The sequence below is a fragment of the Pelophylax lessonae genome (genome assembly GCF_965119305.1).
Source record: "Pelophylax lessonae genome assembly, chromosome: 3".
NCBI classification, from domain to species: Eukaryota; Metazoa; Chordata; class Amphibia; order Anura; family Ranidae; genus Pelophylax; species Pelophylax lessonae.
The window spans coordinates 46,116,483-46,188,571 of NC_138770.1; positions in this window are offsets into that span (position 1 = coordinate 46,116,483).

Sequence of the window (72,089 nt, forward strand, 5' to 3'; positions counted from 1 at the left end):
GCAGCACAAAAAAAAAAATACTTGAGTAGAAGTATCGAAATCATCGAAAAAATGTAGTGAAGTAAAAGTAGAAGTAGGAGAAAAAAATTCTACTCTAGGAAAGTACAGATACCGCATTTCGGTACATAAGTACAGTACTTAAGTAGTTCTACTTCGTTACTATACATCTCTGCATACCGTCGGCAAGCGGTTAAAGCAACTCAGTTTTGTGAGATACTGTATATATTTGTGATAACGAATCGTACTTCTGAAAGTTGTTTGTTTATTGAATCCTTTAACACACAATGACAATGTCTCTTCTGTTGCTTCTCAAAACTCGCCTCCTCTGCTCAAATGCAATACAACACCCTTCTCAGGAATACACTTTGCCAGTATTAGTAATCCAACCTCCAGCACAAAATGAATCAGCTGATTGGGCTGTAAGATTTACTCCAAGTCAACCTGCTGTTTCATTAGACCTTTAACAAATTCATTTGTTATTTTCATTATAATTTATCTCGTATTAGCTGAAATTCGTCAATTTTTTCTTTGGACATTTGATGTATCTGAAGGCCTGAAAGATGCAAAATTTGTCTGAATTTTAATTCATTATAAAATTAATTGCACATGTCTACCGGTTGTAAAGCCGCAAGGCTTCACTATTGGTTTCCCTTACAAGCAATGGCGGTGGCAGCACCCGAGAGCTGATGGAAAAATCGGCTGGAATGAAGACACCGCTGGATTCCTGGACAGGTAAGTGTCCTGATATTAAAAGTCAGCAGCTACAGTATTTGTAGCTGCTGACTCTTAATTTTTCTGAAGGAGTCTGAACCTCCTCTCTAAGTACATGCTGCTAGGCCTCAACAGATTCTTAATTGATTACTGCCAGTTCGAAGGTTCGCAAACTTAAGACCAGCTCTGAGCTGGTAAACAGAGAAGAGTAGGATATGTCTGTGCTGGGAAACTGTCATCTATGTCGACCCACACAGGGCTCTATCCTCAGGCCCGAGTCAGCTGTTGGCCTGAAGATCCCCTGGCCCAAACTTAAATGGAAACAAAGGGGACTGGGATACCAGTCATTGGATAGGTGGAACCCGAGACTACAGTTTTCATCAGGTCAATCTAACTTTTGATTGACAGCAGATGACAGAGAGCAGATTTGAAAGCAGCTATTGTACTGAATAGTGGCTATGGATCCACGCTCCTGTCAATCAACAGCAAGGTGGACCTGATGAGGAACTAATCTCTCAGTTCCCCATCAGACTACAACCACCCAGTCCAATATGGATCGACCTCAGTATTAGGGATGATCAAACTTTTCAAAAGTTCGGTTCAGCCAAAGTTCGGCCCGGATTTCAGAACCCCATTGAAATCAATGGGACCCGAACTTTGGTAATCAAAAAACACAATTTTGAAGCCCTAAAACCCAATAAATGCCCCTAAAAAGTGCCTAGGGTCCTGGGTCTTACCCCAGGGACTATTAATCACACAAAAAAAAGTTCTTAAAAATTGTCATTTTTGATAGAGAGCCAATTATTGAAAAAAAAAATGTCTTTGGATTTAGTATCTGGGGGGTCTAAAAAGTGTACCTGTGAAGTTTCAGCTCTGTAGCATGTCCAGAACCATAAAAAAAAAAAAAGATTGTTTGTATTAGGTCACTTATAGAACAGGATAGTGGCTTCTCTCTTTTCACACCTTGCCGGTTTAGTAGCAGGCATTTTCTTGGGCATTTTTTGGGGTCTTTTGAGGCAGGCAAAACATCTGAACTTGTGTATATGGGTATATATATATATACACACATACTTATATGTATATATACACCTAGACATATATAGGTGTGATAGTAGCAGAAATATATGCTTGCACTAATGAAATCATTTACACTAATATGTCTCCGCTCCTATAACACCTATATATGTGTAAGTGTAAAATACATATATATAAATGGAAAAGAAGTAGCGCATAAAATCACTATTGAATGACTTAAAGTGTAAAAAGCATGCTTGTCACAGATATTGCTTGATAAACACTCAAAAACATGTAGAGAAAAGCAATGTCCTTAAAAACCCACCAGAAAACGATGCTCAAGTGTTCTCACACCAGAGCAAACTGAGCAGGGATACCATACAGATGTAGGGAATACACGCATGGAAGACCAGAGTCACTTCACCACTGCCGCATAAAAGTATCCTTCACACACTCTCCTCAATGTAATGGTATTATGGAAAAAGAGAAGGGCTCCAAATAGTGAAGTACCGTCAAAACACTTGCTTTATTAAATTTTATTAAAAAAATTTTGCACTCACATGTAAAAGCATATGGATAGGCATTGAATAGCATGTCTCCGGTCAGAAAGGAAGCCTATCTCGTCCAGTGCACTGGGCTAACTCCACGCCAGCCCAGTCCCTTCCGGGTAGCTCCTCTGCCGTGTCCCGTGATGTCGGATGTGTCGTCAGGTCACGCGTGAGGCGTGGAGTTAGCCCAGTGCACTGGACGAGATAGGCTTCCTTTCTGACCGGAGACATGCTATTCAATGCCTACCCATATGCTTTTACATGTGAGTGCAAAATTTTTATGTTTTAATAAAGCAAGTGTTTTGACGGTACTTCACTATTTGGAGCCCTTCTCTTTTTCCATAATACCATTACATTGAGGAGAGTGTGTGAAGGATACTTTTATGCGGCAGTGGTGAAGTGACTCTGGTCTTCCATGCGTGTATTCCCTACATCTGTATGGTATCCCTGCTCAGTTTGCTCTGGTGTGAGAACACTTGAGCATCGTTTTCTGGTGAGTTGCCATTTCTGCTATCTATCGGTGTGACACCTGGTGGTGGATGGTGATCCATTTATATACTTCACGCACTCCTGGATTTATGGACTTTTAAGGACATTGCTTTTCTCTACATGTTTTTGAGTGTTTATCAAGCAATATCTGTGACAAGCATGCTTTTTACACTTTAAGTCATTCAATAGTGATTTTATGCGCTACTTCTTTTCCATTTCTGTATTTCCAAATATTATCCAGTATTTGTTTAAGTAGCAGCAGTGTTTCCATACTATAGCAGTCAAGTGACTGACTCCTCCTAAAGCGCAAAGATATTTGGACTTGACAGTTGGTGTCTAAGTTTTTATATATATTTGAATGTGTGTATATATACCACTATACACAAGTTCAGATGTTTTGCCTGCCTCCAAAAACCCCTAAAAAATGCCTGCAACAACACACCTGGGCATTTTTTTTTGACGCTAGCATTTTTTTGGGCCTTTTTTGGGGTTCTTTGGAGGCAGGCAAAACATCTGAACTTCTGTATAGGGGTATATATATATACACACACATTTATATGTATTTTACACATACACATATATAGGTGTGATAGGAGCGTAACTATATTGGTGTTAATTATTTCATTAGCGCAAGTAGTGTTTTCTGCTCCTTTCACACCTATATATGTGCAGGTGTATATATACATACATGGGTGTGTATATATACCCCCTATACACATGTTCAGATGTCATGCCTGACTCCAAACATGTGCTCAAAAAATCCCTATAGACGCCTGCAGCCAAAAAGCAAGCTGACAGGGGAGAAGCCATATTACTGCACCGAATGTGACTTAAGAGAAACTAGCTTTTCTCTATAGCGGTCACCCTGATATGGAAGGGTTTGGTCACCCTGCCTTAGCAGTCAGTGTCAGTTCACCCTACACTACATTACGGTCACCCTGAAATGGAAGGGTTTGGTCACCCTGCCATAGCAGTCAGTTCACCCTACACTACATTACGGTCACCCTGGCACTTAACACTTTCCCTACAGAAACTAAATTTTTGCATCTAACTAAAGTGTAAAAGAGCACCCTAACTACACTAGATATCCCTTTCCTCACACTAATAAATGCTAAATGACACTTTTAAAGTAAAATTAACAGAACTGCTTTCACTCTCTTCCATGTCCCTGTATTACAATGCTAGGAATTTGGCGGGGGCTATCTTATATACTGGGGGGCGTATTCACTAATGTTTGGCCTAGGGACCCCCTAGTCACTCCAATCACATTCCTAGCATTCTCCTGCCCCCTCAATTGGCTTTTGCTAATGGTTCTGGTCCAATCATGGGCTTTTAAAGCCCATTTCCTGTCCCATTGCATTTTGGTCGGTTCTGGTTGCCGAATTCCGAACTTTTTCAACAAAAAGTTCTAAATTCGGCCGAACCTCGAACAGTCAATGTTCGGGTCGAACCGATGGTCGACCCGAACCTTTCGATCATCCCTACTCAGTATCAGGCTCCAACAGTTTGATGTAACTGTCTCAGACATAAGTACTAAAAATGTAGGTGTGGCAGCCCAATGTAATTCTAAAGAGTGTCTGAGACACCCTTCATGAATTCCCTCAAAGTGCTAACAGTGGAAAATCTAATGAAACAGATTCAGCACTAAGAAACATGTGAATGTTTTGTGTGCAAAAAGACAGGTCACCAAATGGCAAACTGCAGAAATTTAGAAACCAAAAGAGAGAAGTTAGACAGCACAAGGCCAAAAATGTAAATAGAAGATGTTTCAAATACTGAGTACGACTTTCACCCAATGAACAATGATAATGAACACTTTGGTCAGGAGTATGTAATGTACAGAGCTCAAGGGTCCAGAGTATGCAATGTATAGAGTAGAGGGGTCAGGTGTATGTAATGTATAGAGTGCAGGATCAGGAGTATGTAATGTACAGTGTGGAGGGGTCCAGAGTATGCAATGTACAGAGTGGAGGGGTCAGGAGTATGTAATGTACAGAATGCAGGGGCTAAAAGTATGTAATGTACAAAGTGTGGGGGGTAAGGAGAATGTAATGTAAAGAGTGCAGGGAACATGAGTATGTAATGTACACAGTGGGGGGGGGGGGGGGAGCAGGAGTAGGTAATGTATGCAGTGCAAGGGATAGGAGTGTGTAATGTAAAGAGTATAGGGGTCAGGGGTATGTAGTGAACTGTATTATTCACTTTGTTCTGTACAATACAGTGAGGGAAGTTATCAAAACTGGAGCAGAGGGAATCTGGAGCAGTTGTGGATGGCAGACAATCAGCTCCTATCTCTCCTTTTCAAAGCTTAAAGAGGTAGTAAATCTCAGAAAAAAACAAAAACCTGAAAGGCAAAGGCATAATGAGCTAGTATGCATCGCATACTAGCTCATTATGAAATACTTACCTTAGAACAAAGCCCCTGCAGTGCCGCCTGCTCACTGAGGACACGGCCAACATGTTCAGCCGCCCTACTTCCGGGTTCGCATCCTCCGGCCATCTAATTGCCCGGAGCCGCGGGAGCCACCGTTCATGGCACAGGGCTCCGAAGGAACAGCACCGGTGGCCGTTCCTTCAGAGAGCATGCACCAGTGATGTCACTGGCTGCATGCAAAGTAAATATCTCATAAACGGTGCATGTTTTGGAGATATTTACATTACCTATAGGTAAGCCTTATTATAGGCTTACCTATAGGTAAGCCTTATTATAGGCTTACCTATAGGTACAAGTTAGAGAGGTTTACAACCCCTTTTATCTGAACAAGAAGATATTGGATGCATGTGCAATGCTTTATTGGATGCATGTGCAATGCTTTAGATACAACCTTTGGTGAGCCTCAAATCCTAAATACATCAATAGTTGTACAAATGTTATTTTGATTATGTCTAAACTTATTGTATACTATTTATATTTAGAACCTGTGTTGAGGTCACCAGTTTGCAATGTCCCAGAGGAAGCCTGCTGGCGAAACATGTCGGACATAAGTGGCCCTAACCACACAACTATGGTTCCTTGCATACTATGTATCTCTATGCACTGAATGATTATCACTTTCTGTGATTGTTTTTATAAAACATTGTAATAAAACTTTGTTATTTTATTCTGTCTTATTATTATTTATCTATCATATACCTCAGCAAGCTCCACCTTTAAAATCCCACTTTTTGGTTCACACCCCCAATCTACGGTCTCTTTGGGGCCCAACAAGAATCCGCAGGGAGTGTCATACCGTATTCCTCTCCCCCTATGTTTAAACAGGGATGTGGTGAAAGCTTGCTGGGTTCATTGGCAATTTAGGCTTGGCGTGCCTCCTTTATATACAGGTCATAATGTCACTTATATTTCTGGTCAGCAGGAGGAAAAGATGGCTGGGTTAGTGATCAACAGGAGTAGAAAATATCTGCAATTTATGGGCTGGTGGAGGAAAAATGTCTGACATTAAAGGCCAGGGAGAAGAAAAATTGCTCAGTGTTGGTATTCAACGGGAGGGAAAAACAAAGGTGATCAGTAGAAGAATAAAAAGCCCAGGAGGAAAAATACCCAGACTCAGTGGTCAGTGACTTTGCCCTCATGAATTGGTTGTCAGGGTATGTGTCCTTTTTACATTGGCAGTCAGTGTCTGTGTCCTCCTTTCATTGGTAGTCATTGTGCCTCCTTTATGGCCAGTATGCCCCCTGTGTACCCCTTTGCTGCTCAGTGTTGGTCAATGTGCTCCCTCTTTCTGATCAGTGTACCGCCTCACTGATGGTCAGTAGGAGCATTGTTACCCAAAGGATCACCAGCAGAAAAGTAAGGACGGACTTCTAAATGTAAACTCAAGCTGTTCTTACACTTGTGATCACTGTCATTGTCCATCACAGCTAATACAAGGCACAGAGCCGCTCTGTCTGGCTCTGTGCTTTTTGCCTGTGATCCATAGCAGGCACAAAAAAAAAATGAATAAACCCGCAGCTTAGGTAGTTCACCATATATTAATGTGAACTGAAGTTTAAATTAAAATAAATATGAGCAGACAGGCACTTTACTGCAGAAAAGACATGCAATGTCTCTTCTGCGATGAAACAAACTTTTTAGTGCTGTGTGAAATGCACTTTCACAGTTTAATTTACATTGCCAACACAGTGCCGGTGTGCCAGGATGACTAAACTCCTACGCAAGCTTGGGAGTTACATCATCACCATTCCGGCCAATCACGATGCTCAAAGACCAGCACCCAGAGAAAGCCAGAGAGGTGATGCTGGTGAGGGACCTCACAATGGGACTTTTGTTCCACTTTAGGCAGCAGAATCCTGTGATTACCGCATCCGATCTATTGATCTTTTGGAGCTCACACAGAATAAATCTCTTTTCGGCAAACATACTATCTCCTAAGGGATAAGGAATAGAAACATGTCAGCTGCTGCCCCAGCTCTTGGCTATAACAAGCCTCGTTTTCACTCCTGTCCCTTTCTTCAGTGTTCCAGCTCCTGTAGCTGCACTCTTAACTGTTCCTTGGGGTGATTGCAGTGTCAGGACTTGGGGCAACTTGCCCTGGGTGTCCTGCGCTAGAGACACCCCTGCATGTGACCCTATGAATGAATTCATGGCAAAAATATGTTTCTGTTTCTTTCAGCTGAAAAAAGAGGACAGTGTCCTCCTGGATGGCCGCTCCATGGCGGCCATGGGCCCGCATGTTCGCCTCACATCAAAAACGACTGCGAGAGAGATGAACAATGTGAAGGTCTGCAGAAGTGCTGCCGTCAAGGTTGCATCATGAAATGCAAGGACCCTGTGGGTAAGTCAACCCTACTTGAAAAATTTTGATGGGGCCCCCCAGCAACCTCTCTGTGTAGCCCCTGGAATTTTCAAATGGGACGGTCAATGGAATCTAATCCTCCCCTACTACATCAAAACTAGAAGAAAAGTTATTGGCTTGATATACATAACATAAAGTATGCCAAAGGGTTCACGCACATGGACATTTTTTAGGCACAGAGACTCTGCTGATTTCTTGCACCCTGGGAGCTGCCGTTGCCACATACAGCCTGCCATAAATGTGAAAGGCTATGTTCAGCACCTGCGGCAAGAAAGAACTGGCTTTCCCAGTCTGTGGCACACCATTAAAATCCATGAAAAGTGTAAATTTATTGTTTTGGACAGACCAAGCCCCATCGGGAATCTCCTCCTTCTCTTTATCCATTAAGTTTAAGCCCAGGCTTGAGTGAAACACATCAGTGGAAGAGATTCAAGAAGGGGAATTGTGTTTGTCTGTTGAAAACAATAAAGTTATAGTTGCCACCAGCTCTCTTCTTTTTTTTATGTGCCGATAGTTTGGGGTATAGGAGGAGCCTTTGTTTGGCTTGGCACCCACCAAGAGGTTGACCCAATAGAAAAGTCTTGGGAGTGGCAAATATAACTTTATTAGTATGCCCAGATCACAAATTAATAACAGGAGAGCTGCCGTTGTAGTCCATGCACTGCCAGGGACCAGTGCTGGGCATAGGAGTTCCCAGGGAAGAGCAACAGTGCAGGGAATAAAGAAATTTACTCTCTAGCTCACCAGCTTTTTGCCAAATTAACTGACCTTTTTGAAGTAAAAGATCTAAAGGCTTTAGTCTAAATTCTAATCAACTACACTTTCTTATTCAATAAGGGGCATTTATGTTTGTTCTGCCTGAAAGTTGGCGAAATCCAATGTCACTAGGATATTTTCTCTTCAGGTCGGATGTTCTTTATTCATGAAAATAGTGTGAATCAGGAAAATATTTCTCTCCTATGATCATTAGTTACATCTACCCTCTATCCAGAACTGTCCTGCCACCCACTGTCGGCTCTGTGTGGATTACAGAGCGATGGCTGGGGGAATAAAAAGACTCCAAAATGGTGGGACCACCGCAGTCCGAATTAGACAGTGACTCAGTCCGCGTTTGGACCGCGGTCTGCAATTTAGTGATCCCCTCTGTACATCCCTTCAGCTGATATCCACAGTCTCCTGCTGTCTCCATTTTGCGGCTGACCTGCCGCCATCCACAGCGCCTTCCCAGCCAAATAGATGTCCTCTCCCAGCGGCTCCTACAGCCTGATCATAGAGACCCAGCTGCGACCCTGCTGAGCTCTGTGTTAAAAAGAATGTGAAGATTGGTGATGGCGCTACCTATAAAATAAAAGCAACCATATATAGTGCCCCTAGTGACGTGAAAGGGGGTATAATGGTAGAGTGACCCACAAATAGTGCGATATCATAAATGAAAAAATTAAAATAAATTGTAAATAAAAAGTGGGAACAAAGATTTATTCAAATCAACCAATAAATACAAGAAATAAAGTGAACTGATAACGTGACAGAATACCCACAACCACAAGTATGTGAATAGTTTTCAAATAAACTATAAATGTGCCACATACATGTGTGTAAACATTGGTGAAAAAAAGGGGATGGGTGAAATTCCACGAGTGGCCACTGGGTGGCGTTTGAAAGTTCGTACAACCTGTATGCTGGTATATGGGGAGATTCCTCTTCGTAATAGGCGAGCAGTCAAAAGGTCAGCGGCGGATGCCCTGAATGCTCACATGAAAAGAAGAATGCCCCATGGTGAATGATTGAATCATGCAGTCATACAATAGCGGCGTAGTCATACAATAGCGCCACTCCAGTTGACGTCATTGTGACGAAACGCGTAGGGCGGAGTCTCCGACGTCAAACGTCACTTCCGGTTGTCGGCTGTGGAACGCGGAAGCTTCCCGGCGCGCACGATTCTTCTGATGCTGATCTACTGAACGAGTGAGTTTACTACGCCGCTATTGTATGACTGCATGATTCAATCATTCACCATGGGGCATTCTTCTTTTCATGTGAGCATTCAGGGCATCCGCCGCTGACCTTTTGACTACTCGCCTATTACGAAGAGGAATCTCCCCTTCTTGTTTTTGCCATTTTAGTGATGCCTGGTATATTAATTTGAAAATCGATCAATCCCAATGTACTGCATCTCTATTTCTTGAGGCCCTAAAGGAGACTACAAACATTCCCCCAAATGACCAATTTTTGACCCAAGTAGATATTCTGAGGTATTTAGTAAGAGGCATGGCGAAGGTTTTTTAGTTGTAATGTTTTTTATTTGTAATTTTTTGTCACATTTTTATAAAAAAAAATGAAGAAACTAACAAAAACTAAGTTTTTTTTTCACATTTTGTTTACATACTGTCACCAGTGCAGTACAGCATCCTCATATGACTGGTGTGTCAGTGATCAGAGCTACTAACTGGTTTCAGAATGTAAAAAAGTAATAAATAAATAAATAATTTTTTATTCAATTTTTTAAACCTTTTTTTTTTTTTAAGATTTTTTTTTCTACATACTCTCATCAGGGTAGTTCAGTGTCACCATAGTGTGGGGTGATCAGGGATTCATTTTTTTTTTCTACACTATAATTGCTTATAACAGTGATGATCATGATTAAAGCTGAGCTATGGACTATAAAAGCTTTAATTCTACTATATTCTCAATAGCAGCATATAGAGGATACAAAAAATGACTTTGTGTGTAAAAACACATTTGCAGATCCAGATATTATCATATAAAAATAGCAGGGACACCATCACTGTGCTGTACATAGCCTGTGCAGAGCAGAGCTGTGGGAGGGACCCAAAAGACTCCACCCACTACCGGCCACCTGTGCCGTTCCTTCAGAGCCCTGTGCCGTGAGCGGCGGCTCCCGCGCACAACCCGGGAGCAAGACGGGTGAAGATGGAAGCTGTCTCCAGCGATGACATTGCATCGCTGAAGGGCTTCCTTTTCAGGAAGTTTCACATAATGTGCTAGTAGGTGATGCCTACTAGCACATTATGAATTTACCTTGCAGGTAAGGAAAACAAAAAAAAACATGCAGCGGTTCACAACCGCTTTAAGCAGCCTTCATAACCACCTCCTTTTGCTGGTCTAGTCAATAGGTTTATACTTCCCTACATGTTGTAGAAACCTGAACAAGAAGAACTTTTCCAATGCCCAACTGTGGTATAAGTATGTATCATGAGCTAAGCTATTAGTCTCTGCACCAGAGGAGCTTACACTCTAAAGTCCCCCCCCCCCCACCCACACACACACACACAGTCACACACAGTCACACATTAATATTATTATTATTATACACTGCTCAAAGAAATTAAAGGAACATTTTTTTATTCAGATTATACCATCAAGTTAGTTTAACTCCTGGAGTTTTGATCTGGTCAGTTAACCACTTAAGCCCCAGAAGATTTTACCCCCTTCCTGACCAGGGCCTATTTTGCGATTCGGCACTGCGTGAATTTAACGGACAATTGCACAGTCGTGCGACGCTGTACCCAAATGAAATTGACGTTCTTTTTTTTCCCACAAACAGAGCTTTCTTTTGGTGGTGTTTGATCACCTGTGCGATTTTTGATCACGCGCTATAATCAAAAAAAGAGCGACAATTTTGCAAAAATAACAATATTTTTCACATTTTTTTTATATGAAATTCCCCCCCAAAAAATGTAAAAATCTAATTTCTTTTTAATTTTTGGCCAATTTGTTTTATGCTACATATGTTTGGTAAAAAAAATCACAATAAGCGTATTTTGATTGGTTTGCGCAAAAGTTATTGCGTTTACTAACTAAGGGAAAGATTTCTGTCATTTTTGTTGTTTTTTTTTTTAACGAGTAATGGCGGCAATCTACGATTCTTTTTGCGGGACTGTGACATTGCGGTGGACAGATCGGACCCTTGACTGACATTTTTGACACTTTTGGGGGGACCAGTGACATTACTACAGTAATCAGTGCTATATATATGCACTGTTACTGTAAAAATGACACTGGCAGGGGAGGGGTTAACTTTATTAGAGATGCAGTGACTATGTGTGTCCCTAGGGGCGTGCTTCTTACTGTGCAGGGATGTGGCTGTGTGTGTAACAGCACAGATCAACGGTCCTACATAGCAGGACCGTTAGATCAGTGCTTTTACACAGGGAAGAATGACAGGCGGCTTTGTTTACATTAGCCGCCTGCCTTTCTCCCTTCACAGCGGACGATCGCAAGTGACCGGCAGACATCGGGTCCGCCGGTCACATGCACGGAAGTGTCCGTGAACGAGCTGAGGCGGCGCGCGCCCGCCCGCTATTGGCTCCCAGGCTAGTGACGTACCGGTACGTCACTTTGCCTGGCCGGGGCTGACTGCCGCAGTATATGTACTTGCGGCAGTCGGCAACCGGTTAAGTAGCAGAGGGGGGGGGGGGTTATTAATCAGTTTGAGCTGCTTTGGTGTTAATAAAATTAAAAACAGGTGCACTAGATGGGCAACAATAAGACAACCTCCAAAACAGGAATGGTTTTACAGGTAGAGGCAAATTAATTTTTTTTTCCCTGCTCATCTTTTCTAACTGTTTTTCACTAGTTTTGCATTTGGCTAGTAGGGTCAGTGTCACTACTGGTAGCATGAGGTGATTCTTGGACCCTATAGAGGTTGCACAGGCAGTCCAACTCCTCCAGGATGGCACATCAATACGTCCCATTGCCAGAAGGTTTGCTGTGTCTCCCAGAACAATCTCTAGAGCATGGAGGAGATTCCAGGAGCCAGGCAGTTACTCTAGGAGAGTTGGACAGGGCCGTAGAAGGTCCTTAACCCATCAGCAGGACCAGTATCTGCTCCTTTGTGTAAGGAGGAACAGGATGAGCACTGCATTAGCCATTGAACACCAGAATTGGCAGGTTCGCCACTGGCACTCTGTGCTTTTCACAGATGAGAGCGGGTTCACCCTGAGCATATGTGACAAACGTTAAAGGGTCTGGAGAAGCCGTGGAGAACGTTATGCTGCTTGTATCATCGTTCACCATGAGCAGTTTGGTGATGGGTCAGGGATGGTCTGGGGAGGCATATCCATGGAGGGGCATACAGACCTCTAGAGGCTAGAAAATGGCACCCTAACTGCCATTTGATATGAAGATGAAATCCTTGGACCCATTGTCAGATCCTACGCTTGTGCAGTGGGTCCTGGGTTCCTCCTGGTGCATGACAATGCCCGCCCTCATGTGGCGGTGTATGCAGCCAGTTCCTGGAGGATGAAGGAATTAATATCAATACCGCTAGCCTGAACAAAATCCAATAGAACACCTCTGGGACATTATGTTTCAGTCCATCCGACGCCGCCAGGTTGTACCTCAGTCTGTTCAGGAGCTCAGTGATGCTCTGGTTCAGATCTTGGAGGAAATACCCCAGGACAGCATCCGTCGTCTCACTAGGAGAATGCCCGACGTTGTCAGGCATGCATATAAGCACATGGGGGGGGGGCATACAAACTACTGAGGACCATTCTGAGTTGCTGCAATTAAATTTCAGAAAAATGGACTCGCCAGCTGCATAATTTTTTCACTTTGATTTTCGGGTGTCTTTGAATTCAGCCCTCTGTAGGGTGATAACTTTAATTTCCATCAAACAATGTGGCATCCTTCCCTTCCTAACACATTACCCAGTCCATACCAGTATAGATCCTAACACATTACCCAGTCCATACCAGTATAGATTCTAACACATTACCCAGTCCATACCAGTATAGATCCTAACACATTACCCAGTCCATACCAGTATAGATCCTAACACTTTACCCAGTCCATACCAGTGAAGATCCTAACCCATTACCCAGTCCATACCAGTGTAGATCCTAACACATTACCCAGTCCATACCAGTATAGATACTAACATTATCCAGTCCATATTAGTATAGATATCCAGCATGAGATGTTTCCCCATTGAGATCTGATGTATACCGCAGTGCTGTACAGAGAACACTGAGCTTGTGTGTGCTGCAGCTCTCCCTCTCCAGACACCAGGGGGCCAGGGGAGTTACCTGGACCCATTGAGGATGGGAGATTCTGGGGATGACCCCGGCGACGGTCCCCCTGAGGGATCCAACTTGCATTCTCACACCTCATCTTCACCTGAAGAACTCGGCTATGGCCCTAAAAAAGGGGAATCGACCCCCGCTCTCAGACAGCGTGTTGCTGATTGTCTGCTGAGAATTGCAAAGGAGGAGGAAAAGCTGATGACGCTGAAAGCTGATTATAGAAAGAAGAAGGCTGTGCATGATAAAGCATGGAGCAGCAAGCAAGAAAGTTTGAAACCAGAGTTGAAGGTTTTTGAGGACGCCATCAAGAAGCAGCAGAGTCTGGTAAAGGCTTTAAAGAAAGAGTGGAGCTTTTAAAGAAAAGCTTCAGAATGAGGAGTGTTTCCGGAAAATGAGGGATGATGCCAGTTGTGGAAAAGTTTCAGCATCGGCGGTGGCAGTACGGCTGGCGAGTGAAGAGGGTGTCCCGGATGCTGCCCCTGATACCCCATCCACCTCAGGATCTACTTTACCAAAAGAAATGGCGGCCTCTGCCTCCCTCCCTCCCCAGTGAGCTGGAGGAACAGCACAGGAGGTAGAGGAAAATGGTGGGGGCCTGCTAAACTTTATTCATGAGATTGAGTCTCCCTTGAGTGGTAGAACTTTTCACTTTTCAGAGGATTCTGCTGATGAGGACGATTGCATTTACTCTGAACCTGGACCTTTAAAGGTAAAACTTACTGTGAAGTCTTACTTCGCTAAAACTGACAGCATGAACTCCAGCATGCAGAGCATCATGGAGAGCAGTGTTTCGGAGGGAAAACCTCCTGTGTCTGCACAAAGCTCTGCAGAGAAGATGGCTGTTGTGCCTGCAGGACTGGGCTCTGCTGATACTAAGAAGTCTTTGACTCTGAACATTAATAGTAAGAAAACTATGACTTTGAACTCTGTTGGGGGGGGGGAGCAAAGGGATCTGCCATTGTTTCTGCACAGTCCCCACTGGATGCTGTGCGTATAGAAGATAATGGTGGGAAAGGAAATGACAGCTGCACTGTGAAATGTGTTTCTGAAACCCATGGAATAGTAACAAGGAGTGGAAGGCATTTACCTAAGAGGAGTATGATAGGGGAGGAGGAGGTGAAGACAGCATCATCTGGTGTGAGTGGATCTGCTGGCAGTAGTAGTACCACAGATGGAAAAATAAATGTGAATGATGAAGCTGTTTGCAATGCTTGAAAGAGGAATGTATGTGTGTTGGTGGATGGAGTGACAGCTGCTGCTGCTGCCTCTGGTGGTGATTTGCAGATCGGGGGTTCTGATACTCCTGCAGCCAATGGTGCAGCTTTGAGATCTGGGGTGTCTAATCCTGCTAATAAAACTTATGCTGGGGCTCTGGCTGGGATGAAGGGGTCACATCAGGTGGGTAGCTCAGAAGGGAGGTCTGCTGCAGGTCTGCTATCTGCACCCCTTTCTTTCAGGCCGAGGAATGTAGTGCTGCTTAGGTGGGAAGGTGAGGGTGCCCCCCTTAACAGGAGGTTGGTTGTGGACTAGATTTTGGCAATGGGTTTCAAGGCAGATGACATCTTTGCTCTGATTAGTCCAGTAGGCTCCTATGAGTATGATCTCTCCTTTGTTTGCCCCCAGTCTCTTTATGTTTTTTGGGAGAAGTAAGAGCGTGTGTATAGGGGTTTGCCAGAGTAGGAGCGACTCGTCCAAAAACTTGTCTCACGCCAACCTCTTGTGAAGAATGTCACCATCCTGGTGAGGAATTAATCCATTCCCTCTGTTGACTTGTCTGTCTGGCTGAGGAGATTTGGGGAGCTTCTGACCCCTCTGAAGAAGATTGTGGATGAGAGGGGCATATGGACAGGTGGGTGGTCGGTGCAGATGAAGTTGCATGTGTGTGGGAATGTGGTCCAGCATCTTCCCTTCTCAGCCTTCATTGGGAAGGATAGGATTGTTGTGTTTTACCCTGGCTAGCCCAAGCTCTGTAATAAGTGCAGTTCTCGGGGTCATTTTGCCTCCTCATGTCCAGAGATGAAGTGCTCTCTGTGTCAGGGCTTGGGGCATCTGGCAAGGGATTGCAATAAGATCAAATGTAATCTTTGTGATAAGTTTGGGCATGCGTACAGCCAGTGCCCTGAGGATTTGCATAATCAGTCTGCTTTAGTGGAAGAGTTTTTTTCGCCTGGACATGGGGGAAACAGAGGATAGGGGGGCTGTGTCAGGGGTCCTCAATGTCTCTGTCCCTGTTGTCTCAGTGCAATCAGTGTCTGATGGTCAATCCAATGTTGTGTCATCCCCTTGTGTCATTCCCCCTGAGTCAGTGTCAGTGGATGTTGTGTCTTATCCTCCTGTGTCAGTCTCCCCAGTATTAGTAGGGGCTGTGGAGGGAGGTGGACTGGTGTGCAAGGTTGGACCGACCCCCACTCCTTGGCGTCTGTTGAGTGGAGGGCGTGAGGCACCAGGGGATGGAGTGAATGATGGTGGGGGTGCTGAGGTGAAGGGTGGGGGGACTGTTGTGGTGAGTGGAGTGAGTGGGTTGGATGATGTTGCGGTTGATCGTGGAATGGAGGGGAAGGGGGCTTTACAGTCAGAGTTGTCTCATGAAGATATGGTGTGGTTGGAGCAAAAAGAAAGTCTAGGAAGAAAAGGAAGAAGGATGTGCCTGTACCTGAACCTGGGAGGGTGGAGGTGTCCAATAAGTTTGAGGTGTTTTCTGAAGTGGAGGATGAAGGTTCTTCGGGTGATGAGTCTGTGATTTCAATGGAGGAGGAATCACAGAGGATACTAAAGCATGCAGGGTTTCCAAGTAGGGAAGGGGGTAAGCAGGCTAAGAAACGTGTACCCCAATCTTCTTGATGGCGGTTCCCACTCCTTTAAAAGTGGCGACCATTAATGTCGCCAGTATAAAATCAGTAAGTGCTCGTAACATGGCCTTATTTTTGCTCAGCAGGTTTGATACTTATATTTTCTTTTTGCAGGAGACCTGGTTGTCTAGTTTGGCTGATATTCATGGTCTCTTGCGGCCAAGCCTTACACTGGAGTTGCAGTACTTTTTTCCGGCATGGTAACCTGTCAAAGGATTATTGAGGTAGAAATGAGGAGATGCATAGTCTTAGATGTCTCCATGGGGAAAGGGGGGGCAGGACCTGCGCCTGATTAACATCTGTGTGCCCCAGACAAAATGGGGCAGGAAATGCCTCTTCATGAAGATCAAGCCTTTTCTCTTTACAGCCAAGCAAGTTGTTTTTGGTGGTGATTTCAACACCGTCACTAGGACTAAGGACAGGAAAGGTACCAGAGCCAGACTGGACTGTGACGGCTTTTTTTTTAAACAAAATAGCTAGAGAGGCAGGTCTGGGTGATGTGCACATTCACTACTGCCCAGACGACACGGGATTCACTTTTCAGCGAGGTGGTGGTCAGAGTAGAATAGATAGTTTTTTTTTTTTAAAGGGGAACTTCACCTTCTTGTGTCAGGCGGAGGTGTGCCACCAATGTGTCAGGCGGAGGTGTTTTCCGATCACTGCATTCTCTCTGTGACTCTGAATAGCCCCAATACACCACCTAGGGGGAGGAGTATCTGGAAGCTGAATTCGGGACTCCTGGACTATGAGAAGTCAATCCTTTGAGGATTTCTTTCAGGCACAGGTATCGATCATGGACTTTTGCAGCAGTAAGTCAGAGTGGTGGGAGCTTACAAAATGAAGGATCGTTGGGTTTTTCAAGGCCATAGGAGGAAATAAACAGCTTGATAAGTATGTCACCTACCAGTATTTGTGGAGGAAGCTTGATAGGCTTGTCTCGAATAATGGAGATCCAGCGTTGATCTCTTAGGTTAAACTCTTGCTCAGTGAGTGTCAATATAAAGGGCATGCCTCTTTGCTTCTGGAAAGGGATTATGGGAAATATCACTTGACCGACCATTCCTAGAATTGCAAACAAGGTAGAGCAGTTAAGTCGGTTGTTGGCCTGGTTGACAGTATGGGTTCCTTGACCAAGTCCAAGTCGGGGATCCTGGAAACCGCCAGGTCTTATTATGCTGACCTCCTGGGCAGGAGGGACCTTGATCGGGCAGGCATTTCAGGTTTTCTGGATTCTATTCCAGGACTGGGAAATGGCAGTTCTCTGGTGAGTTTTGCAGAGGACATCACTGCAGGTGAGGTGGTTAAGGCTATTAATAAGCTTGTCATTAAGAAGTTGCCTGGGCCAGATGGATTGACAGCTGAGTTTTACAAGCACTTTAAGGTTATTCTGGCCCCGTATTTGGTGGAGGTTTTTAATGGTTTAAAGATTCTTAGAGAATTGAGAATTGGGGGCCCATTAGCCTTCTCAATGTTGATAGGAAGATACTGGCAAAAATCATTTTCTGGCGTTTATCGTCTGTAGCAGGCAATCTACTTTCTCACCACCAGCACTGTTCGGTTAACCTCCCTGGCGGTATGATTGTTTCCGATTTTAGGTGCTGAAAGCTGTACAATTATTTTGATAGTAATTCCTAAGGACGAGCAGCCCAAACCAAATATTTACATATGATTTTTTTTTACTTTGCGTTCTTCTTTATAACATCTCAGGTATGGTAAAGTTTGAAACACAAAATCATAAATTATAATATAATAAATAACTATAAATAAGTTAAAGTATATATATATATATATAAATGTATATATATATACGTATACATATATTATATACATGTATATATATATATATATAGATATACGAATATATATATATATATATATATATATATATATATATATATATATAAAAAGTGCAGGAAAGGGCACTGGGGGGCACACTAATGTCAATTTATTTTATTTTGTAATGTAATCCAATAGGATTACAATATATCAGTGTGTTTGTGTGTTTTACTTTTCAAATTTTCCACCGGTTCCACCCCCCTGTGAGCGTCACCTCGAAGGAGACGGAAGCCGGGGGTCACAGCATCAGGCGGAAGATCCGGCCGTTGTATGCTGCAGTGACACATCGCGGGATCCCGGGGACAAGGTAAGTAACCTCTACCAGGATCCAGCGATGCTCCCTGGCGGTACCCCGCATGTGGCTCGGGGTTACCACTAATGGCACTTAAATTCCTCCCCAAGCCACACTCAGGAATACCGCCAGGGAGGGTAAGGGTAGAAGCGCTTTTTTTAGCGGTGTTAGCTGTCCGGGAGTCCCTGGAATGCTGCAGGCTGGGGAAAGTATCTGCTGGCATTGGATCAGGCAAAAGCTTTTGATTGGGTCAATCATGAGTACCTATGGTTGCTTCTTGCCAAGTATGGCCTGGAAGAGGGATTTATTGATTGGCTGAAGACTTTGTACGGAGGAGCTGAAAGCTTCATGCTTGTGAATGGTTGGATTGGACAGCTCTTTGAGGTTGGTTTTGGTGTGCGTCAGGGGTGTCCTTTGAGTCTTCTGCTATACGCATTCGCAATTGATCCCTTCATCAGGAGATTAGAGTGTGGACCATTGTGGGGGGGGTGCCTTTGGGCATTCTTGTTTAGGCGGAGGAGGTGGTCTCGGTGATGGAGCAGTATGCTGACGCATCTGGTTCAAAGATCAATCAGGATAAGAGTAAAGTTTCTTGGATGGGAGAAGAAGGCGATAGCTTTGAGCTTCCGGACACCTTCCCAGAGCCCCGGCAGCAAATTAAAGTTTTTGGCATCAAATTTGGTCCCAGGGATTACGGCCTTGCAAATTGGGAAAGCAGGCTACAAGATGCCGATGCCAAGGTTGCCAGCTGGAAGGTATGGAAACTCTCTTACAGGGAAAGGATGGACCTGATTAAAACTTACCTGATCCCAGTATTTCTGTATGTCAGCTTTGTCTGTGTTTTGCCAGTGTCTCTCTATGCAAGGATCTACAGCTGTTTTTTCAAACATTTACAAGTAGCGCACTTCACACTCTATCAATCCTTGAGTCTGCAGCAGTATAACAAATGTAGTACTACAGGGGTCTACAGTAATGAACTAGAATAGGCGGATAGTTCGGGGGGGGGGAGGGGGAGGGGGGGGGGTGGTCAGCTCAAACGTATTATAGATATACGTAGATACATATCTCATTTTGTCTCAATTTTCAGAAATCCAAGAATACCACAACTTCCAGTTTTTATCGTTTTCAGACCCTTTGCCCGCCTTTCGAGCGAGCATTGTCTCATACATTTGATTGGTCTTGACTAAGTCTAAGACTGTAGATACGCTAGGTGTCTCAGCCTCTTTCCATTTCCGAACTATTAAGCCTCTAGCAGCCAAGAGAATATGTGACACTACACACCTACTCTCCTTGGGAAACTTGTCTATGCCCACGTTCAGAATGGCTAGTGCTGGGGAAGGTCGTGTGAGAACACCCGTGATATCTGAAATAATGGAGAATAGCTTGTTCCAGAAGCTGGTTAGGTTCCTGCAGGACCAAAATACATGCTTAAGGTGGGCTACCTCCCCACATTCCCACCAGCATAGAGGAGAGTGCTCTGGTATGAACTTAGATAATCGGTAGGGTGTGAGGTACCAACGCAAATTAATTTTCTGAGAGAGTTCCCAGTGATTTACACAGGAGGAGGCGGATCTGACGGAGCGGAGTGCGGTTCGCCATTGTTCGTCAGTGAATACCTCTCCCAGATCCGCCTCCCACATAAGCAGAGGTGCAGTCTTACGAAACACAGGCTTCTGTTGGAGACAATTGTAGAAAAGGGACGTGCCCTTCGCCGTCCGCGAGGTGCCCAACAGAAACATCCAACCCGCAGATGGGAGATATAAATGAGGGGACGGTAGAGAGCGGAGCAGATGGGATATGCTCACGTAGGTGAGGAAATCATTAGGGTGAAGGCCATATGTGGTCTGCAGCTGGGAAAACGGCTTTAAGGTGGTGCCGTTCAGCAAGCTGTCAACCGTGGAGATACCCCTCCCCACCCAATGTTTAAGAGACACGTGGGGCAAAATTAGTTCCAAGACGTGAATGGGTATGGGCACTTTAACAAGCAGAGAGTGGTCTAGTGTGGACGAGGCAAACTCCCTCCAAGCCAGGAGAGAAGCCTGAATCGACAACGGCTTGTCCTTCAGTGGCATGGGGCGCCACTTATCGGCCAGAAGCACCGATCGCAGGGAGGAAGAGGCACAGAACTCAGTTTCCATAACACTCCATGTAGTCTCATGTTCGGAGGAAACCCAAGCACGTAACTGGGCCAGGTGCGATGCCAATAAGTAATCCTTGACATCTACCATGCCCATTCCCCCCCGCCGACCAATGTCTAACCAAGAGAGCATGTTTACTCCTAGGACATCTCCCCCCCCCACACCAGACCCTTCAGGGCAGCTTGCAGTTGTGTAAGAAATTTGCGCGGGATGGGGACTACTAACGTTCTAAAGATATAAAGAATTTGTGGTAGGATAAGCATCTTAAATGATGCGAGACGTCCTGACCAAGTAAGTTCAGTTTTTGATATTCGCGCACACTCGGCAGCTATTCTAGTTATTAAGGGCGGTAGATTGGCCTCAACTAATTGAGAAGGTTTCGGGGTTAATTGGATACCCAAGTAAGGAATGCTATGCGTTTTCCACGTATACGGGTATTGTGCGGCCAGGGAATTGCATAGCTTCGGTGGTATAGCTATCGGTAAAATAAGCGATTTTGCAAAATTCACCTTATAGTATGACACCAGACTAAATCTTTGTAATAAGTCGTGAGTTGCGGCCAGGGATCGTACAGGATCCGTTAGAAAGATTATGACATCGTCTGCGAACAAGTTCACTACATGATGTCTGGAGCCTATTCGTATGCCGCTTATGCTGCCTGAGCATCTAACTGCTTCCGCTAGTGGCTCAATTAACAAATTAAAAATTGAAGGGGACAACGGACATCCCTGTCTAGTACCATTTGTTATGGAAAAAGGCTGAGACAGCATACTGGAAGTGTAAACCCTAGCAGATGGGTTCGAATACAATGCAAGAATTACCGAGGTGATGGGGCCCTGAAAGCCGAACTTCAGCAAGACCTGAGACATGTACGCCCAATGCACTCGGTCGAATGCCTTCTCCGCAACCAAGGACAGCAGCAGAGAAGGCATCCGACCAGAGTTCGCTTTTTCAATGAGGCCAATCACCCTTCTTGTTGCATCCGAGGTCTGGCGGCCCCGCACGAACCCAGCCTGGTCCGCTCGGACCAGGTCAGGCAGGACAGGGTGCAGCCTCAGCGCAACAACTTTTGCATACAGTTTCACATCCGTGTTCAGGAGGGAAATTGGCCTGAAATTTGGGGGGGGATGTAGGTTCCTTCCCCGGTTTAGGCAATGTCACAATGTAAGCCTGCAACATTTCTTGTGGTAGGGAGGCAGAGGAGACAGCATTCTCGAACACCAGCGATAGGTGCGGACTGAGCACTTCCCCAAATAATTTGTAATAGAGGTTAGGCAAACCATCGGGGCCTGGTGATTTCCCACTTGGCAACGTACGGATAGCTTTCATAATTTCAAGGGGAGAAATCGGAGCGTTCAAAGCCCGAAGTTGATCGGGGGAGAGGCGGGGCAGGTTAATGGAGGACAGAAAGTCCGAAATGGACTGATCCGTAGGTTGCGGGGTGGAAGGATCATCCTTTAAATTATATAAAGAGCTGTAATAGCTCGCAAAAGAGTTAGCGATAGCCTGAAGGTCCATTATTTTTGCCTTGGTAACCGGATCAAGCAAGTGTGCGATTTTGCTACTGACCCTTTTCGCTTTTAAGCGGTTGGCCAACACCTTGCCCGCCTTGTTGCCTTGTGAATAGTGGGAGAGTTTGAAAGCCCTGAAGAGTTTATCTTGATTAGCAATTAATAGTTGTCGGAGATCTAACCTGAGGCGGGAGAGTTTTTGGGCTAGCGGTTGTGAGGGGGAAACCTTATTCAAAGGTTCTAATTTTTTGATCTCGTCCAGAATGTTGTCGAGCTGCTGACTCCTCTGCCTCTTAAGCCTAGAACAAAGCTGTATGAGAATACCTCTTATGAAAGCTTTGTGAGCGCACCACACAGACGCATGGTCCGCCACAGAGCCAGTATTGTCACAAAAATACTCTTTTAAACATTTAGCAATATATTCAGCATGATGTGGAGATTCCAAAACTTGGCTGTTGGCCCTCCATAGATATGCAGGGCCAGGTGCCCCGGACTCGCGCAACACTACGGAGACCGGGGCGTGGTCCGACCACGTAATAGCGTGTATCTCTGCAGACTCTGTCATCTGGAGCAAATGTTTATCAACCAAAATCATGTCAATGCGGGAGTATGAATTATGACATTGGGAAAGGTAAGAATAGTCCCTTTCGCCCGGGTGTAGACACCTCCATGCATCATACATGTCCATAGAATGCAGTAAAGGCTGTAAGGCTGGAGGAGTACGCCGGGGAGATGAGGTGGTATCAATTTGCGGGTCAGACGTGATGTTAAAGTCCCCGCAGATCACAACAGAGCCTCGCCTCAGGGAGGAGGCCATACGTAAAATTTTCCTCCAGAAACGGAGTTGATGTGTATTGGGGGAGTAGGCATTGATCAATGTCAGTGGCATATTATTCATCTCACAGATAATATGATATACCTTCCATTGGGATCAGTTTTAAGGTCTATTAATGAAAATGCCACAGAGTCTCTAACCGCAATCAGTACTCCTTTCCTTTTTTGCGAAGCAGATGCCTGGAAAACGTGCGGAAAGTTCTTATGAGCTACAGTAGGGGCGGAAGACTGATGTAGGTGAGTTTCCTGTACACACAAAACATCGCTCTGAAGTTTCAACGCCTCAGACCATAGAGATGACCTCTTGGCCGGGTGGTTCAGGCCTCTGACATTAAATGTTGTTATTTTAATGGGCATATATCACGTAGAATGAATGGGAAAGAGTACCTGTAGCTAAATGCATCAAACGAACCTCAAGGTGGAGATCCACGGTGGCACAGGAGGACACAGCTGGGTGACGTCTGTCGGGAGTTTCCAGATGTAGAGACAGTCCAAAGTTCCACGTGACGAGCTGACCACATTGGTGGAGGGTAGGGAGACACTCACAGGGAGAGAAAACAGAAGGGATAAACAACAAAACAGTTAATAAAAAAAAGAGAATGGTCTCGAATGCAGCCATGCTGCATAACATTGCGGGGGGGAGAAAGTTCTAGTGGCCTGAGCAGCCGTATGCCCAGGGACATTTAAGTATTGGTATCGTGAGGCGGCGTTCCCTTGGAGGATTTCTTTCCCTTCTTCCCATATGCGACCGTGTGCCACTCTTCCGGGAGAGGGGACACCCTGGTGGACGGTGTAGTGGGATCAGCTCCGGGAGTAGGGAGAATTCCCCATGACTGCAGCAGATCTAGCCCAGCTTGCAGAGACGTGATAGTGTGGGCCTTATTGTGGTATGTGACAGTCAGTTTAACCGGGAATCCCCACTTATAAACAATAGCATGATTCCTCAACGCCTTAGTAAGCGGTTGGAGGTTCCTCCGTTTTTGGAGAGTATGTTGGGATAAGTCAGCAAACAGCTGGATCCTGGCATACTTATCCGGAACGGGAGTCATTTTGCGGAACTCCGACATCAAACGGTCTTTTATGTGATAAAAATGAATCCGCATGATAACATCCCTTGGTATGTCTTCAGAGATGTGGGAAGGTTTATGGAGGCGATGTATGCGATCAATCACCAGCTCAGAGGATGGTGCAGATGGCAGGACTGCACGGATCAGATCCCTGGCGTAACGTTTGAGATCAGTGGGCTGGATAGATTCCGGGACCCCCCGAATTTTGACGTTGTTACGCCGTGATCTGTCCTCCATATCAGCAATTTTGTTTTTCAATTTGTCTATCTCTTCCTCATGAGAATAGTGGGAGTCAATTAGTTCGTTGTGGGATGCAGCAAATTCCCCCATTTTGCCCTCCACCTTGTCCATGCGGCCACCCAAGGCCTTGACCTCTCCTTTAAATGATTTTACACAGGCCATGAAGTCAGCGTGCATGGAGGCTCTTAGGGACATCATCATGTCCCTCAGCTTCACTTCCGAGACCGGCCGGTCACTGACAGGGAAGGAGTCTATGTTAAAAGCAAGCTCTCTGGTAGAATTCAGTGAGGAAACCTCCTCATGGCTTACCACCCCAGATGGCGAGTCCTCCATCAGCCGTGTTGCGGTGTTGATGCGGTGGGAGACCGGGGCTGTCATGCCTTCTGGCACTGCTGAGAAGTAGGGCTGGGTTGCGCCAGAGAGGTCCCGCTCGAGGAGGCCGGGGAGCTGCTGCCGGCGCCATCTTGGCTCCTCTGCTGGCTATGGGGCATAAAGAAATGTTGAAGTTGACGGGGTTGCCCGCCGTCCTTCTTCTTCCTAGCCATATCGATGGACACCGGAGGATGAGGTGAAGCCGATGAGGGCCCTGGTGAGGCAATCGGATGAGTTAGAACGCCGATGTTGCTGGATAGTTGTCCCTGTGTCGGCGGAGCGGCTGCTCACACGTCCATACAGCTACGCAGCGGCCACGCCCCCTCTGGAGTTATTTTATTAGTGTATTGTTAGAGTAATTGTATGATAATATTCTATTGACGAATGGTACATCCAGGCATCACTTCCTGTTTACAAAATTAACTTTATTAATACACACAATGTGGACATAAAGAATGAATGGTACTTAAAACATATTAATTCAATAACTAATGTGTCAAATTGGTTTATTATATTACTAATTATGTGCAAAATTCTGTGTTTGATTAATCTGGAGAGAATCCCTTTGAAGTTTCGGGATTTGGCCTGGCTCTCGTTCAATGGCAGACTATGTGAAGGGCAACTTGAAGCATTGCACTGCGGAGAACTGTGGTTATCCAAGAGAGGAGTGTGGCGGTGTGGAGGAGACGATGAGCCATTTCTTGCTTCAGTGCCCCTTTAATATAGAAGTCTATAAGCGAGTGGGTGGGGCTCTGGTTATCCCTTTCCTTTCCAGCTTAAATTATGCGGATTGGTCGTACGGATCTTTTGAGACACATCAGGATTTTGATTTTGAGACACGTTTTCTAGTTAGCTTAGTAGTCCGTTACTTCACGTGGAATGCACAGTGTCGGGTTTCCCCTCTGAAAAAAGTCCTTCCTGTCGAGGTGGTGGTGCAAAACATTCTGAGTGACGTTGGGAAGATTCAGGGTCTCTAGAAGGAAAGGTGGTGGCCTAGGGCCTGTACAAAGGCGTGGAGGAATGTCAGTTCCCCATAGCTGCTGTCTCCCAGTCTCTGGGTGTGTGGATTCTCTTTCTGTCCTTTCACGTCCTATAGAGATTTGGATTTTTTAAAAAAGGCTGCATGCATGGGATAATTGTGTAATCGTTTCTTAGCCTGAGGGTGTGTTTAGGTGGAGGTTAGGGCTTTGTTGAGTTTAGTCATGATAGTAACAAATTTCTGTTTCTATGCTGATGTAAGCTATCTTTGTTTATATATATATATAATACGTATACAGAAAAAAAATGCGAAAACACCACGCTAATCTAAAAATAAAATAATAAGAAGCTGCTAGCACATCCAACTGACAAATAGAGTGGTGAAAAAAGTAATAATAAAAAGTGCAGCGCTAAAAAGTAAATAGTGAAAAATGTACAATTGTGATGAAAAGATTGATTCAAGAGACCAATAAATGAAGTAACAGAAATTGGTCTACACATGTGGAAGTGATGTAAATCAATGAGTCCATACAAATTTACATAGTTACATAGTGAGGTTGAAAAAAGACATCAGTCCATCCAGTTCAACCTATGATGTGTGTGTGTGTGTTTGCTTTTAACCGTACATTGTATTCCCCTGTATGTTGTGGTCTCTAAGGTGCCCATCTAATAGTTTTTTGAAACTATCAATGCTCCATGCTGATACGACTGCTTGTGGAAGAGAATTCCACATCCTTACCGCTCTTACAGTGAAGAACCTCTTACGCATTTTAAGGTTAAACCACCTTTCCTCTAGTTTTAGTGAGTGGCCACGTGTCTTATTGTATCTCCTTTCTCTGAATAGTTTGATCCTTATGCTAGGGTCGCCAGTACAGTATTTGTACATTGATACCATATCCCCCCTCAATCGTCTCTTCTCCAGAGAGTATAGGTTCAGTGCTTGTAGTCTTTCCTCATAGCTGATGTCCTCCATTCCCCTAATTATTTTTGTTGCCCTTCTCTGGACTCTTTCCAATTCCAGCACATCCTTCCTGAGGACCGGTGCCCAGAACTGGACAGCATACTCCAGATGTGGCCGGACCAGAGTCTTGTAGAGTGGGAGAATAATCTCTTTATTTCTGGAGTGAATCCCCTTTTTTATACATCCCAGTATTCTGTTGGCTTTGCTTGCAGCGGCTTGGCATTGCATGCCACTGCCAAGCCTGTTGTCTACCAGTACCCCCAAGTCTTTTTCCATCCTAGACTCACCCAGAGGTTCCCCCCCTAGTGAGTAGCTTGCTTTCTGGTTTCTGGCACCCAGGTGCATTACCTTACATTTTTCAACATTAAACCTCATCTGCCATGCAGTTGCCCACCCCGTTATTTTGTTCAGGTCCGCTTGTAAGGTTTCCACATCCTGCATAGAAGATATTGGCATGCTTAGTTTAGTATCATCCGCAAATACTGAGATTGTACTAAATATCCCCTCCTCTAGATCATTTATGAATAAATTAAACAGGATTGGTCCCAGGACAGAACCCTGGGGGACCCCACTTTCCACACCCGCCCAATTTGAGTACTCCCCATTAATCATCACCCTCTGGACTCTTCTCTAAAGCCAGTTCTCTATCCAGGTACTCACCTTATGGTCCATACCTACCTTCCTTAGTTTGTACAGTAAGCGTTTGTGGGGAACGGTGTCAAAGGCCTTTGCAAAGTCCAGATACACCACATCCACAGGCTTATAATCAGATCAATATAATCAAATGAGAACACACAGTCCAGCCAGCAAGGTGTAACTTCTGTTGTAGGTGTGAAGCAGGGCCGGACTGGGAATAAAATTCAGCCCTGGAAATAATTTCATACCAGCCCCATAGCATTATTATACCGGCCCAACAGCATAATGCCATTATTTTCTTGTTCATAATAGGGAAAACCATGAGTTTTAAAGCACATTTGAAAAGTGTATTATATATAGATAAGACAGACATGAAAGCACATAGCACTTTATAAATATAAGAGCAAAATTCTTTCCAGGCTCCCTCTCAGAGACTGCAGACACGATAAAAGACAAGAGATGGTCAGAGGCTGCGGACATGTTACAGGAGCTTGTCAGAGACCGCGGACAGGATACAGGAGATGGTCAGAGGTTGCAGATATGGTACAGGAAATGTTGCGGACATGGTACAGGAGAGGTCATTGGCTGCGCACATTGTACAGGAGAGGTCAGGGGCTGGGGACACGTTACAGGAGATGTCAGAGGCTGCGGACACGGTACAGGAGAGGTCATTGGCTGTGCCGACATGGTACAGGAGAGGTCAGAGGCTGTGCGGACATGGTACAGGAGAGGTCAGGGGCTGCAGACATGGTACAGGAGAGGTCAGAGGCTGCGGACATGGTACAGGAGAGGTCAGGGGCTACGGACATGGTACAGGAGAGTTCAGGGGCTGCGGACATGGTACAGGAGAGGTCAGGGGCTGCGGACATGGTACAGGAGAGGTCAGGGGCTGCGGACATGGTACAGGAGAGGTCAGGGGCTGCGGACATGGTACATGAGAGGTCAGGGGCTGCAGACATGGTACAGGAGAGGTCAGAGGCTGCAGACATGGTACAGGAGAGGTCAGAGGCTGCGGACATGGCACAGGAGAGGTCAGGGGCTGCAGACATGGTACAGGAGAGGTCAGAGGCTGCGGACATGGTACAGGAGAGGTCAGGGGCTGCGGACATGGTACAGGAGAGGTCAGGGGCTGCGGACATGGTACAGGACATGTCATGGGCTGCGGCTCCTGTAGGCTTCCTCCAGTGCTGTAACTTGTCCCCTTCAGCTTCTATGTAGAGTACTGGCTGTGGTCACACTCCAGCCTCCCAATCATACTATACAGGGTTAATGTCCCTGCATTGTATGTGATGATATCAGAGTTTTGTGTGGAGGAAGAGAGCACTGGAGCTGGCTGCAACATGGAATAAGGTAAAAGAGGCATTTCTCCCCCTCCCCCTCTCCACACCTACACTGCAAGGGTGGACTTTTTTTTATACTTTCCTATAGTTGGCTCTGTTATGTAATTACTGTACATTCATTGCTGTTTATACTTAGATTTTCTAATAGGTTAGGATTAGGAATATGCTTAGACTTCTGAGGTGATACATAGATGTATTCCATATACATACTATAACTTATTATAAAAGATGTGTGTGTGGAATACATCTATGAATCACCTCAGATGTCCCAGTATATCCCTAACCTATACAAGAAAGTCTCTCTCTCTCTGTCTGTCTCAGTAAACCTGCAATGCAAGGTGCAGGGCAGGTTTACACACGGCATTGTACGGGGTGGAAGGCAGAGAAGGTCAGGACTCACGGGGAGAAGATGAAGGCTGCCATTTGTCCTCTCAGATCTTCATTCAGGGAGAGATATGTGCTGGGCAGGAAGCAATGATCGGGACTGCTGTCTGTAACCTCTTCTAGCTCCGCCCACCTGTACTGTGGAGCTCTGTGAAAGCCCCGACTCAGCCTGCTGACAAAGTGAGGCGTGGCTGCACTGCAAAGCATATGACTACAACAGGCACCAGTTCTAATGAAGTGGGTGGCATCCGGCCGCTGCTCTTGTGAGAAAAAAAAAAACATCCCTCAGCAGCTCATAGCTGACAGCAGCCCCAAGGCAGCTGGCCTGCCAGGAAATTTCCCGCTATCCCGGCAGGCCAGTCCGGCCCTGGTTTGAAGTTCAAACCACTGCAAACAGATGAAGATGATGAAATCTCATACTGATGTAATAATATGCGTTTACCGCAATATAAGGCACTCACAATACCTTATGGTAAGTAAGTCAAAATAGGCCAGTAGAAACCACTGTAAGGAAAGTAGGACATAGATCTCGCCACTCCTCCTTGATGTATGTTTCTCAGATAGGGAGCAAAGAAGAATCTCTCATTGGCCAGAGGTATATAATCCACCCAAAAAAAAGGAAAAGTATATAGTGTAATATTGCCAGGGTATGTTACACTAGGCATACATATATATCACTCCAAATCAGGTGAAAAATTGGTATCACTTAGGGATCCAGTAACAAAGAGTGATACAGACAACCGTCACCAGACATGTAAGTAAATTGCAAGTACCAAACAGATGATGACAATCATGCGAGAAGAAAAATTCTGAATTGAAATGGTCTTCATAGGGAAAGAACCTTCACAATCCATCCATAAGAGTTGTGCTAAGTAAAATAAGTCCCATCACTCGCTAGAGGAGAAACGAATACGCTTACCAAATATAGTGATCCTATACTGCTATATAGCAAGATAGGTCAAAATAGGCACTCAAACTGGATTAATCCTCATGCAAAGTGTTCAAAATCCAAATATAGGTGAAATGGTCCAAAAGAGTGTGTCAGGTCCCATCACAGAAAAAGCTCATGCACGCTTACCAGACAATGTAGACCTGTGTGACCATATAGCCAAAATAAGTCAAATACAGCATGGTAAAACCAGGGATTCCTCTGGAGTCTTGTTTATACAGGATGTATCAGGACTTCTCCCAGAAGGGTGTAGACATGTAGGCATATGAGTCCCTCAATCAACAGCCATGTAAGCAAGCCAAATAAAAAAACATAGCGTAATACTGCTATATAAAATGTATTAAAAGAAAAGACTTGTACTTACAAAACATCCATTAGTAAACAAGGTAAAATCAAGAAAGGCTGGTTAAAACATGCTGACGCGTTTCGTTGTAAACAACATTATCAAAGATATAGCCTGTATAATTGTGGGGAATCGCTGGTATTTATAGTGCATCTAATAGGGTGTAAATCTTATTCCAGTGTGTGAGAACTATTTATTTTGTATATATGTAAATATGTTGTGAGTTTTTTAATAAACAAAAATGTACACACTAATTTTGAGCCATTTTCTGTTTTGTATGCTTGTAAGATTTTTAATAAACAAAAATGTACACTCTAAAGTTTATTATCATCATCATTATTATTATTATTAATAATATTATTATTATTATTGTTATTCATGATTTTCTTTCTATCATTGAGGTTGAAGACTCAAGATAAGAAGACATTGAAGGCATTTATGGAGAGATGAGATCGGCATCAAATCACGGTGATCAGCAGGATGTCACCCCACACAAGATTTGTCTTTAAATAAAGAATTCTTTCATTCTGCTTTAACAGTTTCTGTTTTCTTTATTAATGAGGAGTTCTCATCACACAATACATAGGGTCACAATTACCAACGATGTATAAGATATTAAAGCCAGTGGCGGCTGGTGCTTAATTGACTTGGGGGGGCCCACAGCCCCCCAGCCAGCCTACCACATAACCCCCCCATCACTCGATCGATTGACTGTCAGGCCCCCGGCCAGCCCCTGCACTTACCCTATGCAGGTGGAGTCTTCACCTCTGCATCTCCTCTGGAGTCCTGGCAGTCAATTCTACTCCCAGCCAATCAGGAGTTAGGGCTCGCGGCCAATCAGGTCTTAGGACTCCCGTACAATCGGGACTCAGGACCCACTTCCTGATTGGCCATGAGGAGAAGCAGGGAGACATTAGCGAATAATAATTCGCTAATGTCACACAACTGGGTGGGCTTTGGGCGCAGTGCTCTGTGCCCTGAGCCAACCCTTTTTGAAGCCAATTAGAGCCTCTGTCTCTAATCATGGGCTTCTAAAAAAAAAAAAGACCCATGCTTCCAGCGCCCTGCATGTAGATTAGGGGCGGGTGCATGGATTAGAGGGGTGGCGCCGCTGCGCCCTGTATGGACAGGCCGACACTGATTAAAGCTGAACTATGGACTTTGATTCAACTATATTCTCAATAGCAGCAGAGGATAAAATAAATTACTTTGTGTGTAAAAATGCATTTGCAGATCCAGATATTATCATATAAAAATAGCAGTGACACCATCACTGTGCTGCACATAGCCTGTGCAGAGAGAAGAGCTGTGGGAGGGGCCCAGAAGACTCCACCCACTACAGGCTGCCTGCAGAAAACTAGAGAAGGGGACGGGGACAAGACCGGTCTTTATTACAGGAAGCTCCTACACAGAGGGAAAGTCTAACACTGGATTACTGCACAGGTCTGGAAGAAATACACAAAGCTCACACACATACAAAGTAAACCAGTTAGGTTTGTTTACTGAATAATTATTGGCAAAATAATTCAGCAATAGAGAATTTGTAATATCCAGGAGATAAGACACAGTTAAGCAAACTTGATGGCAAAACCCGTTAGGAAATAGACAACTAGAACACTTTAAGAATGTATAACAAGCAGACTTGAGCAAACAGGCTAAAAAAAAGGTAGAGGTATGACCCCTCCCTTTATTCTCCTGACACCACAGCCCCCAGTATTGTATAACTTCACATATTATCACATCTTATCCCTTATGAGCAGGGCTGGCCCAAGACATTGTGCTGCCTGGGTCCAAGAATGAAATGCTGCCTCCCCCCCCCAAAAAAAAAAAAAAAAATCACGCCCAACAAAAGGCCCCCACATCCATTATTTTATATAAATATAAAATGTGAAAATATTATATTTACTGCTATCTTCTTTCATAACCACCAGACCGGTCCACCAAACACCCACTGTCTGTCCTCCTGTGTCTGCTGCGCCCAGTGCCCTAGAAGATCTAGCATGCAATGCGTGAGATGGAATGTGCTGATGTCTGACATTATTGCGCACATCACGATCACCTGAGGGAAATTTCCAGGGGGGAGACGCTCTGCCTCCTCATACTCATCCGTTTGCACTACAGGTGGCAGTATGATATGGGAAAATGCCACCGGTAATGCTCCGCAAACTGATGACACACAAAACTGCTGGAAAAAAATCACGGGAGTCAATTTTTCCATCCCTCTCGAAGCTCTGCCTGGGTCCAATTGACCCAGCGGTACCCATTGTAGGGCCAGCCCTGCTTGTGGGGGGATATTCTGTAGTCCTTTGAAGAGAAAGTGGCTTGAGTCTTCAGCTAGATCTTTAACCACTTGCCGACCACCAGCAGTACATATACTGCGGCAGGTTGGCTCTGTCACACGAAACGACATAACTGTACGTCACTTTGCGGGACCACGAGTATCCCATTCGCCACAGGGACAGCTGATGTGATATCGAAGATATCTGATCATATCTTATGAAGCAGGCCAGAAGAGACTGTAGCCATTTCAGGCGGTCATACACAGCCAGTGTTTGGTTGGCTGAAATTCAGTGAGAATTCCACCTGTCCATAAACCGCCTGATAAATAACAAGCCCACCAGGTGGAACTCAACTTTGGCAATGTTGCAGTTGCTGCACATGCAGCAGAGGGCTATCAATGAGTACCTGTGTGAGTAGGGCACAACGACAGGCTCAGGGTGGCTTGGCTTTTTTCCCCCCATGTCAATGGCTGCTGATGCATGCACTGTACTGTCACCATTTGAGGAGGTGACAAGGATAGTGAGCCGTTACAAAGCATGCATCAGGAACACAATCCCTGTTGTGTTCCAGCTGGAGCAAACTCTGTTTGGCTTTATGGACAGGGCACTCAAGGCAGAGAAGTGGGAGGAAGAGGAGGACTTCCTTTTCTCTCAAGGCCTGCTTTATGCAGACACCATTCTTGCCACGCCACAGAGCACACAAGAGGAGAGGGTCCTTGCAGATTTGGAGGCATTGCAGCAGAGGAAAAAATACGTCAAACCTTAACAGATGTTTTTCCGTCTCCAGAACCCTTGGGAGTAGTAAGTGGCTAGGAGGAGGCAGTTCCAGGTACTGTAATCCTCATTTACCATGAGCACTCTGCTTCTCATACCTCCACAAATCCCATCCCCACAGAGGGAGCAGAGGATGAATTATCTTGAGAACACCTTAAAGAGAAGTTTATGTAATGCCTTTTTAGACTCTGGTAGGCTACAGTCTCATGAAAAAGCTAGTTTTGAGACTTTTGTTGGTCAAAGGGAGAGCAGTGGAGAAGCAGGTCGCCTCAGTGGTGCTTTTTTAAAACATTTTTAGTTCTCGGTTCTCTAGTTCTCCCAGGGCTGTCAGCTTCCACATGCCATCGGCAGCATCTGCATCATATGGTGGGAGGTTATCTAGGGCCAAAAACAGACATGGGCGGCTTTCCAGTTGATGATCCACTGGGTTCCTGGGTCATAAGAATAAACAATTGGCCAGAACTTGCATCCAGTGTGCTTTCCGAATGGCCATTCAGTGCTGCCAGACATTTTGTGACAGATAAAAGAGCCCATCTGTCGAAAGACTCTGTTGACCGGCTGACATTTATCAAAATGAATCATTCCAGGATAAGCAGCAGCTATCAAGCCCCTGATGCCAATGTCGCTTATTAAGGGTTTTTGGGATCTGGAATCTCTGCAAGACTGTCTAGGCTGTCTATCTTTGTGCGTGTCGATTTTGTCTGGAAGAAATATTTTGGTATAGGCTTCATGGGCACAATTAACACCCAAGGACCAATGTTTTCCGCACTTGTTTGACAGGTGCATATATTTTACATTTTTTACAGCAAGGCCAATTTTTGCTTTAATCAAGAGTACATTTATAGGGTTATGGTGTGAAGGCACAGTCTGCAAAACATACACGAGAATGTACCCAAAAAAATCTCTATTTTTGTTCCGAGTGCATTAAATTGTAGCCTCATAATACAGACTGACTCCGCAAGCCATTGTTTACAAATAAAGAAAGCTTGCAGGGAAAATTTATTTTTTCTTTATAAATGTTATTTTTGCTGCAGCAGGTTCTTTACACGGTACAGATGTGCCATTTTACAGGCAGACTAAGGGGACCAGGGGACCCTCCAGGCACTATATTTAGAGAATATTTTCATTTTTATTGTTTAAGTTTAAGCACCAATAAATCACTGCTCATTTAAAAATAATCTTTATTGAAAACTGCTTTTTGCATTGATACAATAACCCAGTGCCCAATAACTTGAATATAAGCCTTTAAAATGGGCACTTTTCATTTTTCCAATTCGGGTTCTGTAGACTTTAATGGGGTTTGCTGTTCCACTCTGAACTTTTGAGGTGTTTGAAAGTTTTGGCGCGAACTGAACATCTTTATTTATATGCATGGCTGGCTGGGGAGTGATTAGAAGGAAGGAGGAAGTGCCTTTATTGATGATACCATCCCAAAAAAAAAGCCCGCTATATGGATTGGAAGCTCAACCCTAACATGTGCATACTCAAATGTGAAGGTCGCACAAATGAATAATGATTCTATGTATACTTATATTGGGAAACTGCGTGCGATAGAATCAAGGCCACATATGTGAATAATAAACCTTTAATTGCATAAAAGTTAAAATGACATACAAAACTCAATTTCATACTAAACACATGGTTAAAAGAAAATAAATTCCTGCTGATGGCTCATCCCTGAAATAATCAAAAAAATATATTCCTTAAAATGTCTTGAGTATACTTGGTGTATTCAACATGACATGTTCCAGAAAGGAGTTGGACTAAAACCCAGGTGTGGAACTTGTTGCCACAAGTTTGGAAGCAAAGAGAGTGCTACAGTTAATAGTATGAGACCGCAATAAAAAGATGGAGACACAATACAAGCTCTGTGGTCTAGAGGAGATGATCAAAAAGCGAGTATATCCATAGCTGTAATAAGCGAACTCGATCTTCATCCCCCTCACACAGACTTGTACATGGTATGCTCACAATTCCACTTTGTCTATATTTTCCATTGCCAAAAAGTATCTTCGTCTCCCTCGCAGAGGTTGGTGCTCCAATACATATGTTATTGCACTCCTTATGTATCCAATCTGAATTACATGTAGTCTCTACTTATAAGGTGCAAAGAATGACTCCTTACAGCCATACTTCTCCTAAAGACTGAATGCAATAGCATTTGCATAATAAGTGGTGCCCATGCTCCTAATGAAGTGAGTATCGTTACAAAATCACATAACAGAAAGCCTTTGTAAAAATGAAAACAATACTCATTCTGTGAGAAGGGGGATGGTTGCTTGATCCTGCTTGCCTTTGTAAAGATTGTCCTTTAGGAAAGTAAAGTATCCCGTTGTCCTTTAAAGTTGTCCTTTAAGAAAATAAAGAAAGAAAGTGTCCAGATTTCCATGACCTTAGTCCTTTCTAATCCTCTGGATAGGTAGATAAGGGATGGCCAAAAAAGCAGGCTATGAAAGCCCTTTATTGCTGATAACCTTGGAGGAGCACCTCTAGTCTCCTTGGGAGGGACAAAAGTGTTAAAAGATCATACATTATATTGTCAAAAGTATTGGGACGCCTGCCTTTACATGCACATGAACTTTAATGACATACCAGTCTTAGTCCGTATGGTTCAATATTGAGTTGGCCCACCCTTTGCAGTTATAACAGCTTCAACTATTCTGGGAAGGCTGTCCACAAGGTTTAGGAGTGTCTATGGGAATGTTTGACCATTATTCCAGAAGCACATTTGTGAGGTCAGGCACTGATGTTGGACCAGAAGGCCTGGCTCGCAGTCCCTGCTTTCTTTCATCCCAAAGGTGTTCTATTGGGTTTAGGTCAAGAAGACTCTGTGCAGGCCAGTCAAGTTCCTCCACCCCAAACTCACTCATCTATGGTCTTTATGGACATTGCTTTGTGCACTGGTCCATATAATTTGATGGAGAGGGCATTATAGTGCGGGGTTGTTTTTCAGGGGTTGGGCTTGGCCCCTTAGTTCCAGTAAAGGAAACTCTGAAGGCGTCAGCATGCCAAGACATTTTGGACAATTTCATGCTCTCAACTTTGTGGGAACAGTTTGGGGATAGCCCCTTCCTGTTCCAACATGACTGCACACCAGTGCACAAACCAAGGTCCGTAAAGACATGGATGAGCTAGTTCAGGGTGGAGGAACTTGGCTGGCCTGCACAGTGTCCTAACCTCAACCTGACAGAATACCTCTGGGATGAATTAGAGCGGAGACTGCGAGCAGTGCCTGACCTCACAAATGTGCTTCTGGAAGAATGGTCAAATGTTGCCATAGACACACTCCTAAACCTTGTGGACAGCCTTTCCATGAGAGTTGAAGCTGTTATAGCTGCAAAGGGTGGGCCAACTCAATAATGAACCCTATGAACTAAGACTGGGATGCCATTATAGTTCATGTGCGTGTAAAGGCAGGGGTCCCCATTACTTTTGGTAGTATAGTGTATAATCCCAAGCACTTATCCTGGTGAAATATTCCACATTTTGTTTTTTGTTTTTATCAGGACAAATTGGACCCTTCATTTTGTGGAAAATGGCAATTAACATCTCCTGAGTTTTATTTTATCATAAAAGGTAAAATATCTCTAAATGTTTATTGGCTCCAACCATAGTAGATATTAGGAAGGGTTGTAAAATACTCAGGTAAAAAGAAAAAGTGGACACAAAGATTCAGAAATCTACAACAAACACTCCTTAATGTGACGAGACCCTTGCTCGTTCGCTTCCGCTCTCCCAACACTCCTCTGTTTCTAGTGAGTCAGCTTGCAGATCGCAACGTCTGATGGTTCGGTCAACCAAGGATCCGGGATCCGAACTACAGCTATGTGCCGTTCGGAATCCATTAGAACAAACACCAGGCAAGGCTGTATGTAAGTTCAAACAGGAAGACAATTTATTGGAAGAACACAGCACACTTTTATACAGAATTTGGAACATCCTGCCCCCAACAACCGCTTTCCTATTGGTCAATTGTAAAGTACCTGCAGTTCCCCTTCTGGTCCTCCTTAGCCATGCAAATGAGGAATTGAAAATGAGTCAGCAGTGATTGGTCAGATAGCTTGACCAGAAGGACTGCCATGTGCAAGGAGACAGAAGCCCCCAGGGGGCAATCAATGTACACAATAGCCAGACACAGATCAATGTTTCCCTAACGAGCCCTCAATACACATTACTCTGAGTGTCAATACATCCCTTAGCAGACAGCAGGTGAGTTCATTAGCACACCCGACAATAGGTGAATGGAAAGCCCCCTCAGACAAAAGCAACATTGTTAGACAGTCATTGAACTTCCTGGAATGACCATATTAGGAGTTGTACTTCCTGGTCAGAGACCTCATACTGTACAGGGAATAAAATCGTCATTTTACAAGGGAGACATTATTCCTGATATGACTGTCCCATTTGTAGTAGTCCAAACCATATTTTCAGTGTTCACCACCCTCCTGGTCACCCTGCATCCATAACAGATGCAGGGTGACTTAAACATAAGAGAGCCCCATAAGGCTGGGCATGGTGCCCCCTGACCTCTCTAAAGGAATTTGGGGTCCACAACCCCCATGCCCAAAGTGACTCCCGTCACACACTTGCCGACCACAGCAGTATTTAGTAGTGGCGGGCAGCTCCCCAAGGTACTGCAATGTACCTGGTGTGCTCTGCAACCATTGTGTCCACTGGACACAGCAAATTGAATTGCTCTGTATCGGGCCGCTGTGAGCGCCCCAGATACTTTGGGGTTAATTTACTAAAGAGAACTAGACTGTGCACTTTGCAAAGTGCAATTGCACTTTGGAAGTGCAGTTGCTCCAGACCTTAGTAAATGAGGTAAAGCTTCACTTTCCAAAGAGTACCCAATCACGTGCAAATAAAAAAAAAAAAAAAAAGCAGCATTTTTGCTTGTGCATGACTGAATGATGGAAGTCAGCAGAGCATCTGCTCATTTACTAAGCTCTAGAGCAACTGCACAGTCCGTTTGCCTTAAAGGGGTTGTAAAGTCTCAACTTTTTCCACCTCAATGCACTTGATGAAGAGGAGGAGCCAGGAGTGCTGCCGGGGAACCCCAGAAGAGGAGGATCGGGGCTGCTCTGTGCAAAACCCTTGCATGGAGCAACTGCACAGTCCGTTTGCCTTAAAGGGGTTGTAAAGTCTCAACTTTTTCCACCTCAATGCACTTTATGAAGAGGAGGAGCCAGGAGTGCTGCCGGGGAACCCCAGAAGAGGAGGATCGGGGCTGCTCTGTGCAAAACCCTTGCATGGAGCAGGTAAGTATAACGTGACCGTTATTTTATTTTAAGGTGGAAAACCTTCTTTGCTGCAGCCCCCCCCCCCCAGACCCTTCCTTTTTCTCACCTGAATCCATTTGTTCCAGCGCTGTGCACAAGCCAAGCAGCTCCAGCTCAAAAGATGTCATTGGACAGATTTATAGCAGCAGGAGTCATTGGCTCCCGCTGCTGGTAATCAAATCCAGTGACACAGGAGCGGGGTGGGGGTGGGGGGGGGGTTTAGGGTCGAGTCCCACTGTCTGTGTCAATGGATGGATTAAACTGCAGACGATTCTCAGGTTGCGGTTCTCTTACTCACTGGAGCAGGCAGCTACTGGTAGATAAGTGGACTAACGGCAGATCCATTGCCTTACTGAGGCACAAAGATCATAGGACAGTAGGGAGAACAGCCCAAGCAGGTAGGTGTGCATGGAAACAGACACTGATGGGGTTGATTTACTAAAGGCAAATAGACTGTGCACTTTGCAAAGTGCAGTTGCACTCTACGAGAGCAGTTGCTCCAAAGCTTTGTAAATGAGCAGATGCTCTGCTGGCTTCCATCATCCAATTACCTGCTAGCATAAATTCAGTTTTTTTTTTTTCCTGGCACGTGATTGGGTACTCTTTGCAAAGTGAAGCCTTTCCTCATTTACTAAGCTCTGGAGCAACTGCATTGGCAGAGTGCAATTGCACTTTGCAAAATGTACAGTCTATTTGCCTTTAGTAAGTCAACCCCACAGAGTCACTGGGGATAGCCACTGGGAACACTGGGGTACAATGAACTGTAAGCCGGGGAACAGGTAGCGGGTGCAAAGCTCCCTGGGGTAAGCAGTCTTTCAGGCACAGATACCAAATCCAGTGTGGTAGTGACAAACAGTGCGGTGTTTATTGGTGTTATATACAGGTGCTGTACAGTGCTTTTTTAGGAAACAAGCAGTAATAATAATAATAAACAAAAGCCTAGCCGTGTCCCGGCGCTTACTACACACAATGCAGTCCCTAACTAACACAGACTGAGCAAGCCTACAGCTTGTCAGCTTCCAAAGACACAAACTGGTAGTTTTACTGACCTTCCGCTCTCCTAGACAAACGTTGTCTGTGTTCCCAGCCTGAGAGAGAGCACTGGCTGTCTCAGGTGAGTTTAAATTGGTCTGGGGAAGAGGACCAAGATCCGAAATGGATCATGGATCAGAGATCCCTAAAGGTATACGAGAGATGCCTGGGGATGTATAAATCCCGAACAGGACTTTTCCTGGCTCTCTCTGGGACGCTCTGCTACATATCCCCCCCCCCTTGTTTCAACCCCAGGGTTGGAACACCTGTGGCCCAACAGGAGTGAACACGGGACAGGGCATCTACATACCCCATCTCAACACCTGGCCTGTGTTTTACAGTGAAAGAGTAATCTTGTAGAGCCAAAAACCACCGGTTCACCCATCTATTAGTCTCCTTCTTTTGGGCCATCCATTTCAGAGGAGCATGGTCAGTCATCAAATCAAACTGGCGCCCTAACAGATAGTACCTTAGCACATCCAAGGCCCACTTTATGGCTAAACATTCCTTTTCAATGACTGCATACTTTCTCTCTTGTTCATTAAGCTTTCTGCTCAGGTACACCACATGGTGTTCCCCCCTGTGACAATACGGCCCCAATACCTACATCAGACGCATCTGTCTGAACCAAGAAATCCTTGGAGAAATCAGGGGAGTACAACAGTGGCTGTGCACAAAGAGCCTTCTTTAAAACTTGAAAAGACTCCTCTGCTATTGGGGACCATTTCACCATTACTGATTCTTTCCCTTTCGTAAGGTCGGTCAGTGGGGCAGCTAGAGTTGCAAAATTCGGGATAAACCTCCTATAGTACCCTGCAATTCCAAGAAAGGCTCTTACCTGCTTCTTGTTTGCAGGACGTGGCCATTCTTGGATGGCTTCTACTTTGTTTAACTGCGGTTTAATGACTCCACGACCAATAGTGTAGCCCAAATACCTGGCTTCCTCTAAACCAATGGCACATTTTTTTGGGTTTGCTGTAAAAGCTTCCTTGAAGAGGGAATCCAGAACAGCTTGTACACGGGGCAAGTGAGACTCCCAATCAATGCTATGTACCACTATATCGTCCAGATAGGCAGCTGCATACTGTCGGTGAGGTCTTAGGGTCCTGTCCATGGCCCTCTGAAATGTCGCAGGGGCATTTTGCAACCCAAAAGGCATTTTTTTTATACTGAAATGAACCCTCTGGGGTAACAAACGCAGTCTTTTCTTTGGCACTACCAGTCAGGGGTATTTGCCAATATCCTTTGGTCAAGTCTAAAGTAGTTAGATAGCGGGCTTTGCCAAGTCTGTCTATAAGTTCGTCCACTCTGGGCATTGGGTATGTGTCAAACTTTGTCACTGCATTGAGTTTTCTGAAGTCGTTACAGAACCTCCAAGTACCATCCGGTTTTGGGACTAAAACGATGGGGCTAGACCAGTCACTATTGGATTCCTCAATGAGATCTAGCTCCAGCATCCTTTTTACTTCATCACTAATGTCCTTTCTCCTCGCTTCGGGAATTCGGTACGGTTTGAGCTTGACACGGACCCCAGGTTCAGTAACAATATCATGCTGAACTGCTGAAGTCCTACCAGGTAACTCTGAAAATTTCTCTCTATTCCTTATCAGGAACTCTCTAGCTTCTTGTTTTTGGGAATAAGACAGGGTGTCTGGAATCGTGACCTCAGGGACCAGAGGGGACTCAGTAACCCTAGATGTTACAGGGACGGACCTCGCAGTTAAGGCCAGCCTATCCTTCCAGGGCTTTAACAGATTCATATGGTAAATCTGCTCTGGCTTCCTTTTTCCTGGTTGATGCTCTTTATAATTGACCTCCCCAACTCTTTCCAATACTTCGAAGGGACCCTGCCACTTAGCTAGGAACTTGCTCTCGACAGTAGGAACTAACACCAGGACCCTGTCACCAGGTGAGAAGACACGGAGTCGGGCTCCCCTGTTGTATATTCTCTGTTGGGCTGCCTGGGCCTGCAGTAAGTGTTCCTTTACCATAGGCATGATCGCTGCAATCCTGTCCTGCATTTGAGCGATGTGCTCAATGACACTTTTGTGGGGTGTCTGCTCCCCCTCCCAGGTTTCCTTGGCTATGTCCAAGAGTCCCCGAGGGTGTCTCCCATAAAGCAATTCAAAAGGAGAGTATCCCGTAGAGGACTAGGGTACTTCCCTGATGGCGAACATCAAGTACGGAATCAAGAAGTCCCAGTTTTTTCCATCCTTGTCCACCACCTTTTTTAACATACTCTTTAATGTTTTATTGAAGCGTTCTACAAGGCCATCAGTTTGAGGGTGGTATACGGAGGTTCGCAACTGGGTCACCTTAAATAACTTGCACAACTCTATAGTTATTCCTGACATAAATGGAGTGCCCTTGTCCGTAAGGACCTCCTTAGGGATCCCAACGCGACTGAACACCATGAACAACTCTTTAGCAATGTTCTTAGCGGATGCAGTGCATAAGGGAACTGCCTCGGGGTAACGGGTAGCATAATCCATGATTACAAGAATGTGTTGATTACCCCGGGCAGACTTGGGGAGTGGACCTACGAGGTCCATGGCGATCCTCTCAAAGGGCACTTCAATAATTGGTAAGGGCACTAAAGGACTTCGGAAGTGGGGTTGTGGGGCTGACATCTGACATACAGCACAAGATTGACAATAATTGTCAATATCTTTCTGTATCCCAGGCCAGTAAAACCTGCGTAACACCCTTTCAGTGTTTTTTTCAACCCCTAAATTACCTCCTAGTAAGTGTCCATGAGCCAATTCCATCACCACTCGTCTGTAAGGCTTAGGGACCACTAACTGTTCAACAATTTCATAGTTCTTTTTATATACACGATACAATAAATCCTCATTGCTGCTGAAAAAAGAAAAACAGGGCCTGTCCCCTGGTTCGACAGGTACATCATTAACCATTACTACATTCTCCCAGGCCCTGGCAAGGGTAGGGTATTTTCTCTGCTCGGTACCAAAGTTTTCCTTGTGCACATTAAGATCAGCAAACTCCAATGTACCCTCAGGGTCAGCAGAAGATTGTCCACCTTGACTGGCTGTGGGGACTTCCTCAGGCTCCTCCAGTTCTCCTGCCATAACAGAGAAAGGAAAATCCGGGGAACCGTGAGAGGAAACCCTTGAACCCATATGGTCGGTGCAGGCCAGGAGTTCTGGCTCCGCCACTGAGTCAGTTACGGTGACCGAGTCAGGACGGTCCCAGAGTTCCCAAAACTTAGGGAAGTCTCTACCAATGATGGCCTCGTGCACTAAGTGGGGTACAAGTCCAACCGGATGGGTCACGGTACCTAAGTCAGTTTCAAAGCTAACAGTAGCTATAGGATACTTCCGAGTATCACCATGTACACAGATCACAGCAACTTTTTTAGCATTTAAATTCACAGTTTCAATCATTTCTGCTTTAACCAAAGTCACCAGACTTCCCGAGTCCAGCAAGGCTGCAATAGGCTTATCTTTAACAGTCATTTGGCATATGTGTTTTCCTACACCTGGCGCAGCAGCGCATGAAACAGCAGCAAACATAGACTGCCTTCTCAGAGACATATCACACTGCATGGGTTCATCTGTCAATGGACAGATTGCTGCAACATGTCCCAGTTCCTGACAACGGAAACACCGGATGTTACCCCAGTTAGGTTTGCTGACAGACAGTGGCTTCCCTTGTTTGGGAAGCCAAACTTCAGCTCTGGCACCAAAAATCCTCCCCCCTGTCTCCTTGCCATGCTGACCACCCACTTCCCCTGGAACAGTCTTACCGGTTGCCTGGGGAGACCGTGGTTTTGGGTGGAAAGTCCGCACGGCTGTAGGGGTGGTGACCAGGTTCTCTGCAGCATAGTACCTCTCAACAATCTCCACCAGGTTGTCCGCCGACTTGGGGTCTCCTTGACTCACTGACTTCTGCAAAGGAGTTGGTAATGACCTCAGGAACCGGTCCATGACTACACGCTCCACTATTTGTGGCCCAGACAAGGACTCCGGCTGTAGCCATTTTCTCGTCAGGTGGATTAGGTCAAACATCTGTGATCTTGGGGGCCTCTCATTTCAGAAGGACCAGCTGTTGACCCGCTGGGCTCGAACGGCCAAGTTGACACCGAGACGCGCCAGGATTTCCTGCTTGACTTTCTCATACTCTCCTGCATCCACAGACTCCAAATCATAATAGGCCTTCTGCGATTCTCCAGTAAGTAAGGGAGCGATCAATCCTGCCCACTGGGTTTTGGGCCAGCCTTCCCTCTCAGCGGTTCTCTCAAACGTAACCAGAAAGGCCTCTGGGTCATCATCAGTAGTCATCTTGGACAGGAAGCAACCAACACGGATGGCTGAGGAGCGGTCTCTAACTGTTTCTGTTTTCACAGCAGACTCCTGTGCAAGTGTCTGCACCACCTCAACCAGCACCTTTCTGTCTGCTTCTGCAGCACTTGCCAGTTTTTCAAACATCAACTGGGTTTGATTTTGTACAGCACCAATCTGTTGTTGAATCAAAGAGTTTGCTTGCTGTTGTAGAGCGTTTGCTTGCTTCGTTTGTTCTTGTACAACACCAATCTGTTGTTTAAACAAAGAGTTCGCTTGCTGCTGTGCAGCGTTGGATAACACCAACTGGTTGAGGATTTCCTCCATGTTTAGTCACTCCAGGTACTGGCCCTTTAAGTAGTAACTTACTACCACTGCCCGCAGGCCTCCACCATATGTAAGCTGGGGAACAGGTAGCAGGTGCAAAGCTCCCTGTGATAAGCAGTCTTTCAGGCACAGATACCAAATCCAGTGAGATAGTGACAAACAGTGCGGTGTTTATTGGTGCTATATACAAGTCTATATACAGGTGCTGTACAGTGCCTTTTTAGGAAACAAGCAGTAATAATAATAATAAACAAAAGCCTAGCCGTGTCCCGGCGCTTACTACACACAATGCAGTCCCTAACTAACACAGACTGAGCAAGCCTACAGCTTGTCAGCTTCCAAAGACACAAACTGGTAGTTTTACTGACCTTCCGCTCTCCTAGACAAACGTTGTCTGTGTTCCCAGGCTGAGAGAGAGCTGCTGGCTGTCTCAGGTGAGTTTAAATTGGCCTGGGGAAGAGGACCAAGATCCGAATTGGATCATGGATCAGAGATCCCTAAAGGTATACGAGAGATACCTGGGGGATGTATAAATCCCGAACAGGACTTTTCCTGGCTCTCTCTGGGACGCTCTGCTACAGAACCCACTGGAAGACTCTATGAACAGTCACTAGGAACAAGGGGATCCAATTACAGTAACACTAGGAATCTTGGGGTCATAAGGAATCACTCAGAAAGTAGGATACTAAAGGTCTAGGGATCACCTGGAAGTTCTCCAGAAGCCAGTGACACAAGGAAGCACAGGGGGTCATTAGGAATCTTCACCATCAGGAAACGAGGGGTATACTAGGAATCTTCTTGGAAATATAAAGTCACTAGAGAACCTGGTACTAGGAATACTTGCTGCTGCTAAGCAATGAGCCTAACTTAAATAGAAGGGAAGATGGTTTGGTTGAGCTCAGAGGCGTAACTACAGCCTTAAGGGCCCAGATGCAAGAAACAATAAAGGGCCCCACCCTCCGAACCTATCTTGGGGCCCTTTCTCATGTTTTGCAGCGAGCCCCCTCCTGCTGTCTTGAGGCCCCCACATGGTGGTGGATCGTCAGGGTCCAGTGGAAAGTGCGACCTTTAAGACCCTGGTAGTTCTGCCGCTGACCTTACTATTACTAGCGTGCATTTTTGAGAATGTAAGGGAGCACTCTGGAAGATATAAAGGGACACTCTGGAGGTACTAAAACAGTACATGCAGAGTGCCCCCTTACATCCTCCTGAGTGCCCCCTTGGGATCAGTGGCAGTAGTGGTTGTAAGGGGGGTGATGGGATCAGATGTGGTGGTGGGAGGGAGGGATGGGATCAGTGGCAGGGGAATGAAATCAGTGGCGGTGGTGGGATCAATGGTGGTGGGGGGGGTCAGTGGCAGAGGGATAGTGGTGGGGGGACGGGATTAGTGCCAGAGGAATGGTGGTGGAGGGATGGGATCAGTGACAGAGGGATGTTGGTGGGGAATGGGATCAGTGGCAGAGGGATGGTGGGGGGATGAGATGGTTGTGGTGGAGGGATGGGATCAGTGGCAGAGGGATGGTGGGGGGGTGGCATGGAGGGATGGGATCAGTGGCAGATGGATTGGTGGGGGTTGGGATGGTGGTTGCGGGATGGGATCAGGGTGGTTGGGGGGGATGGAGGGATGGGATCAGTGGCAGAAGGATGGTGGGGGGATGGGATGGAGGGATGGGATCAGTGGCAGAGGGATGGTGGGAGGAATGAGATCAGTGGCAGAGGAATTGTGGGAGGGATGGAATGGTGGGAGGGATGGGATTAGGGGCAGAGGGATGGTGGGGGGGGTGGGGGATGGATGGGATCAGTGGCAGAGGGATGGTGTGGGCAGTGGGATGGTGGTCAAGGGATGGGATCAGGGTCAGAGGGATGGTGGGGGGAATGGGATGCAGGGATGGGATCAGTGGCAGAGGGATGATGGGGGGGATTGAATGGTAGTGGTGGAGGGATGGGATCAGTGGCAGAGGGATGGTGGGGGATAGGATGGAGGGATGGGGTCAGTGGCAGAGGTATGGGGGGGATAGGATGGAGGGATGGGGTCAGTGGGAGAGGGATGGTGGGGGATGGGATGGTGGTGGAGGGATGGGATCAGTGGCAGGGGGATGTTGGGAGGGATGGGATCAGTGGCAGAGGGATGGTGGGAGGGATGGCATGGTGGTGGAGGGATGGGATCAGATGTTGGGAGGGATGGGATCAGTGGCAGAGGGATGGTGGGAGGGATGGGATCAGTGGCAGAGGGATGGTGGTAGCGGGATGGGATCAGTGGCAGAGGAATGGTAAGGTGGATGGGATGGTGACACTGGCAGTCACCTGCTCTCAGTGGCAGTCGATCCCCCTCCTTGCTCAACGCTCCCAGCCTGGCTTCACAGTGCCTCCAGTAGCAGCTCTCTCGACATGGGGACTCTGTCTTCACATTGGCTCACGCAGGGGAGATCTCTCCCTTCACTCTACTGGCCCATCAGCTGATCAGCTTACTTTCTCCTCCTCCCATCATTGATGTGCTTGGAGGAATGGGCAGAGCGCTGTGCCAGTAGCAGTGAGTGTATAATGTCCCGAATGACATGATGCCTGCAATTAGCGGCGGTGGCGGGGGCGGCATGGGGCGCCCACAGTGTACAACTATGTCCGAGACATATTGCCCCAATCATTGCCTAGAAGTGGCGGCAGCAGCCGGCGGGCCCCCCTATAGTGGCGGAACGCCAGGGCCCAGTCGCATATGCAACTACTGCAACCCTGGTAGTTCCGCCACTGGCTGGGCTGGGTGTGTAGCCAATTGAATCAACAACAGGTAGTTATCCAGCCTTGAATACATGCCAAATCTGACTTTGAAATCATGCGACTTCACTAGAAATTGCACGATTTTTAAGTTACTTCAGGTGCAATTTGGCTGACATCCTTGTGACTTCATGCACAGATGTTTATGCAAGTTGCACTTAAATTGCCATAAATAGTGCAGGAACTACTTTTTCAAATCAGTGTGGCACCACACAGTCAGCTTCGGGCCAATTTGAACAGTTCCATTGCCGACAATAGGGTGTGACTTGTCATGCGATTTGGATCTGTCAAATTGCATGACAAGTTGCATCGGTGTGGGTACATCGAGAGATAGCATTGCTGAGGGCCACGGCTTGTCGGAAACGCCTGCTGTCACAATCGCAGCGCGTTTTTGAACAGGGGGAACGGGCGGGTCGTATGTTGGCATGGTTGTCTCGGGAGCGCTCCCCAGCTATGCTGATTGCCAACATCAAAGATGATGCGGGGTGCTGCCACTCGGATCCCTCTGCCATCAATGTCCAATTTGCGAGCTACTATGAGGACCTCTATCGCTCCCGGGTGGTTTACCCCCCGGAGCGCCTCGCGGCCTACCTTGACAACCTGGATTTTCCGCAGCTGTCGGAGGCGGATAGGGTCAAATTGGATGGCCCAATTTCCCTCAAGGCTATTTCGGCTCTGCAATCCGGTAAGGCCCCGGGCCCGGACGGGCTACCGGTGGAGTTTTACAAGTCCAACTTGGACTTGGTGGCCTCGCGCCTTCATTCCCTGCTGCAAGGGGCCTTGGACTCGAATAGCTTACCCTGTTCTATGTCGGAGGCAGTCATTGTCGTTATACCCAATCCCGGGAAGGACCCCGAACGTTGTGCGTCGTATAGGCCGATTTCCCTCCTCAATGTGGATGCCAAGATTCTGGCGAAGGTTCTGGCGCAACGCTTGAACTCGGTTATTCTGTCGCTGATCCATGGGGACCAAACTGGTTTTATGCCGGGCAAGGGGACAGACATCAACATACGTCGCCTTTATACCCACGTTTCTCATGCAGTGTTGTCGGACTCGGGTGGGGTCGTGGCCTCTCTGGACGCAGAGAATGCTTTTGACTCTGTCGAGTGGGGTTATCTTTGGGAAGTCCTACGTCGCTTTGGCATTGGCCCGAAATTCATCTCCTGGGTGAGACTGCTCTATGCAGCCCCGCGCGCTAGGGTTCGCACTAATAGTTCCCTCTCCCCTCCATTTTCACTACATAGGGGGACTAGGCAGGGCTGTCCACTGTCCCCGGGTCTCTTTGCTCTGGCGATGGAGCCCCTGGCTATCCTCTTGCGGTCTGCAGATGGGCCCCTTAGTTGAACGGATTACACTGTACGCTGATGAAGCCCTTCTCTATCTCCCTGATGCGGCGGGATCCCTGAATTTGGTGTTTCAGATTTTTGAGCGGTTTGGCTCGTTCTCTGGTATACGCATTAACTGGGACAAATCCCTACTATTTTCCTTGCCGGCGGTTCCCCCTCCCTCCTCCCCTGATCTGCCTCTACAGTGGGTTACGAAATTTCGCTACTTGGGTATCGAAATACAGCGGGATGTCACCAAATACTTGGATGATAATGTCACTCCTATTTTGCAGCAATTGCAGCTCCGCTGCCAGACTTCGCGGTCGTTGCCTTTGACAGGAAGGATTAATTTACTTAAAATGATTTTTCTCCCTAAATTTCTTTATGCCTTCCGTAATATCCCGGTGCCTATTCCGTGCGCCTTTTTCCGGCAACTGGATAAAGTGGTGATAGAGTTTGTTTGGGCGGGGGCTGTCCCTAGGGTTGCGAAAACTACCCTGCAACTCCCGTTGTCCCTGGGTGGGCTGGCATTACCCAACTTTCGCTATTATTACTGGGCGGCGGTGTTGGTCACGGTGAGGTGGTGGTTCGCACAGCCCCGGGACAACCCGGCGGTGAGTCTGGAGGGGGCAATCATGGGCTCTTATACTGCTCTTGGTCACTTGGTGTACCGTGGCCCTGGGGTGCACCAACAGCTGACTGTCCCTATGCGGACAACAGTCAGGGTTTGGGGCAGATGTCGGTTGTGGTCGGTGACCCCGACACTGTCTCCCCGCATACCCCGCTTTGGGGTAACCCCAGGCTACGGCACCTCCAGTCCATCCCAGACCCGGGTCTGTGGCACCGGTTCGGGATTATTCGACTACAACAGGTGATGCCTGAGGGTGTGATTCTCCCGTTCCCGACGCTTCGCTCTTCCTATGCTCTCCCCTCCTCTATGCTGTTTCGCTACCTCCAGCTGAAGCATGACTTGCAGACCCAATACCCGCGGGCTGTCACGTTGGCCTCTAATACGGTGGAGCGGTTCCTGTCAACTAGATGCGCTGACTGTATCCTGTCTTCTGTGTACCTTAGAATCACTTGTAAGGTGGACGGGGTAAGCCCCCGACTCTATGCCCTTTGGAAAGAGGACATCCTGTCCCTTGATGAGGAGGCCTGGGAGGAGGGACTGGGTGGGTATATCTCTGGGATGATTTCGGCCAGGGATCACTTCATTCAACTAAAATTTCTCCATAGGGCCTATTATACCCCTCAGCGAGTGGCCAAGATATACCCTGGTAGTTCGGATGTATGCCCCCGGGGCTGTGGGCAAATTGGTACCTTCTTCCACATGGTGTGGTCCTACCCTGTTGCTCAGCGGTTTTGGTGGGAGGTGGTTGGTGAGCTTGAGGGTTTGGGGATTCTTGGCATGGTCCTTGATCCCAGAGTCTCATTACTGGGTTTTTGTGATTTGGTCTCTCACAGGAGGCACACGCAGCTCTTTATATTTTATCTTATGTTCTATGCCCGGAAAACTATATTGTTACTTTGGAAATCGGCTGACCCTCCGCTACTGTAGAGGTGGCGGACCCTGGTTGACTCTGTATTGCCGCTCTATAAACTCACCTACATGAGCAGGGGTTGTCCTCAAAAATTTGACAAGGTGTGGGATTTGTGGGTGGCTAGGGGAGGGCTGGGATAGACCCTTCCCCTCCTGCGCTCTCTCCTCTGTCTGTTCTCTCTTGACCTCCTCTCTTCTGCTTTGCTGTGCTTGGCTCCCTTTGGGGTCCCTTTCCTCCCTCCCCACTTCTCCCCCTCCCCCCCTTCTCCCCCTCCCCCCTCTCTTTCCCCCCTTCCCCTTCTCTCTCTCTGGATTTGCGGTCCCTTTACTGGGTGGTGTCGTCCTTCACTTGCTGTCCCTATGGCTGGCGTAGCTTCTGGCTGCCGACCCCGCTGGGGTGACTGACCCCGGCTGGGGGTGTGTGGCTGCTTGGGTGGGGGGGTGATGGGAATCCTCCCAATTATATTGTGCCTTTATTGCAGGTGTGGGAGATCTTCTGTTACTGTGTGCATATGTTGTACCTTGCCCTTGTACTTGCCTATGATTTTGTCCACTGTGAACACAGCTCTGTATTTTTTGTTTGTAACTTGCTTTTGAAATTAATAAAAACGTTTCTGTTAAAAAAAAAGTTGCATCGGTGTGAACGGGGGCTAACAGGTAACAACAGAACCTTGCAAGGTAAAGCCAAGGGAATACATGCACCAGCATGCCTGCTGGGCTTTGGGAATAGAGGTGACAGATCAACAGCAAACTCTCCAATATAAAATATGTTGTACAAAGTTTTGGCTTTAGATACGCTCCAAAGTCTCTCAGCACCTAAAACTGATATTTGGGTTGCGGGTTGGCCTTGGTATTAAACCCCCCCAGTAGCTCCTCATAAGCCTTGTGTACTCCAATAGGGAGATTTTCCCATAGTAGAATGTATTCCTGCCCTCTCCCAAAACAATTCTACACCTGGACTTCCAGATAATTTGGTTTCTTCTTTTGGAGGACAGTGACAATATCTTTAGATTTAATAACAGGTGAAGCCAGAAATTTAATGAACGTGCGTGATAATGACACAATGGGGTCAATTCACTAAGAGTTAAAGAACGGCAAATAAAATGCAGTAAAATAACGCAAGGCATTAATTTAGTTGTGAAAGTTCCGTTCTCTAAGAATTTAGCGTTAAATAACGAATACGGTATTTTTCGGTTGTTCGGTAACTACTGCATTTTCTTATGCGGTAATTTATCGCACGTGTCGGGGGTTAAGAGTTGTTTAAGGTAATTTCCTTATAATATTTTACTTTTTAACATGTTTGTTATTTTTCTTTTGCAGAAAGCTATTTTTAATCTAACATTTTTTTTTTTCAGTAATTTGTATTTGAAGGCAGAATTACCTTCTCAAATCTCTCCTGATGTTTGGTAATCCAAGCTCCTTTACTAAATCCATCAGGAAATGTGTTTTTTTGTAAATGTATGGCCTACTAGAGTCATTGAAAGTGCTCTTTTCTGTGTTTTTGGCCCAATTATGTACTGCTGCCTATGTTTATATTGTGAACACTAAAGAAAACTGGACTTTATTTATTTTTAATTTTTTTTAAATGTTTTTATTTATTTTTCATGTTCCTATCCAAATTTACCTTTTTGTAATGGTATATATAACCAAAAGTATTACAGTGGCCACTTCAAGAGGTCACTTATAGCTGGAGTAATTGTCATGGGTGACATTCTCCATTGTTGCCCTTTTGTAAAAGATTACTTTAAAAAATGTATTAAAGTTCTTGTTACATTTCAGCCGCTGTTAGCATTTAGAGAATAGGGAAGTTAACAAGTGGCTGAGGAGCTGGTGTAGTAAGGAGGGTTTCGGGTTCCTGGAGAACTGGGTCGACTTCTCAGTCGGCCACCAGCTCTATGGTAGGGATGGATTGCACCTAAATGGGGAGGGTGCAACCGTACTGGGTGAGAAGATGGCCGAAAAGTTAGAGGGGCTTTTAAACTAGGTGATAGGGGGAGGGTACAGATGTAGAATTAGCCAGTGGGAAGCAAGATCCAGAGGGCAGAAATGGGGACATGACATTAGCGGTAGGGTGTTCGAAGCTCCTAAACCCAGGGGGGGGTTATGGGGAGAAATCACAAGAGCAGTCTAAAAACATCAAATGAGAATATATGCAACCGGTCAAAATTACGAGGCTTGTATACCAATGCCAGAAGCCTGGCTAACAAGATGGGACAGCTGGAGCTGCTGATGTTTGAGGAGGACTTAGATTTTGTGGGGATAACTGAGACTTGGTTTGACAGCTCTCATGACTGGATGGCGACCATTCAGGGGTATTCCCTTTATCGCAGAGATAGAGAAGGTAAAAAAGGGGGAGGGGTATGTCTGTATATTAAGAACAGGTAAATATGAGGAATGATATTTATAATGGAGCTATGGACGAGGCAGAATCCCTATGGGTAGAACTTCAAATGGAAGGCACTGTGGGGAAGGTAATATTGGGCGTATGCTATAGGCCCCCCAACCTGAGGGAGGAGGGGGAGGCGGACCTCCTTTTACAGATAGGATTGGCAGCAAGGATGGGAAATGTCATTATAATGGGGGACTTTAATTATCCAGATATAGACTGGGCAGAAGGAACCGCACACTCAGCCAAGGCTTGGCAGTTCCTAAATGTTTTGCAGGATAAATTCATGGGTCAGATGGTGAATGCACCGACAAGAAACAATGCGGTACTTGACCTACTGATTACCAACAATTCAGACCTGCTCACGGATATAGAAATACGGGACAACTTAGGAAACAGTGACCATAGGTCAATTAGTTTCAGTATTAATTATAGTAATACTCAACACAAGGGCAATATAAGGACACTGAATTTCAAAAGAGCCAATTTCCCAAAACTGCGCTCTCTGCTAGAAAATATAAAATGGGATAGAACTCTGGGAACAAAGAACACGGAGGAGAAATGGGAGTGCTTCAAAAGCATATTAAACAAAGGGATTGGTCAGTGCATTCCAAAGGGAAATAAATTTAAAAGAGCAAAACTAAACCCTGGGTGGCTAAACTCCAACATAAAAATGCATATTAATGCTAAAGGAAAGGCCTTTAAGACTGAGGGGTCATTGGCTGCATTCAAGCATTACAAAGAGTGTAATAAGAAATGTAAAGACGAAATCAGGGCGGCTAAAATAGAACACGAGAGACATATAGCGGAAGAGAGTAAAAAGAACCCCAAGAAATTCTTTAAGTATATAAACAGTAAGAAAGCGAGGCCAGAACACATTGGCCTCATAAAAGACTATAAGGGAGTTTTGGCCACAGAGGACAGGGAAAAGGCGGCAGTGTTAAATAATTTCTTCTCTTCAGTCTTCACAAAAGAATCAGGAGGCTACACTAACCCAGCTTGTAAGGCCAAACTAAACAACACACCTCAGGAAATACCGCCGTGGCTAACAGAAGATAGACTTAGAACTAAACTAGAGAAACTTAACATAAATAAATAACCGGGACCGGATGGCTTGCACCCGAGGGTTCTTAAAGAGCTCAGCCAGGTGATTGCCAGACCATTATTCTTGATCTTTAAGGATAGTTTACAGACGGGTATGGTGCCAGCTGATTGAAAAAAAAACAACGTGGTACCAATATTTAAAAAGGGGCCGAGATATATCCCAGGTAACTATAGGCCGTGTCAACCTAACATCAGTAGTCTGCAAGATTTTGGAGGGGATGTTAAGGGACCACATACAAGACTTTAGTAATGAAAACGGTATTATTAGTAGTAATCAGCATGGATTCATGAAAAATCGTTCTTGCCAAACCAATCTATTAACCTTCTATGATGAAGTGAGCTGCCACCTAGATAAAGGTAAGCCTGTGGATGTGGTATATCTGGACTTCGCAAAGGCCTTTGACACCATTCCCCACAAACGCTTACTGTTCAAACTAAGGAAGGTAGGTATGGACCATAAGGTGAGTACCTGGATAGAGAACTGGCTCCAGGGGAGGTTGCAAAGGGTGGTGATTAATGGGGAGTACTCAGATTGGGCGGGTGTGGAAAGCAGGGGGCCCCCAGGGTTCTGTCCTGGGGCCAATCCTGTTTAATTTATTATTAAATGATCTGGAGGAGGGGATATCGAGTAAAATCTCAGTATTTGCGGATGATACTAAACTAAGCATGCCAATATCTTCTATGCAGGATGTGGAAACCTTACAAGCGGACCTGAACAAAATGATGGGGTGGGCAACTACATGGCAGATGAGGTTCAATGTTGATAAATGTAAAGTAATGCACCTGGGTGCCAGAAACCAGAAAGCAAGCTACTCACTGAGGGGGGAACCTCTGGGTGAGTCTAGGATGGAAAAAGACCTGGGGGTACTGGTAGACAACAGGCTTGGCAGTGGCATGCAATGCCAAGCCACTGAAAGCAAAGCCAACAGAATGCTGGAATGTATAAAAAAGGGAATTCACTCCAGAAATAAAGAGATTATTCTCCCGCTTTACAAGACTCTGGTCCGGCCACATCTGGAGTATGCTGTCCAGTTCTGGGCACCGGTCCTCAGGAAGGATGTGCTGGAACTGGAGAAAGTCCAGAGAAGGGCAACAAAAATAATTAGGGGAATGGAGGGCATCAGCTGTGAGGAAAGACTACAAGCACTGAACTTATTCTCTCTGGAGAAGAGACGATTGAGGGGGGATATGATATCAATGTACAAATACTGTACTGGAACCCCTAGCATATGGAAAAACCTATTCAGAGAAAGGGAATACAATAAGACACGTGGCCACTCACTAAAACTAGAGGAAAGGCGGTTTAACCTTAAAATACGCAGGGGGTTCTTCACTGTAAGAGCAGTAAGGATGTGGAATTCTCTTCCGCAAACAGTGGTATCAGCAGGGAGCATTGATAGTTTCAAAAAACTATTAGATGGGCACCTTAAAGACCACAATATATAAGGGTATACAATGTACGGTTAACAGCAAACACACACACATCATAGGTTGAACTGGATGGACTGACAGGGCCGGTGCTTCCACTAGGCAAACTAGGCAGCCGCCTAGGGCGCATTGCCACTTAGGGGCGCAGCCACGAGTCGGCACTCTCTCCCCATCATGAATGATTATTGTGAGCTGAGGGGAGGGGTGGCAGTGGGGGAGGAAGAAGGGACAGAGGAAGATGCCAGGTGTCTTGGGCAGTGGCGGAACTACCAGGTCCTGGCTTTCCAGTACTGTTGGAGGGGCCCCAAGAGGCAGGAAGGGAGCCCCCCAGAGTGCTGCCTGCATGATGATCCTCTTTGGCTGGAGCTGAGCGGCCTTAACCCTAGGCAGGAAGAGACTCTCTGCACTGAGTTTGTAGGCAGCCGTTCATTTCCCTGGGTCAGTATTAAGAAGGGAGCAGAGGAAAGCTGAACCTGAGCCGGAGCTCGGCACTGTAGGGCGGAACCTTTACTGGAGCAGAAGCGATGAGGCACCAGAATGGTCTGAGGAGGTTGGTGATGAAGGACATGCGTAGCTCTCTGACTGCTGCTTCTCCCTCCACCAGGAGCCAGTTGGAGCTGTGGTGAGCACTGTGGTCCAGGAGAGGAGGGTCCTGGGAGAAGGAATCAGCAGGATCATGGTCAAGGAGGGCAGAGTGTGGGCCACTCTCTTCATACTGCCCAGTGAGTGTCCCCAGAACAGGGGATCGGGGTCCCTGGGTATGACATGGAGCATCCCTGGTATGAAAGGGAATCAGGGTCACCAGGTGTGACATGGGGGATAGGGGTCACCAGGTGTGACATGGAGGATAGGGGTCATCAGGTGTAACAGGAGTTTGGGGTCACCAGGTGTGCCATGAGGAATTGGGGTCCCTGGGTGTGCCATGGGAGATTGGGGACCCCAAGTGTGGCACGGAGGAACATCAGGGTCCCCAGGTGTGACATGGAGGAACATCAGGGTCCCCAACTGTGACATGGAAAAACATCAGGGTCTGACATAGAGGAACATTGGGGTCACTGGGTATGACAGCATGACATTGAGGAACGCGGGGGTCCCTAAGTGTGACATGGAGGAACATCAGGGTCAGTGGGTATGACAGCATGACATGGAGGAATATTGGGGTCCCAGGGTGTGGCATGGAAAAACATCAAAGTCCCTGGGTGTGACATGGAGGGACATTAGGGTCCCCAGGTGTGACATGAAGGAATATGGGGGTCACTGGGTATGACAGCATAACATGGAGGAACCATCAGATCAGGGTTACTGGGTATGACATAGAGGAATTTTTAACCCCTTCCCTTTTTTGGGGGGGGCGCAAGTAGCTGGTCTTGCCTAGGGCGTAAAATAGTCTAGCACCGGCCCTGTGGACTGATGTCTTTTTTCAACCTCACTAACTATGTAACTATGTAACTATGTAATTTGCACTGCATGTCATGCCTTTTTGATTTAATAAAAAAATAAATACTTGTGTACTCATGATGTATAATGCCACATTTTTGTGTGTCCACTGTTTGTGGAATAGTGTCAAATTTCTGTGTGTCCTCTGTGGGTGGAATTAGACCCCTCTCTGAGGGTAGTATTGCAACCCTTCCTGTGGCTCCTCTGTTGGTGGAATAGTACCCCTTCCTGTGGGTGTTCTGTGAGTGGAATTAGACCCCTCTCTGAGGGTAGTATTGCACCCCTTTCTGTGGGTGGAATAGTACCCCTTCCTGTGGGTGTTCTGTGAGTGGAATTAGACCCCTCGCTGAGGGTAGTATTGCACCCCTTTCTGTGGGTGGAATAGTAACCCTTCCTGTGGGTGTTCTGTGGGTGGAATTAGGCTCTCTGTGGGTGGAATGTCCCTTTCTGAGGGTTTGAATAGGCCCCTCTTTCTAGTACCGCACTGGTTACCGCCACCAAAAGAGTGGTATTAAATATCGCACCTTTTTTTTAGTTCCTGTTTAGTTTGTGAATTGGACTTTACAGATTAACGCACAATTTTTTGTAATTTCTTTTTTCATTGTTTACTGTAAAATATATATATATATATTTTTTTTTAAATAAACTGGACTTTATTTACCGCATGCAATAATTTACTCAAATGAGTTACATGATACCCTTACCGCATGCAGAAAGCTTAGCGAATTGACCTCAATTTCTGCCCAATATACCAACAACATCGTTGCTCTAATAATTTTCAGTATGAGGAAAGGGAGTAATTGGAGAGACATACGATAATTGATACTTGCTATAAAACAACTGGCGTGGCTGCTGTGATCAGGAAACCAGAAATATGCTGTAATACTGAATGCTCTACACCTCATAGAAGAGAATTGCAGAATAAGAAACAAAACCAGTTCCTATTCCTGTTCTGTCACTTTCTTCCCATCAAAGTTCCTGATATAAATTCTATGGAAGGAACTACAGCACAGATATTCACTCCGATAAGCAGCCATGAGAACATCCACGGTTTGGGCCCTCTCCGTCCTTCTGGGGATCATCCTGCTTCAAGCAGTGTCTTCCGGTAAGTTCTTTTGTGATGGGGTGGCGATTAGATGCAATGGGGTTGATTTACAAAAGACAAATAGACTGTGCCTTTTGCAAAGTGTAGTTGCACCCTGCAAGTACAGTTGCTCCAGAGCTTAGTAAATGAGGTAAAGCTTCACTTTGCAAAGAGTACCCAATCACGTGCAAGAAAAATAAAAAAAGAAAACAGCATGTTTGCTTGCACATGATTGGATGATGGAAGTTAGTAGAGCTTCTGCTCATTTACTAAGCTCTGGAGCAACTCCACTTTGCAAAGTGCAGTTTATCTCCCTTTAGTAAATCAATCCCATTGCCTTTTAGAGCTGAGCTACTCAGCCTCAAATAACATGTAAGAAACATGCAGTAAAGGGCAGTCATTCACAATGAATGGTTAGATAGGCTTATGAAATCCGACCATCTTAAAGCCTAGCATATAAAGTATTGTCATTACTAAGTATTGTTTATGTTAGCAAGCTGTTTATTCATGAAAAAGTGCAACAACCATTCTCACATAATATACTGTGAATATTAGTTTTCATACTAGGTGGTAGTATCCGCTAAAATGCTTGCATAATGTTACATAGTTAAATAGTTAGCCAGTTTGAAAAAAACACAAGTCCAGCTAGTTCAACTATTAAAGAAAACAACCATACAATCTCATATACACAATCCTTTGCCCGCAGTTGATACAGAGGAAGGTGTAAAAAACCCCAGCAAAGCATGATCCAATTTGCTCCAGCAGGGGAAAAATTTCTTCCTGATCCCCCGAGAGGCAATCAGATATTCCCTGGATCAACTTTACCTATAAATATTAGTACCAAGTTATATTATGTACATTTAGGAAAGAATCCAGGCCTCTTTTAAAGCAATCTACGGAGCTGGCCAGAACTACCTCTGGAGGGAATCTATTCCACATTTTCACAGCTCTTACTGTGTAGAAACCTTTCCGTATTTGGAGAAGAAATTTATTTTCTTCTAGATGTAAGGAGTGTCCCCTTGTCCTCTGTGATGACCTTAAAGGGAATAACTCAACACCAAGTTCACTATATGGACCACTTATGTATTTGTACATGGTGATCATATCCCCCCTTATGTATTTGTACATGTTAATCATATCTCCTCTTCTCAAGAGATAATAAATTCAGTTCCTTTATTCTTTCCACATAGCTGAGCTCCTCCATGCCTCTTATTAGTTTGGTTGACCTTCTCTGCACTTTCTCATATTCCCCGATATCCTTTTTGAGAACTGGTGCCCAAAACTGAACTGCATATTCCAGATGAAGTCTTACTAATGATTTGTACAGGGGCAAAAGTATATCTCTCTCTCTCTGGAGTCCACACATCTCTTAATACAAGAAAGGACTTTGCTTGCTTTGTAAAATATAGCTTGGAATTGCATGCTACTGTATTATTAAGCTTAGGATCTACCAGAACACCCAGATCCTTCTCCACCATTGATTCCCCCAGTTGGACTCCCCCTAGTATGTATGATGCATGCATATTTTAGCCCCCAAGTGCATAACTTTACATTTATCAACATTAAACCTCATTTGCCACATAGTCGCCTAAATAAACAGTGCATTGAGATCAGCTTGTACGTTGGCGACATACTGTAAAGAAGTTATTCCACTGCAAAGCTTGGTGTCATCTGCAAAGACTGAAATGGTACTTTCAGTCCCAGACCCAATATCATTTATAAAGATATTAAAAAGTAAGGGTCCCAACACTGAACCTTGGGGTACACCACTGATAACCTTACACCATTCAGAGTAAGAATCATTAACCTCTACTCTCTGAATTCTATCTTTTAGCCAATTTTCTATCCAATTACAAACCGATCTTTCCAAGCCAGTAGACTTTACGTTATACATTAGCCATGTGTGGGGAACTGTGTCAAATGCTTTTGCAAAATCCAACTATAATACGTTCACAGCCACCCCTCTGTCTAAGTATACTACGCCCACAGCCACCCCTCTGTCTAAGTATACTACATCCACAGCTACCCCTCTGTCCAAGTATACTACGTCCACAGCCACCCCTCTGTCCAAGTATACTACGTCCACAGATGCCCCTCTGTCCAAGTATACTACGTCCACAGCCACCCCTCTGTCCAAGGTTTTACTTACCTCCTCATAATAAAAAATCAGGTTTGTTTGACAACCTTTGTCTTTCATGAATCCATGCTGTCTGTTGCTTAAAATACTTTTTTCCAGCAAGAACTCATCTATGTGGTCTTTTGTTAAACTCTCCAGTGTCTTCCCCAATATAGAAGCTAAACTAACAGGTCAAAAGTTACTTGGTAAAGACTTTGATCCCTTTCTAAATATAGGCCCTACGCCAATCCAGTGGTACTATTCTAGTCATTAACCATCTAATTTTCTTTCTATTGGAACTACATGGCTATAATGTACTTTCCTGTCTCTCTGTATTTCTGTTGTTTTCAGAAAGCAAGAAAGTCTCAGCTATGTGTCCAGTAGGTTATGGACCGGCTATAGTCAACGTACTAAACACTGCTGCAAATTACAGCAAAAGGGACTTTGAAAAAGAAAAAGGTCAGAAAGGATGCGTGATGATTATTAACCACCAGAGGCAGAGCTGCTACTCAATGGTCTCTTGGACAGCTATGAGAAACTTGTTACAGTAGTTGATGGTCACTCAGAGGATGAGCTTACCATAGAATATGTTAAAGGTAACCTTGTAGATAAATATAAGAGAAACACAGATACTGGGGAATTCGATAAAGCATTACCATTGCTTTTTTAATCAGTTTCCTTTACAACTACCTGCGCCCTATTCAGGGGCAATTTCGTTAACCTTGCCAGGTCATTCTAAATATTGCTACTTTAAAGCGAAGCTTCACCCATTTGCCTCCTCCCCCCCTCCGGTGCCACATTTGGCACCTTTCGGGGGGAGGGGAGAGCGGGTACCTGGTTATAACAGATATCCGATCCCACTTCCAGGGTGATCTCACCATGGAAGTTTGCCCCTTTCTCCTCCTTCCCCCACCGCTGGGCAATTAACAAAGAGCAGCGCACTTCACTCTTGCGCAGTAGGAAACCGGCTGTTAGACTTGTGCACGGCGGAAAATTTTGTTTTGTTTTGCTTTTCATGAAATTCATGAAATTTATAATTTTGTTCTGTTATATGCTACATTAATTTGTTTTCGGATAATTTGTTAATTCTGTAGAGTATAGATATTCGTTATAAAGAATCGATTCATTTTATTGTTTAATTGTTTCCTTTTTGGATAATTCATTATTTTTTATATATATTTGTGTGATAACGAATCGTATTTCTGAAAGTTGTTGCTTATTGACTACATTAACACACACAATGACAATGTCTCTTCTGCTGCTTCTCAAAACTCATCTCCTCTGCTCAAATGCAATACAACACCCTTCTCAGGAATGCACTTTGCCAATGGTTGTTCTGTGTCACTGATGCTGGTACCAGGAGGAACCTGATGTTTAGATCCATTAGCATACACACACAAACACACACACACAATATCTCTTCTGCTACTTCTCAAAACTCGTCTCCTCTGCTCAAACACCCTTCTCACTCAGTTCTCAGGAATGCACTTTGCCAGTATTAGCTGACTGAGCTGTAAGATTTACTCCAAGTCAACCTGCTGTTTCATTAGACCTTTAACGAATTAACTAATCATTTCTTTTGTATTAGCTGAAATTTGTTATTTTTTTCTTCGGACATTCGGATGCATGCGAATGCCTGAAAGATACAAAATTTGTCAGAATTTATATTCATTACGAAGCGAATTGCACATGTCTATCGGCTGTAAAGCCGCAAGGCTTCACTATTGGTTTCCCTTACAAACAATGGCGGTGGCAGCACCTGAGAGCCGATGGAAAAATTGGCTGGGATGAAGACACCGCTGGATTCCTGGACAGGTAAGTGTCCTGATATTAAAAGTCAGCAGCTACAGTATTTGTAGTTGCTGACTTTTAATTTTCCTGAAGGAGCCTGTACCTCCTCTCTAAGTACATGGTGCCAGGCCGCAACAGAATCTTAATGGATTACTGCCAGTTCGAAGGTTTGCAAACTTCAGACCAGCTCTGAGCTGACATACAGAGAAGAGTAGGATTTGTCTGTCGCCCCAAACAGGGCTCTATCCTCAGGCCCGAGTCAGCTGTTGGCCTGAAGATTCCCTGGCCCAAACTTAAATGGAAACAAAGTTGGCTGGGGAACCAGTCATTGGATAGGTGGAACCTGAGACTACTTTTCCATCAGGTCCATCTTACTTTTGATTGACAGCGGTTAACAGAGAGTAGATTTGAAAGCAGTTGTTAGACTGAATAGTGGCTATTCAACAGCAAGGTGGACCCGATGAGGAACTAATCTCTCAATTCCCCATCAGACTACAACCACCCAGTCCAATATGCATCAACCCCAGTATCAGGCTCCAACAGTTTCCTGTAACTGTCTCAGACACAAGTACCAACAATTTTGGTGTGGCAGCCCAAAGTAATTCTAAAGAGTATCTGAGACACCCTTCATGAATTGCTAACAGTGAAAATGCTCATGAAACAGATTCAGCACTAAGAAACTCGTGTGCAAAAAAACAGGTCACCAAATGGCAAACTGCGGAAATGGGAAACCAAAAGAGTTAGACAACTCAAGGCCAAAAATGGAAAAAAGAAGACGTTTCAAATACTGAGTACAACTTTCAGCCAATGAACAATGATAATGTAATGTACAAAGTTTGGGGGTCAGAAGACTAATATACAGAGTGCAAGGATCATGAGTATATAATGTACACAGTGGGGGAGACAGGAGTAGGTAATGTGTGCAGTGCAAGGGATAGGAGGGTGTAATGTAAAGAGTATAGGGGTCAGGGGTATGTAATGAACTGTATTATTCACTTTCTTATGTACAATACAGTGAGGGAAGTTATCAAAACTGGAGCAGCCAGAATGTGGAGCAGTTGTGGATGGCAGCCAATTGGCTCCTATCTCTCCTTTTCAAAGCTTAAAGAGGTTGTAAGCCTCAGAAAAAAAAAACAATTGAAAGTCAAAGGCATAACGAGCTAGTATGCATTGCATACTAGCTCATTATGAAATACTTACCTTAGAACGAAGCCCCTGCAGTGCCGCCTGCTTGCTGGTGACACGGCCGACATGTTCAGCCGCCCTACTTCCGGGTTTGCGTCCTCTGGCCATCTGATTGGCCGGAGCCGCGATTACATTACTCCTGCGAGTGGCACAGGGCTCTGAAGGAATGGCACCGGCAGCCATTAATTCAGAGAGCATGCGCCAGTGATGTCACTGGCTGCATGCAAAGTAAATATCTCCTAAACGGTGCAAGTTTAGGAGATATTTACAGTACCTATAGGTAAGCCTTATTATAGGCTTACCTATAGGTACAAGTTAGAGAGGGGTTTACAACCCCTTTTAACTGATCAACCTGGAGATAAAAGCGGAATGGTTGCCATGTGCAGCTACTTAATATTGAGTCTGTTCCAGTTCTGATATGTCCCCCCCCCCCAATGTATATAGTGCAGCAATCAGCAGTATAGGTCATAATGCCACTTATATTGCTGGTCAGCAGGAGGAATGGGTGACTGGGGTTAGTGATCAACAGGAGTAGAAAATATCTGCAATTTATGGTCTTGGGGAGGAAACAATATCTGAAATTAAAGGCCAGGGAGAAGAAAAATTGCCCAATGTTGGTTTTCAATGGGAGGGAAAAACAAGGGTGATCAGTAGGAGAAAAAAAAGCCCAGGAGGAAAAATACCCAGACTCAGTGGTCAGTGACTGTTCCCCCTATGAATTGGTTGTCAGGGTATATGCTCCTCTACATTTTCAGGGTATGTGTCCTTTTTACAATGGCAGTCAGTGTCTGTGTCCTCCTTTCGTTGGTGGTCATTGTGCCTCCTTTATGGTCAGTATGCCCCCTGTGTACCCCTTTGCTGCTCAGTGTTGGTCAATGTGTTCCCCTTGCTGATCAGTGTACCACCTCACTGATGGTCAGTAGGAGCATTGTTACCCAAAGTATCAGCAGCAGAAAAGTAGGGATGGGCTCTTAAATATAAACTCAAACTGTGTTTACATTTGTGATCACTGTCATTGCCCATCACAGCTATTACGAGGCACAGAGCCGCTCCGTCTGGCTCTGTGCCTTTTGCCTGTGATTCATGGCAGGCACAAAGAAAAATGAATAAAGCTGCAGCTGAGGTAGTTCACCATATATTAAAGTGAACTGAAGTTTAAATTAAAATAAATATGAGCAGACAGGCTCTTCACTGAAGAAGAGACATACAATGTCTCTTCTGCAATGAAACAAACTTTTTAGTGGTCTTTGAAATGCACATGCACAGTTCAATTTACATTGCCAACACAGTGCCGGTGTGCCAGGATGACTAAACTCCTACACAAGCTTGGGAGGTACATCATGATCCGGCCAATCACGATGCTCAAAGACCAGAACCCAGAGAAAGCCAGAGAGATGATGCTGGTGAGGGACCATGCAATGTGACTTTTGTTCCACTTTGGGCAGCAGAATCCTGTGGTTACCGCATCCGATCTATTGATTTTTTGGAGCTCACTCAGAATAAATCACTTTTCAGCAAACATACTATCTCCTAAGGGATAAGAAATAGAAACGTGTCAGCTGTTGCCCCAGCTCTTGCCTATAACAAGCCTAGTTTTCACTCCTGTTCCTTTCTTCAGTGTTCCAGCTCCTGTAGCTGCACTCTTAACTGTTCCTTTGGGTGGCACTAGAGACACCCCTGTATGTGACCCTATGAATGAATTCATGGCAAAAATATGTTTCTGTTTCTTTCAGCTGAAAAAATAGGACAGTGTCCTCGTGCATGGCCACTCCATGGCGGCCATGGGCCCGTATGTCTGCCTGACAACAAAAACACCTGCGAGAAAGATGAAGACTGTGAAGGTCAGCAGAAGTGCTGCAGTGAAGGTTGCATCAAGAAATGCAAGTACCCTGTGGGTAAGTCAACCCTACTTGCAAAATTTTGATGGGGCCCCCCCCCAGCAACCTCTCTGTGCTGCCCCTGGAATTTTCAAATTGGACTGTCAATGGGTGCTAATCCTCTCACACTACATCAAAAACTAGAAGAAAAGCTATTGACTTAATATACACTTTAACATAAAGTAAGCCAAAGGGTTCACGCACATGGCCATTTTTGGGGTTCACAGACTGCTGATTTCTTGCACCCTAGGAGCTGCAGTTGCTACATACAGCCTGCCATAAAAGTGAAAGGCTATGTGCAGCACCAGCGGTAAGAAAGAACTGGCTTTCCCAGTCTGTGGCACACCATTAAAATTCTTGACAAGTATAAATTTATTGTTTTGGACAGACCAAGCCCCATTGGGATCCTCTTCCTTCTCTTTATCCATTATTTCACCCAGACTGGGTTTAACATTGCCATCTCTAAGTTTAAGCCCAGGCTTGACTGAAACACATCAGTGGAGGAGATTCAAGGTGGGGCATTGTGTTTGTCTGTTAAGAACAATAAAGTTCCCCATCAGACTACAACCACCCAGTCCAATACGGATCAACCTTAGTATCAGGCTCCAACAGTTTCATGTAACAGTCTCAGACACAAGTACCAACAATTTTGGCGTGGCAGCCCAATGTAATTCTTAAGAATGTCTGTGACACCCTTCATGAATTCCCCCCAAAGTGATAACAGTGAAAATACTCATGAAACAGATTCAGCATTAAGAAACATGTGAATGTTTGTGTGCAAAAAGACAGGTCACCAAATGGCAAACTGCAGAAATGGGAAACCAAAAGAGACAAGTTAGACAACTCAAGGCCAAAAATGGAAATAGAAGATGTTTCTAATACTGAGTGCAACTTTCACCCAATGAACAATGATAATGAAAACTTTGGTCAGGAGTATGTAATGTACATAACCCAAGGGTGCAGAGTATGCAATGTGCAGAGTGGAGGGGTCAGGAGTATGTAATGTATAGAGTGTAGGGGTCAGGAGTATATAATGTACAGAATGCATCGGCCAAAAGTATGTAATGTACAAAGTGTGGGGGGTAAGGGGAATGTTATGTACAGAGTGCAGGGATCATAAGTATGTAATGTACATGGAGGCGGGGGGGGGGGGGCTGGTTAGGAGTAGGTAATGTATGCAGTGCAAGGGATAGGAGTATGTAATGTAAAGAGTATAGGGGTCGGGGGTATGTAATGAACTGTATTATTAACTTTGTTATGTACAATACAGTGAGGGAAGTTATCAAAACTGGAGCAGCCAGAATCTGGAGCAGTTGTGGATGGCAGCCAATCAGCTCCTATCTCTCCTTTTCAAAGCCTGAAGAGGTTTTAAACCTTATAAAAAAAAACAAAACTGAAATTCAAAGGCATAATGAGCTAGTATGCATCGCATACTAGCTCATTATGAAATACTTACCTTAGAACGAAGCCCCTGCAGAGTCGCCTGCAAGCTGGTGACACAGCAGGCATGTTCAGCCGTCCTACTTCTGGGTTCTCATCCTCTGGCCATCTGATTGGCCGGAGCCGTGATGACATCACTCCCGTGCATGCATGCGGGAGCCACTGTTCATGGCACAGGGTTCTGAAGGAACGGCACCGGCGGCCGTTCCTTCCAGTGATGTCACTGGCTGCATGCAAAGTAAATATCTTCTAATGGGTGCAGGTTTAGAAGATATTTAGAGTACCTATAGGTAAGCCTTATTATAGGCATACTTAGCGAGAGGCAAGTGGTTAAAGTTAACTGTGTGGCTATAAAATCTGGGATGTGTTCCTGACACACTTTAGAGCTAAAGAAGATACATGGATAAGCAAAATAACATCATCAATATTATAGAAAAGTTCTAGTTAAACGTGACTAATACCATGCCCTGGATACAGGAGAACCTCCACAGACAAGTAGGTCTATAGGCCATCATTGCTATAATGTAATCAAAGGTAGGAGGGGTCATATCACCCCCTTACATGATAGTTATGCTATGATGTAATCAAAGGTAGGAGGGGTCATATCACCCCCTTACATGATAGTTATGCTATGATGTAATCAAAGGTAGGAGGGGTCATATCACCCCCTTACATGATAGTTATGCTATGATGTAATCAAAGGTAGGAGGGGTCATATCACCCCATTACATGATTGTCCTCTAACCCAACCGTATACTGTAGAGTGTCATGATTATAACCTATTTTAAATCCTGTCTCTATCCAGGTGTTAAACCTAGAATCTGCCCAGCCATTGGTATGATTTGCCGGCCTGAGTTTGGTGATGGCCCCATCCCCACAAATGAATGTACAAAGGACAGTGACTGTGATGGAAAGAAGAAATGCTGCAATATGGGATGTGTCATGCAATGCACAGACCTACGGTAAGTTATCACTTGTAAGACTGTGCGTTTAATAAGAAAGACTTATCTTCTGAGAAACAAAGTATGAAATGCTACACAGAAAGTAAGCAAAACCACCAGCAAACCAGCCATTAACAACTAATTATCCATTACCCATTGTGCCAGTCATAGTTCGATTGCGAGTACCCAACTACATACCATAGTTCAACAACCCATCCTAACCAACAGTTCTAGGCAAGAGTTCGACTACAAACGGTGAAGAGGGAAAAGAACCGCTCAAGTGAGGGGATAGTTCCAAACACATCCAACCCAGGTGCAGGCACGGATCCGCAGTCCTGATAGCAGCAAATGGAAGAGCACAAAAAGTTAAAATCCAAATTTATTTTGCAGGCAAAAAGATAAAATCATCCAAGATGAAACCAAAACAGTCGGAGACATGGGGGTGGAAAGGGGAGCACGGCGGTTGACGCGTTTCACAGAGTCTTCCGCTTAGTCGTAACCAGAGTTCGACTACCCAAAGTCCACATCAGGAACAATTAAGAAACCAATTAACTACTGGCAGGGTAAAAAAAACAAAGTTGTAACAATAACCTATGAAAGAACGGGAAGGGAGGAGGTTGGGGACTTGTTCTAAAGGCAGAGTGACAAACCTTTGTAGGTCCTTAAAGAGGAAGTAAACTTCCATCTTCAAATTTTACCTATAGATAAGCCTATAATAAGGTTGGGTTCACACTTATGCAAATTGGATCCGGATTTCCACTTATGTCAGGAGCCTGTGACCGACTCTTAATGGAGTCGGTTCAAACATTTCCAGGACAGCTGCGGAGCAAATTGCACAGTCTTGTGTGTCTTCTGGTCCGTTTCAGGTCTGAATTCAGCCAAAAATTCTGACTGAAATCAGACCTGAAAGAGTGAACAGGGACACACCAGAGGTGTGAACCCAGCCTCAGGTTTACCTATAGGTAGTGTAACTATCTCCTAAATGTGCACTGTTTAGGAGATATTTACTGTACATGCAGCCAGTGACATGTCACTGGCACATGCGCTCTGAAGGAACGGCCACCTGTGCCATGACCGGCGGCTCCCGTGCACAACCTGGAAGCAAGATGGATGAAGATGGAAGCTGTCTCCAGTGATGACATTGCATCGCTGAATGGCTTCGTTTTCAGGTAAGTTTCACATAATGTGCTAGTAGGCGATGCCTACTAGCACATTATGCCCTTACCTTGCAGGTAAGAAAAAAAAAAAACCCTCCTGTAAATATGTTTTATTATGTTGTATGCTTGTAAGATTTTTAATAAACAAAAATGTACACTCTAATGTATATTATCATCATTATTATTATTATTATTCATGATTTTCTTTCTATCATTGAAGATGAAGGCTCGGGATAAGAAGACATTGAAGGCATTTATGGAGAGATGAGATCGGCATCAAATCACGGTGATCAGCAGGATGTCACCCCACACAAGATTTGTCATTAAATAAAGAATTATTTCATTCTACTCGAACAGTTTCTGTTTTCTTTAGGAGTGGGGGTTTGGAGGGGGGGGGGGGGGTTCTGGGTTTAGAAGGGGGATGGGGGGGCAGAGGATATGTGCTAGGATGGAGGATATTGGGGTTTGTGCTAGAAAAGGTAATATGGTGGTGGGGGGGATTTCTGCTAAGAGGGGCCTTTTTTTGGGAGGAGGATTTGTATTAGTAGGGATGATTAGGGGGCATTTTTGCTAGGAGGGGAAATTTGAGGGGGGGGGGGGGGTTGTGCTAGGATGGGGGATTGGGAGAGGGGAATTTGTGCTGGGAGAGAGGATTTGAAGTGGGGGGGGGGTAGGATTTGTACTTGGAGGGGAAATTTGAGGGGTATTTGAGGGGGAATTGTGCTGGGAGCATATGTGGAATGAGAGGATTTGAGCTAAGAATGTAGATTAGCGCTCTATTTTTTTAGGGGGAGGGGATTTTTGCTGACAAATAATGCTCATACATCTTGGGAGGGCGAATTTGGCATGTTAGCCCTGGGCTCTAGATGACCTTTTCCCAGCACTGCCCTGACCCATTGAGACATGGACACCAAAATAACATCCACATGAATGGCGGGACGCAAGGATTCCCAGCAGAACATTTCCCAAAGCATCTTACTGCCTCTGTCGACTTGCCTTCTTATACCGCATTCTGGTGCCATCTCTTTCCCAGGTAAGTGACGCACACGCACCCGGCCATCTGTATGACGTAAAAGAAAAGGTGATTCATCAGACCAGGTCACATTCTTCCATTGCTCCATAGTCCAGTTCTGATGTTCATGTGACCATTGTAGAAGCATTTGGCTGTAGACATGGGCCACCATGGACTTCACAGCCCCATACACAACAAACTGCGATGCCCTTTTTTTTTTTTTTGCTTTCACTACTTCAACTTTATGGACAACATGTCCACTTGCTGCCTAATATTTCCCACCAATTTTCAGATGCCATTGTAACTAGATATTCCCTTTACTTGTAAGTGGTTTGGCTGATCGGTGTATGTAGTGATGCCCCGTGAGGGCGGCTCAAAGATTCTGTACCCCACTGGTTGCTTTGACCTTGCAAGTCCTCCAACATCTCAGACACTCTGGGTTCTGACATTCTGCCATAATCAAAAGAACCTAAAGGCACACACATACAAAGTAAACCAATTAGGCTTGTTTACTGATTAATTATTGGCAAAATAATTCAGCAATAGAGAATTTGTAGGATCCAGGAGATAAGACACAGATAAGAAAACTTGATGGCAAAACCAGTTAGAAAATAGACAACTAGAACACTTTAAGAATGTACAGTATCTCACAAAAGTGAGTACACCCCTCACATTTCTGTACATATTTTATTATATCTTTTCATGTGACAACACTGAAAAAATAACACTTTGCTACAATGTAAAGTAGTGAGTGTACAGCTTGTATAACAGTGTAAAGTTGCTGTCTAGTGATGGACATACATCGGCCGGGGCGGTTCCAGAACGCCAGCCGCAAATTTTCTCAAAAGTCCGCGAACTGCGAGTTCGCGGCGGGCCCCTTTGACTTTAATGGGAGGCGAACTTTAAAAACCTTTAGGTCATATTTGCAGCCACAAAAGACGTACTAGCTGTGCACAAATAGTACCAGCACATGGACAATGTCATAACAGAAGTATTGCAATTGAAAAAGTTACCCTAAATTCTTTTTTTTTTTTACAGCAAAAAATATATATATTTTTTTTTCATAAATCAGCCAGAACTGACAGCAGCCGGTAAATACATGTCTAATACATATAGGGTCCATTCACACATCTGTAAAATGGGTCCGCATCCATTCCACAATTTGGCGGAACCTTTACAGAGGAATCCAAAAAAGTAGACCGCACTCAGGAAAGTAAGATGAAAACAATCAAAACTCCTTTATTCTTCTTCGGTGTAGCAGACAGACAGTACAATGCACATAACAGACGTGCCGGGTTAACGCGTTTCACGAATTAAATCGCTTACTCATAACCATACACTGTGGAGCTGTGGAAGCCGACGTACATTTGTAGGTAAACCAAGGAAGAGGGAGGTGACCGAAGAATGTAATTACTTGCACCTTGAATTGATTAATTAATGGAAAACAGATGTAAGTTCAGCAAGTCCACAGTCCCACAGTGAAAGACAGATAGATACAAAACTCCTTCACCCAGTGGGGGAATGGAGGTATACATACAAACAATATAAAACCATATGTATGACAAATACAGAAAAATATATATGTAAAAATATAAAACAATAGCTGAAAAATCAGGAACCAAAAAGTGAATGAAAAACTATTTTTCTTTATCATCAAATGTTTTTGAATGCTTCAAACCCCGGTGGCGTAGACATGATAGAAAAAACAACAAAGTATATGTGAAAAATGGTCGTTCAGTGTGTGGAGAGGATCTTTAAAATGTGGATCGTAACTATGTGAAAAAATCGTACGTAAAAAAGATAAATTATTGGAATAACATACCAAATATAATTACTGATATTGATCCTAAAAAAGGAAAAAAGAATAAAATTGAAAATACAAAAAAGTGTGAAAAAAGTAAAAGTAAAAAATACTGGTGAAAAAAAGGAAAAGAAACCACAGTATTGACAATGGTTGAAAGCACGTAAATCAACATGAATGAAATGAAGTGGTGATGGTGAAAAGTGTGAAGAAAAAATGAACTCATGAATTCATGAATATAGAAAATAATTACAATGGTAAAAAATCATGAGTGATGAATACAATAGAAATGTGAATTGACATATCAATGAGTACGACTCATATAAAAGATATATAAGATATAAAACATAAATTGTCACGCCATCAGGGGATGAGTACCGAAAAAAAGTTTATAGGTTCCCAATTTTTACAGATGTATCTAAACTGACACCAAAATCGCCATGTATAAATTCACTAATTAAATATGTAATTAATTGATCGGTCAAATACATAATTCAGAGAATACACTCAAAAATAGAAAAATATGTATGCAAAATATAGAAAAACCATTTCATGAAAGTCATTCTATGAAAGTATAATCCACTTGTTTGAGTGTATCCGTGAATGTAATGGGACATATAAATATGGTGGAGATCCAGTAAACATAAATTTAGCATGGAGAATCACCATATATAGAAAATATAATAATGTATGAACTGGAATGGCGGCATGGTGTCAAAGAAAAGGAAGACCCCCTACATATAGCCATGAATAGCTGCGGGATCCATGGCTAAAAGCCAAAAATTTATTAAAGTATAAATAAAAATAAAAAACCGAAAAAAACTCTTTTTATTAAAAATTTCAAAAAATCAAGAAATCAGAAAAACCAGAAATAAATATATATGTATGAAAAAAAGGGGAGAGGGAGACTTACTCATAAAAATGAGTGACGTCCCACTCGAAGTTTAATCCCTGTGGAATGCGAGTTTGAAGCCTAAAAATCCAAGAGACCTCCTTTTTGCATAATATACGGAAAATATCCCCGCCTCTAATAGGTTTAATGATGCGCTCTATGACCTGAACCTGTACTAGGGACAAGTCGCCTCCATGTTTATGATTAAAGTGGCGTGCCACATTAGTTGATTTAGATAGTCTAATGTCACTTAGATGTTCCCTGAACCTATCTTTAAGTCTGCGAGTGGTTCTACCCACATATTGTATCAAACAGGCCTTGCAGGTTATAAGATATATGACATATTCTGAATTACAGTTAAAAAACTTTTCTAGATGAAAAGTCCTTTCGCTCACGGAAGACTTAAAGATGTTTCCATGGAGGATATAAGGGCAAGTGACACAATCGGTCATACCACATTTGTAGTTACCTCTACAG